Consider the following 72,089-nt stretch of genomic DNA (forward strand, 5'->3'; position numbering starts at 1 on the left):
GCTCCCAAGCAAGACGCAGGCACTAGCACATGCAGTCACAGCAAGCAAATGATAGGTGACAAGAATGGCTTTCCACTGCGCGTCTTCATGTGGTGGTGCATTTTAATAACATTTGAACCCTTTGAGCTATAAACAATGTATTTTGGTTGCAGATTTTTTGTTATGTGGCAAATCTATAATTATTCAAAAATGCATGCAGCCACACAATTGCATAATTTTTGTTGCCCTGGATATAGTGCATCTAACAAACTGAAGTCACGTCGGGGGCTCAACAAACAGACAAAATTAAGGTGTAGTTTGCTTAGTCCCAGGATCGTTCATGCGGACAGTGACTTTAGCCCATCCATAACCCTGGGTATTTCTCACAATAACCAACTACCTAGTCCGTGACCTGCAGTACAGAGTACAGCATTTGGCACTTATCCTTCTTGTGTTCTCCGGTTTTGCAGCATGTTATAAAGGCTAGGCATTCGGATTATCCAAATCAGTCAATTAGAAGGACAGTATCTAAAAACAAATAACCCAGTTCAGAAAGCACTGCAGTTATAGAAGTGCAAACATCTCTATGAAAATATCTAAAAATGTAATAGCCAAAAGTATCTTTCCATCCCAAACTGTAAGCCCCTTATTTTATTGCCCTTAATTCATAGTCTTTAAATCGTACGGTCCAAGCCTTGAGGGTGCCAGAGTAAGAAAGAAAACTATTGCTGTGCCATCTTAACAGCTGTGCACAAGTTGTTACAAGCAGAAGGGGTAAAACACAACCAGGGAAATAAAGCATGAGTGACATTGTAAGAATGGAGAGACATTATCCACTTCTCCTTATGGTGACTATCCCAGATTGGGATAGCAGAAGTAAAAAAAATTAAAAGAAGTGTGGGGGCTAACCAAGTGGGGCAGTATACAAGTGACATCAAGGCGAATGATATCTCAGCTTGTTGTTTTCGGTGCTGAAAGGGGTTTTATCACATGGTTGTGTTAGCACTGCACTAAGCAAGTGCCAATACATAAGATGAAGGGCATGTCAGCTAATAATACATTATGGGGCATATTTATACTCTGTTTGCACCGAATTAGTGTCATTTTTTTTTACTCTAATTCGGTGCAAAACTAACTCCATATTTATACTTTGGTGCTAGACCCCTCTAGCACCAAATTTATGGAGTTAAAGTCATTTTTTGAAAGTGGAGACCTACTTTGCCTTAATGAGATGCAAGGTAGGTGTTCCCGTGCAAAAAATGACTCTATGGCCTTAACGCCATATTTAGGGGCATATTTATACTCTGCAGCATATTTATACTCAGTTTGCACCGAATTAGTGTCATTTTTTTTTACTCTAATTCGGTGCAAAACTAACTCCATATTTTTACTTTTGTGCTAGACCCATCTAGCACCAAGGCCCTGATTTAAACTTTTTTTGCACCGCATTAACGTCATTTTATGACGCAAAAGTGGCGCAAACTTACAAAATATTGGCCCTTATTTATACTTTTTGCTGCAAAACTGCACTAACTCAGTTTTGCACCAAAAAGTTTAGCACCGGCTTGCACCATTTCTGTGCACCAGCCGGGCACCATATTTATGGAATGGTGCAAGCCGGTGCAAAGGGTAGGCTAGAGTTTTAAAAAATGACTTTAGTCGGGTGGGGCTGGCAGTATAGAAGAAGAGGGTTTAGCACCAAAAAATGGCTTTAAGCAGATTAGAGTAAAAAAAAAATGACTCTAACCAGATTAGCGCCATTTTATGGTGCTAAACCTACCATGCCACATGACTCCTGCCTTAGAAAAGGCAGGAGTCATGCCCACCACCCCAGTGACCAGCACAGAGTACAGGGGTCCCCTGGGCATGGCCATTGCACCCTGTGCCATGTATGGGGGCCCATTTCAGGGCCCACTATGGCACTTTAAAAAATAAAGGCCCATATTTATACTTTTTGACGCAAAACTGCGCCAACGCAGTTTTGCGTCAAAAAAATTAGCGCCGGCCATTCTGAAGCGCCATGCGGGTGCCGTATTTATTGAATGACGTTAGCCGGCGTTAGCCGCCGGCGCTGTCTGGTGTGCGTTAAAAAAAACGACATACACCAGGCAGCGCCGGCGTAGGGGGAAAATGGCGTATGGGCGTCCAGAAATGGTGCAAGTCAGGCTGAGGCAAAAAATTCGCCACAACCCGATTTGCGCCATTTTTTTACGACGCCCATCCCCCATTGAAATGACTCCTGTCTTAGCAAAGACAGGAGTCATGCCCCCTTGCCCAATGGCCATGCCCAGGGGACCTCTGTCCCCTGGGCATGGTCATTGGGCATAGTGGCATGTAGGGGGGCACAAATCAGGCCCCCCTATGCCACAATTTTTTTTTAACAAAAATACTTACCTGGACTTACCTTAATGTCCCTGGGGTGGGTCCCTCCATCCTTGGGTGTCCTCCTGGGGTGGGCAAGGGTGGCAGGGGGTGTCCCTGGGGGCTTGGGAAGGCACCTCTGGGCTCATTCTGAGCCCACAGGTCCCTTAACGCCTGCCCTGACCCAGGCGCTAAAATCCGGCGCAAATGCGGGTTTTTTAGACCCGCCCACTCCCGGGCGTCATTTTTGCCCGGGAGTATAAATACGACGCATATGCATCGCAGTCATTTTTTAAGACGGGAACGCCTACCTTGTATATCATTAACGCAAGGAAGGTGTTCACGCAAAAAAATTACGCTAACTCCATGAACTTTGGCGCTAGACGCGTCTAACGCCAAAGTATAAATATGGAGTTAGTTTTGCGTCGAAATTGCGTAAAAAAAAACTACGCAATTTTGGCGCAAACGGAGTATAAATATGCCCCAAAATGCACTTACCTGTACTTACCTGGGATGGGGTCCCCCATCCACGCAGTCCCTCTAGTGTGGGTGGGGGTGCCCCTAGGGCCTAGGGAGGGCACCTCTGGGCTTATTCTATGGTGTTCCACCATGGAACTAGGGCCACAGGTCCCCTAATGCCTGCCCTGACCCAGGTCTTAAAAAATGGGGCAAAGCAAGCTTTGCCCCATTTTTTGACCCCTCCTCCCTCCCTTGCACCATTTTTACATGGGAGTATAAATATGGTGTTAAGGCCATAGAGTAATTTTTTTGCACGGGAACGCCTACCTTGCATCTCATTAAGGCAAGGTAGGTTTCCACTTCCAAAAAATGACTTTAACTCCATAAATTTGGTGCTAGACGGGTCTAGCACCAAAGTATAAATATGGAGTTAGTTTTGCACTGAATTAGAGTTAAAAAAAAATTACGCTAATTCAGTGCAAACAGAGTATAAATATGCCCCTTAGCGTCATAAAATGATGCTAATCTGTTCAGAATCATTTATTTTGACTCAAAACTGCCTAATGTCATTTTTTTTTAAGCAAGCCTACCCTTTGCACCGGCTTGCACCATTCCATAATTATGGTGCCCAGCTGGTGCTAAAAAATGGTGCAAGCCGGTGCAAAACTTTTTGGGGCAAAACTGCCTTACTGCAGTTTTGCACCAAAAAGTATAAATAAGGCCCTATGTTTTTTCGTGTGCACAAATTATCCATCAACTTTTTGCGACCAGTATCTGATTTTGTAAACTAACCCACATACTATTAGGTTAAATTGCAAAAACACAATTTGCACAGAAGAGCTGCCTAATGAATACTAAAAATCCTGATGTTTGCACTTTCAAATGCATTCCTATAAAGATGATGGCACTGATTTAAAGAGAAACGTTTCCGGTGCAGAGCACCAGCACTTATTTTTGAGGACTGATGCTTATTTTTCTTACTCAAGCATTTACTGCGAGTAAAATACTCATATGGGAAAGACGGAGGAAGAGAAAAACAAAAAAGTGTCACAAAGGAAGAAAGCAGAAAGCTGCAAGAGTGAGCTGAAGGGCCAGGGAGTGGCTTTAAATGGACTGAAGAGGCCAGAGATGGCTTCAGGGCTATGCTGCCTTAGTATTCCGTGTTTGCCCTTTTAATTGCAGCAGCTGTGTGTTTAAGAAGAGGGATTTGGGCACCTTTCTTTTTTTTATACAAGAGAAACATTTTACTTGTTGTTTCCTATTTTTGAGGGCCGATGCTTATTTTTCTGACTCAAGCATTTACTGCAAGTAAAAGACACATATGGGAAAGACGGAGGAAGAGAAAAACAAACAAGCATTTGTAGTGCAATGGGTCTCACATTTGTTCCTAACTGGACTTGTCTTACCACATGAATTGAAAGTCAAAAGTAAAACAGTTGACAGAAGCGAGCCGATTCAATGTGCCACGGCCGCCATGAGCACAAGAGTTATTGGCTCCCTGCGTGAATGTTTACAAAGGTTTGCGGGTGAGATGAAAGGCAAACTGAAGCTAGAGGAGGGTCATCACACGCTGTAACAGGAGGAAACATGATGTAGTGTGATGGCCAACAGAAATGTTCAGTTAGTTAAACTGTTTGGGGAGGGAACTTAGCACACAAAGGAGGGACATTTCAAAAAATGCACTAATAAAAATGAAGCAGTTAAGATAAGCACCACAAAGAATGAATAGCAAGAGTGGGCGTGGTTAAAAGCCCACAGAGAGATTACAACAGGCTAGAGCGCTTACGTGATCGACCCTACACCGAAGTAAGTGAGTGGGAGACGCTATAGTTGTTAGCAGTTCATATCCTATAGCGCTTCTATTAAATGTGCAACAGTGTGCTTTTTTCCATCTGTAGTTGTTATTCTTCAGCCACTGAATGTTTTAATAAAAGCGCATGATCTTTTTAAGTTGGGTTGAACTATGTTGTAAGTGTGTGTGCATACCCTTATATGTATGTGTGTGTGTGTGTGTGTGCATGCATGCATGTGTGCACCCTAGAGTTTTATCTTGTGTTTCCCTAACTGCATGGTTGTGGAAGTAAACATAAATCTATACCAAATTAAGAGGAATGCAGGCTTCCACAAATAGTGTAAACTGCATATGAAGCTAAGAGTTATTACCCTCCAAGTTGTGCTGCTAGCTCCAAAAAGCCCGTCTAAAGATTATAGCTGTCAAGTAAGCTTGCAAATAAATGACTACGTGAGCCTTGGAGAAGAATCATTACATTTTGAGAGGGAGAGTACCTGCACTTCTCAAAATACAGGTAATACTTTCAATTGGAGAGTACCGGCACTTTTGAGAAACAAGCAGGAACTCTGATAGAGAGTATCTGCACTTCTATTTTTTCAATTTCAAGCACTGCTGTGCACATACATATATATATATATCTATATATATAAATATATATAGATATATACATATATGTATACACACACACACACCTGCCACCGCCCACACAATACAAAACTACAACATACAACTCTCTCAGTTTCAGTCTCCCAGATACATACTTTCTACACATACTAACCAAAAACACTATCCGCTGTTCGCTTCACACAGACCGCCTGAACTCATAACAATGCCCAAACCCTGCCTTCAAACACATCATCTACACACACTCTTCCCCTCTGCTCACCAATTACACACAACCATACAATTCCCACATTTCACTCCTCCACACATATTACCTCTTCCAGTAATCTCAACTAATACTTATCTCCCTGACACACATCCATCACCTCATATACACCTCATATATTCATCTCCAAAACACATCAACACCCCATCTAACACTCAAATTCCACTTAACAGCACTAACTCGCATACAAGTCCCTCACCAAAAACAACTACACCAATAACCCCTCTCATTATTCCACAAAAACAATACCAACCACAAACATCAGCACATCAAAGCAACACAAACTTACATTACACTCTTCATCATACCCACTCTCACCCCCAAGACTACACACAGGATACAAATTCCACCCTATCTCCACCCCTACCCCCCCACTCTTCACAAACACCTACCACAAGCACCCCATCCCAGCAACCTTCTTTCAGTCGCCTCTCCTCCATTGCACAATTTAGAGCCTTACATCCTGATCCACATGCTCCCCCCCCACCCCTAACCCATACTCCTTCCACACTAAACAAACGCAAACATAATAAAAAACATGCCACCCATAGCAACCTCGCATCCCCTTGTTTGTTTCATAATAAAACTACCCTACAAAAAACACTACACTCCTCATGGCTCTCTCAGCACCAAGTTCACCACCCACACACACAGACCCAACAAAATGCCTCCTTAACCTGCTGGAAGAGGAACACTATGTTGAAAAGCAAGACTATTGTGAGCCTCAAACAGTCAACACAACTAGCAACACTCCTGCTTCAAGCTCACATTATACTACTTACCCTTCTACTAAACAAAACAACACTACAACTAACACACCCTATCTAAACTGCCAGCTCATAAATGCTCGATCACTCTCAAAAAACAAGCACCACATCTACGACCTGCTCACAGACACACAGCCTGACTTACTATTCATTACGGAAACCTGGTTGGGAGATGACATGGCACCAGTATTGCACGAAGCCCTTCCTCCAGGCTATCAAACCATCACACAAAACCGTATAGGCAAGAGAGGAGGTGGACTAGCTATTATATTCAAACAGGCAATAAACCTCAGTAAAACAGACAACATCTCCATACAAGGTTGTGAAGCCCTCCTTACCAGATGCCACCCTACTCCAACTTCCACCTGTAACTTTCTCCTCCTTTACAGACCTCCACCTAACAACTTCACTTTCCCAGATGCCTTTCTTGACATAGTCTCAAACCTTATTACACTATACTCCAATCTATGCATTCTTGGGGATCTAAACATTTGGTTTGACAAACCCAATATGCCCCATCCAAAAGCTATCACCACTGGCCTACTCGCATTGAATCTACATCAGATTGTACACAATCCCACACACATCGCTGGTCACATCCTAGATGTCATTTTTGCTAAGCCTGAACTTGTTACTATTCATAGCATCACACCAACCACCTGGTCAGACCACCATCTGATAACTTTCCGACAGACAACTCCACAAATCAACACACCCCACAACCACCTACATACATACACCTATCGACCATGGAGAAAACTCAATTTGGATCACCTAGAAACACAACTAACAGCAAAGACAGATCTAGATACAATCAATTCTGTACCTAAACTTTATGAGTGGCTACAGGAAGCTTTTGATGTCCTAATACCACTCAGAAAAACTAAACATGACAAAAGAAAACCAACACCTTGGAGAAACACAGAACTTAAAAAGATTAAAAAACAAATCAGAAAGTTGCAGCGGACCTGGCTCAAAACAAACAACAGTCAAGACAAACTGCAGCTACACAAACTTAACAGGATATACAAATCATCAATCAAAAAAGCTAAAAAAAGATACTACTCAGACAGAATTCTAAATGCTCAATCTACAACCAAGGAATTTTACAAAATTCTCAATGAATTTCGAAAACCCACATGCATGGAAGGAAGTCATCCCACCACTCAAGATTTCACAAACAAATTGGCAACTCACTACACAACCAAGGCAGACACACTGGACTCCTATTTAAAACAGAAGAAAACCATCAGCACCAACCCCTTTACTAAAATACCCTTTAAGAATAAACCATCCCAACCTCTACAGTCCTTCAAACAAATATCCCAGGATGAATTTATGGATTTGGTCAAAGCAAGCAGACCTTCTGGTTGCCCTTCTGACCCTTGCCCACCACAGATCTTCAAGAACATCCTGCTATCTACTTCCGCTGCCACACCTGTAAGAAGAATCATCAACAACTCTTTAAATTCAGGAACTTTTCCTACAGACCTGAAAAAGGCATACATACGACCATTATTAAAGAAAACAAATCTAGACCCGCAAGACCCAAACAACTACAGACCTATCACAAATGGACCTTTCCTGGGCAAATTGATAGAAAGAGCAGCATTCGCCCAGATGTCACAATTCATTGAAGACAACTCTATACTTTCAGACTTCCAAACTGGATTCCGCCCAGGAAGAAGCACTGAATCTGCACTCATGGCAATCTGGGACAATCTTAAAAACACAGTTGACCGAAATGGAGTTGCTGCACTACTTCTCTTGGACCTCTCAGCTGCCTTTGATACAGTTGACCATGACACCCTAACTCAATGACTCCACGAAGCCGGCATACAAGGGATTGCGCTCGACTGGATTACTTCCTATCTCCAAAAAAGAACGAATATCATCCACTCACCCCCCTTCTCATCCGAACCCTACCTCACAAAAACAGGGGTCCCCCAAGGGTCAATCATCTCACCTTTGCTTTTTAACATCTACATGATATCTTTACCAGAATTGATCAATGATTTCCATCTCACATGCTACAACTATGCAGATGACACACAAATACTACTTCAATTAGAAGACCCCAAAAACATTGAAAACTCTCAAATCTTCAGTTGCCTCAGAGCCGTTGATCAGTGGATGACCTGGAGCCATCTCAAACTAAATACCTCCAAAACTGAAATACTCACATGTGGTGACTGGAAACATTATGACCCTCTGTGCGGTTGGCCTGACGATCTCGGACCACCTCCTCAATTATCCAAGGAAGTGAAAAACCTAGGAATCACCATGGATTCCAAACTAACTTTGAATGCCCAGTAGACAAATTAGCACGCACAAGCTTCATCACCTTAAAGACTTTACGACGCATTTTCCCTCACCTCGGATTTCCACACAAGGTGCAAGCTACTATCTCACTTGTATTATCCAAACTGGATTATGCCAATAGCCTCTACCATGGATCATCTCTATCTGTTATGAAAAAACTACAACGTATCCAGAATTCCGCAGCCAGGCTACTACTACATATAAAGCCGCAAGCCCACATCTCCCCTGCCTTGAGAGCACTACACTGGCTACCCGTTGCCAGAAGATGCACTTTCAAGCTGCTTTGTATCACCCACAAAGCTATACATGGAACAGGACCGCTTTTCATCAGACAGAAAATTACCAAATACATCAAACAAAGAACCCTCCGCTCAAGACTGGCACCCCGCCTTAGAACACCACCATACAAGAAAAAGACTGTAGGTGGTACATCCTTCTCCGTCCAAGCAGCCAAACTATGGAATTCATTACCCCCAACTATAAGAGCCACAGATAACTTTCTTGTTTTCAGGAAACTACTCAAGAGTTGTCTCTTTCCTTCATAACCACCTTTTTCAAACAACTATGAACGGCATATGCCTATGGGGATAATTATTTTTTCAGATTATATGTATATTTCTATTGATTTATAGTTTCTTTGGAAACTAAAGCAAGGCTGTGCGCCCAGAGATCCCATAGCAGAAAAAGATCTAGAATCCTTCCTGGAGGTGAACTGATGATGTACTGGAGCGTAATCTGTATCTGACTGTGACGCGCGGTTCTATCTTCCTCTCCTGGAGACACAGAGTAGAAGGTTCTCCCTTTATGAAGCACCTGTAAGCTCCGCCCGCTGAGCCACGCCCCGTCCACCCTCGAAGTATGTAAAGGAATTCCCGCCTTTTACCAGGATGATGAACAGCTTTCCAAAACGACCCCACTGCGTTTACCGCCGATTCCGGTGGTGCGTTGTTGATGCGCAGAAGCACGAGGACATCTCCACAGAGACGCACTAGTAACAATAACATTGCCAAAGGCACACAAGGTTGCTGGAGACGTTTACATCGTGGCCCATCAGGTACCCCTAGTGTACAATATAAACGGGGCGTATAAAACATGCTAGGTAACGCTTACTGACATACTCGTAGAAAATACTCCGGTTGGGTAGGCCACGATGCTCATTTTACAGAAACTAAACCTCAACAGGAAGCACTTACAAATATAAACGTAGCAGGTGCCCCAGTTGAAGCTCAGCTTCTGGAAAGGACAAGCCACCCTAACTCTCGGGCTTGGCAAAGATAAAGCAAGGCTGTGCGCTCAGAGATCCCATAGCAAAAAAAGATCCAGAATCCTTCCTGGAGGTGAACTGATGATGTACTAGAGCGTAATCTGTATCTGACTGTGACGCGCGGGTTCTATCTTCCTCTCCTGGAGACACAGAGTAGAAGGTTCTCCCTTTATGAAGCACCTGTAAGCTCCGCCCGCTGAGCCACGACCCGTCCACCCTCGAAGAAGGTAAAGGAATTCCCGCCTTTTACCAGGATGATGAACAGCTTTCCAAAACGACCCCACTGCGTTTACCGCCGATTCCGGTGGTGCGTTGTTGATGCACAGAAGTACGAGGACATCTCCACAAAGACGCACTAGTAACAATAACATTGCCAAAGGCACACAAGGTTGCTGGAGACGTTTACCCCGTGGCCCGTCAGGTACCCCTAGTGAACAATATAAACGGGGCGTATAAAACATGCTAGGTAACGCTTACTGACATACTCGTAGAAAATACTTCCGCTTGGTTCGGTCACGATGCTCATTTTTTACAGAAACTAAACCTCAACAGGAAACACTTACCAATATAAACGTAGCAGGTGCCGCAGTCGAAGCTCAGCTTCTGGAAAGGACAAGCCACCCTAACTCTCGGGCTTGGCAAAGATAAAGCAAGGCTGTGCGCTCAGAGATCCCATAGCAAAAAAAGATCCAGAATCCTTCCTGGAGGTGAACTGATGATGTACTAGAGCGTAATCTGTATCTGACTGTGACGCGCGGGTTCTATCTTCCTCTCCTGGAGACACAGAGTAGAAGGTTCTCCCTTTATGAAGCACCTGTAAGCTCCGCCCGCTGAGCCACGCCCCGTCCACCCTCGAATGTAGGTAAAGGAATTCCCGCCTTTTACCAGGATGATGGACAGCTTTCCAAAACGACCCCACTGCGTTTACCGCCGATTCCGGTGGTGCGTTGTTGATGCGCAGAAGCACGAGGACATCTCCACAGAGACGCACTAGTAACAATAACATTGCCAAAGGCACACAAGGTTGCTGGAGACGTTTACCCCGTGGCCCGTCAGGTACCCCTAGTGTACAATATAAACGGGGCGTATAAAACATGCTAGGTAACGCTTACTGACATACTCGTAGAAAATACTCCGGTTGGTTCGGTCACGATGCTCATGTTTTCAGAAACTAAACCTCAACAGGAAACACTTACCAATATAAACGTAGCAGGTGACCCAGTTGAAGCTCAGCTTCTGGAAAGGACAAGCCACCCTAACTCTCGGGCTTGGCAAAGATAAAGCAAGGCTGTGCGCTCAGAGATCCCATAGCAAAAAAAAAAAAAAAAAAAAAAAAAAAAAGATCCAGAATCCTTCCTGGAGGTGAACTGATGATGTACTAGAGCGTAATCTGTATCTGACTGTGACGCGCGGGTTCTATCTTCGTCTCCTGGAGACACAGAGTAGAAGGTCTCCCTTTATGAAGCACCTGTAACCTCCGCCCGCTGAGCCACGCCCCGTCCACCCTCGAATGTAGGTAAAGAAATTCCCGCTTTTTACCAGGATGACGGACAGCTTTCCAAAACGAGCCCACTGCGTTTACCGCCGATTCCGGTGGTGCGTTGTTGATGCGCAGAAGCACGAGGACATCTCCACAGAGACGCACTAGTAACAATAACATTGCCAAAGGCACACAAGGTTGCTGGAGACGTTTACATCGTGGCCCATCAGGTACCCCTAGTGTACAATATAAACGGGGCGTATAAAACATGCTAGGTAACGCTTACTGACATACTCGTAGAAAATACTCCAGTTGGGTAGGCCACGATGCTCATTTTACAGAAACTAAACCTCAACAGGAAGCACTTACAAATATAAACGTAGCAGGTGCCCCAGTTGAAGCTCAGCTTCTGGAAAGGACAAGCCACCCTAACTCTCGGGCTTGGAAAAGATAAAGCAAGGCTGTGCGCTCAGAGATCCCATAGCAGGAAAAGATCCAGAATCCTTCCTGGAGGTGAACTGATGATGTACTAGAGCGTAATCTGTATCTGACTGTGACGCGTGGGTTCTATCTTCCTCTCCTGGAGACACAGAGTAGAAGGTTCTCCCTTTATGAAGCACCTGTAAGCTCCGCCCGCTGAGCCACGCCCCGTCCACCCTCGAAGTAGGTAAAGGAATTCCCGCCTTTTACCAGGATGACGGACAGCTTTCCAAAACGACCCCACTACGTTTTACCGCCGATTCCGGTGGTGCGTTGTTGATGCACAGAAGCACGAGGACATCTCCACAGAGACACACTAGTAACAATAACATTGCCAAAGAAGCACAAGGTTGCTGGAGACGTTTTACCCCGTGGCCCGTCAGGTACCCCTAGTGAACAATATAAACGGGGCGTATAAAACATGCTAGGTAACGCTTACTGACATACTCGTAGAAAATACTTCCGCTTGGTTCGGTCACGATGCTCATTTTTTTACAGAAACTAAACCTCAACAGGAAACACTTACCAATATAAACGTAGCAGGTGCCCCAGTTGAAGCTCAGCTTCTGGAAAGGACAAGCCACCCTAACTCTCGGGCTTGGCAAAGATAAAGCAAGGCTGTGCACTCAGAGATCCCATAGCAAAAAAAAGATCCTGAATCCTTCCTGGAGGTGAACTGATGATGTACTAGAGCGTAATCAGTATCTGACTGTGACGCGCGGGTTCTATCTTCCTCTCCTGGAGACACAGAGTAGAAGGTTCTCCCTTTATGAAACACCTGTAAGCTCCGCCCGCTGAGCCACGCCCCGTCCACCCTCGAAGTAGGTAAAGGAATTCCCGCCTTTTACCAGGATGACGGACAGCTTTCCAAAACGAGCCCACTGCGTTTACCGCCGATTCCGGTGGTGCGTTGTTGATGCACAGAAGCACGAGGACTTCTCCACAGAGACACACTAGTAACAATAACATTGCCAAAGGCACACAAGGTTGCTGGAGACGTTTACCCCGTGGCCCGTCAGGTACCCCTAGTGTACAATATAAACGGGGCGTATAAAACATGCTAGGTAACGCTTACTGACATACTCGTAGAAAATACTCCGGTTGGTTCGGTCACGATGCTCATGTTTTCAGAAACTAAACCTCAACAGGAAACACTTACCAATATAAACGTAGCAGGTGACCCAGTTGAAGCTCAGCTTCTGGAAAGGACAAGCCACCCTAACTCTCGGGCTTGGCAAAGATAAAGCAAGGCTGTGCGCTCAGAGATCCCATAGCAAAAAAAAAAAAAAAAAGGATCCAGAATCCTTCCTGGAGGTGAACTGATGATGTACTAGAGCGTAATCTGTATCTGACTGTGACGCGCGGGTTCTATCTTCGTCTCCTGGAGACACAGAGTAGAAGGTCTCCCTTTATGAAGCACCTGTAAGCTCCGCCCGCTGAGCCACGCCCCGTCCACCCTCGATTGTAGGTAAAGAAATTCCCGCTTTTTACCAGGATGACGGACAGCTTTCCAAAACGACCCCACTGCGTTTACCGCCGATTCCGGTGGTGCGTTGTTGATGCACAGAAGCACGAGGACATCTCCACAGAGACACACTAGTAACAATAACATTGCCAAAGGCACACAAGGTTGCTGGAGACGTTTACCCCGTGGCCCGTCAGGTACCCCTAGTGTACAATATAAACGTGGCCCATCAGGTACCCTTAGTGTACAATATAAACGGGGCGTATAAAACATGCTAGGTAACGCTTACTGACATACTCGTAGAAAATACTCCGGTTGGTTCGGTCACGATGCTCATGTTTACAGAAACTAAACCTCAACAATGAAACACTTACCAATATAAACGTAGCAGGTGCCCCAGTTGAAGCTCAGCTTCTGGAAAGGACAAGCCACCCTAACTCTCTGACTTGGCAAAGATAAAGCAAGGCTGTGCGCTCAGAGATCCCATAGCAAAAAAAGATCCAGAATCCTTCCTGGAGGTGAACTGATGATGTACTAGAGCGTAATCTGTATCTGACTGTGACGCGCGGGTTCTATCTTCGTCTCCTGGAGACACAGAGTAGAAGGTCTCCCTTTATGAAGCACCTGTAAGCTCCGCCCGCTGAGCCACGCCCCGTCCACCCTCGAAGAAGATAAAGGAATTCCCGTCTTTTACCAGGATGATGGACAGCTTTCCAAAACGACCCCCTGCCTTTACCGCCGTTTCCGGTGGTGCGTTGTTGATGCGCCGAAGCACGAGGACATCTCCACAAAGACGCACTAGTAACAATAACATTGCCAAAGGCACTCAAGGTTGCTGGAGACGTTTCACCCCGTGGCCCATCACGTACCCCTAGTGTACAATATAAACAGGGTGTATAAAACATGCTAGGTAACGCTTACTGACATACTCGTAGAAAATACTCCGGTTGTGTAGGCCACAATGCTCATTTTACAGAAACTAAACCTCAACAGGAAGCACTTACCAATATAAACGTAGCAGGTGCCGCAGTCGAAGCTCAGCCTCTGGAAAGGACAAGCCACCCTGACTCTTGGGCTTGGCAAGGATGAAGCACGGCTGTGCGCTCAGAGATCCCATAGCAGAGGAAGATCTGGATTCCTTCCTGGAGGTGAACTGACTGATGGTGTGCTGGAGCGTGGTCTGTATCTGACTGTGACGCGCGGGTTCTATCTTCCTCTCCTGGAGACACAGAGTAGAAGGTTCTCCCTTTATGAAGCACCTGTAAGCTCCGCCCGCTGAGCCACGCCCCGTCCACCCTCGAAGTAGGTAAAGGAATTCCCGCCTGTTACCAGGATGACGGACAGCTTTCCAAAACGAGCCCACTGCGTTTACCGCCGATTCCGGTGGTGCGTTGTTGATGCACAGAAGCACGAGGACTTCTCCACAGAGACACACTAGTAACAATAACATTGCCAAAGGCACACAAGGTTGCTGGAGACGTTTACCCCGTGGCCCGTCAGGTACCCCTAGTGTACAATATAAACGGGGCGTATAAAACATGCTAGGTAACGCTTACTGACATACTCGTAGAAAATACTCCGGTTGGTTCGGTCACGATGCTCATGTTTTCAGAAACTAAACCTCAACAGGAAACACTTACCAATATAAACGTAGCAGGTGACCCAGTTGAAGCTCAGCTTCTGGAAAGGACAAGCCACCCTAACTCTCGGGCTTGGCAAAGATAAAGCAAGGCTGTGCGCTCAGAGATCCCATAGCAAAAAAAAAAAAAAAAAAGGATCCAGAATCCTTCCTGGAGGTGAACTGATGATGTACTAGAGCGTAATCTGTATCTGACTGTGACGCGCGGGTTCTATCTTCGTCTCCTGGAGACACAGAGTAGAAGGTCTCCCTTTATGAAGCACCTGTAAGCTCCGCCCGCTGAGCCACGCCCCGTCCACCCTCGATTGTAGGTAAAGAAATTCCCGCTTTTTACCAGGATGACGGACAGCTTTCCAAAACGACCCCACTGCGTTTACCGCCGATTCCGGTGGTGCGTTGTTGATGCACAGAAGCATGAGGACATCTCCACAGAGACACACTAGTAACAATAACATTGCCAAAGGCACACAAGGTTGCTGGAGACGTTTACCCCGTGGCCCGTCAGGTACCCCTAGTGTACAATATAAACGTGGCCCATCAGGTACCCTTAGTGTACAATATAAACGGGGCGTATAAAACATGCTAGGTAACGCTTACTGACATACTCGTAGAAAATACTCCGGTTGGTTCGGTCACGATGCTCATGTTTACAGAAACTAAACCTCAACAATGAAACACTTACCAATATAAACGTAGCAGGTGCCCCAGTTGAAGCTCAGCTTCTGGAAAGGACAAGCCACCCTAACTCTCGGACTTGGCAAAGATAAAGCAAGGCTGTGCGCTCAGAGATCCCATAGCAAAAAAAGATCCAGAATCCTTCCTGGAGGTGAACTGATGATGTACTAGAGCGTAATCTGTATCTGACTGTGACGCGCGGGTTCTATCTTCGTCTCCTGGAGACACAGAGTAGAAGGTCTCCCTTTATGAAGCACCTGTAAGCTCCGCCCGCTGAGCCACGCCCCGTCCACCCTCGAAGAAGATAAAGGAATTCCCGTCTTTTACCAGGATGATGGACAGCTTTCCAAAACGACCCCCTGCCTTTACCGCCGTTTCCGGTGGTGCGTTGTTGATGCGCCGAAGCACGAGGACATCTCCACAAAGACGCACTAGTAACAATAACATTGCCAAAGGCACACAAGGTTGCTTGAGACGTTTCACCCCGTGGCCCATCACGTACCCCTAGTGTACAATATAAACAGGGTGTATAAAACATGCTAGGTAACGCTTACTGACATACTCGTAGAAAATACTCCGGTTGTGTAGGCCACGATGCTCATTTTACAGAAACTAAACCTCAACAGGAAGCACTTACCAATATAAACGTAGCAGGTGCCGCAGTCGAAGCTCAGCCTCTGGAAAGGACAAGCCACCCTGACTCTTGGGCTTGGCAAGGATGAAGCACGGCTGTGCGCTCAGAGATCCCATAGCAGAGGAAGATCTGGATTCCTTCCTGGAGGTGAACTGACTGATGGTGTGCTGGAGCGTGGTCTGTATCTGACTGTGACGCGCGGGTTCTATCTTCCTCTCCTGGAGACACAGAGTAGAAGGTTCTCCCTTTATGAAGCACCTGTAAGCTCCGCCCGCTGAGCCACGCCCCGTCCACCCTCGAAGTAGGTAAGGAATTCCCGCCTCTTGCCAGGATGACGGACAGCTTTCCAAAACGAGCCCACTGCGTTTTTACCGCCGATTCCGGTGATGTGTTGTTGATGCGCAGAAGCACGAGGACATCTCCACAAAGACGCACTAGTAACAATAACATTGCCAAAGGCACACAAGGTTGCTGGAGACGTTTACCCCGTGGCCCATCACGTACCCCTAATGTACAAAATAAACAGGGTATATAAAACATGCTAGGTAACGCTTACTGACATACTCGTAGAAAATACTCCGGTTGTGTAGGCCACGATGCTCATTTTACAGAAACTAAACCTCAAAGGAAGCACTTACCAATATAAACGTAGCAGGTGCCGCAGTCGAAGCTCAGCTTCTGGAAAGGACAAGCCACCCTAACTCTCGGGCTTGGCAAAGATAAAGCAAGGCTGTGCGCTCAGAGATCCCATAGCAGAGGAAGATCCAGAATCCTTCCTGGAGGTGAACTGATGATGTACTGGAGCGTAATCTGTATCTGACTGTGACGCGCGGTTTCTATCTTCCTCTCCTGGAGACACAGAGTAGAAGTTTCTCCCTTTATGAAACACCTGTAAGCTCCGCCCGCTGAGCCACGCCACGTCAACCCTCGAAGTAGGTAGGGGAATTCCCACCTCTTGCCAGAATGATGGACAGCTTTCCAAGGCGACCCCACTGCGTTTGCCGCCGACTAGCGTGGTGCGTCGCTGATGCGCAGGGGCGCGAGGAACTCTCCGCGGGGACGCACTAGTGGCAATGACATTGCCGGGGGCACACAAGGTTGCTGAAGACCTTTTGCCCCCGTGGCCCATCACGTACCCTAGTGTACAATGTGGACGCGGCAGATGCCGTGTTTGAAGCTCACCTTCTGGAAAGGACGGCCCACCCTGGCTCTTGGGCTTAGCAGGGATGGGGCGGGGCGGGGCTGTGCGCTCAGAGATCCCATGGCGGAGGGGATCTGGAATCCTTCCTGGAGGTGAGCTGATGATGTGCTGGAGCGTGGTCTGTGTCTGACTGGGACGCGCGGTTTCTGTCTTCCTCTGCTGGAGACACAGAGTGGAGGGTTTCTCCCCTTGTGGAGCACCTGTGGGCTCCGCCCGCTGAGCCACGCCCCGTCCACCCTCGAGGTAGGTAGGGGAGTTCCCGCCTTTTTTACCAGGATGATGGATGGACGACTAAGTATTTTTTACCCATGTTTCTAATTATGTATTGTATGTGCAGATGTGTGTGTATAAGTCATGTGTGTGTGTGTGTATAAATATATATATATATGTATATATGTTGTTTCTGTGCCTGGCATGTTTCTATGAATTTCTGCTCTCTTTTTATCACACTTATCTACTCATCGCTCTTATGTCATGTCTCTATCAAACTATCCTCCATTCTCACTCGGACTCATCCCAAATCCCTTCGACCACTTCCATCTCCTAAATATCTCTGCCTAAGCTCATCCCTCCACCCCCACATCTAACTCACCAAACCTCACTCTACCTCTGTGACCTCCCACACAACCCTACTAAATTCTCCTGCATTCATCTCACCCTGCTACTATGCTCTCCCTAACCCTTCCACATCCTCTTTCCCCTCCGCCCCCCTTTTATTCATCTCAAACCTTTGGATTGAGCAAATGAAGGATAAACTCCCAATTAACACTTCTGGATTTCTTTCCTCCTCCACCCCTCCATTACTCCAGTCAATCTAACTAACAAACTCTCATATCCGCAACTCAAATTAACTCATAATAATACTAAAACTGTACTCCTTATTAAATTATACTAATCCATCACTAATTCTTGTTGGGTACCAGAGTAGCGTGCTACTCATCGAAAAGCGCTTCGACGCCTCGTCAGGGGTAGTAAGCGCTATATAAATACGATTACAATACAATACAATACAATACAATACAATATATAGCCATTGAACTCATTAGATCAATCAATGATTGTTAACGCGTCCGTCTATGTCAATTTATACACATCAGGACTCGTTTTAGGTCGATGAATCTTTGGACCCAGTGGTGAGTCTCCGTAAGACGAGATTACCAATTATTAAATCAATAGTATTATAAAAGTTAGCATCAAAATATATTTCACACTAACCATTAATGAACCTTCGGCACATTCATTAATTCTCAGACTTCAAATAACCACACCTTGAAGGAAGATTTTGTGAAATTATTCCCTATTGATTACAATCTAATAATAAACGCATTAGTTTCAAAACCAAGAAGCATAAGAGCATAATCACAAAGTGGCAACTACGATAAGCTTTCAATAATGCGATGATCAGGAACATAAGATAGATGCGTCAGCAAAGAATAGATCACGGTGCATAATAATCCATAAGATATCAGTTCAGCATAGCTATGTGTCAGTCACGTCAGTTCCGTCAGTCAAATGAACACCTTGTCTAACCTCAAATTAGCATTAGCATGTTGGGCTTCATGCAAACAATTTAGAATATCAATTTGGAAAACATCTAACTAAGATACCTAATTAAACATACAGCAGTTGGTACCTAGAAAGAAAGGCAAATAGATTCCGTTAGCATTATAATTACCCTCCTCAAGATTGTGGTCAGCATTCAGGATCAGTCTTCGTCTTCAGGACATCAGTTAAGTCACCGTCAGTCTATCTAAGTTGGAAGCAAGGAACACTTTCCCTTAAGGGGAAAGTTAACGGGCAATCTATGGACAAGGTTATTTTCTAAGTTTCAAGTCATCAAATAGAGGGACAGAGTTTCTGGATGCAATCAATATCATCCCCTGCCTAATGTGTCTCATCTCTCGTGTCATGGGTTTTTATCCCCTTTTTTCGTGATACATTCCCCCAAAATTCTATTGGTTAGTAACTACACCCCATTATTGGTAACCAATCAAATTATACATTAAGTAATGCATTTGTCATTTCACGATATTGGTTCGTCTTCTAATTGGTCTTCATAATCGACATTTTCGTAGGTGGCATATCCGGGGTTACTTCACCATTTTGGCACACGTCTCGGGTCAAGAGTTCTCTTCTCCTCGCTTTATTGTCCTTGAAAGTGTCTATGTTTGTTTCAAATCACACAATTTTAGACTAGAGGCTACTAGCATGCGAATGGGAGAATTCCGCGATGTTGCTAACAAGTACAGAAAAGAACAATAGCTGGGTCATGGTCGTTTGCAAGTCCGCATACTGGAGAAGCAGGAAAATACGCTTTTAAATGAGAGTTACACAGCTAGTTCGCGACTCATGCTAACTTAAGACATACGAGTTCTAATGAATACAGTTTTAATCGTGGTAATACATATAATTAAAGATTATTTCTTTTATTCAGCATTAGTGTTCACAATCGAATAAATCTTCACGTTTATTAATGCATTTCAATTATTAATTTGCATTGTCAAATGTAAGCATTTCACGTCTATAAAATATAATATTTGAACTACGCTCTCTCAGTCCCTCCTCTGATGATGCTCGTCATCACACAATCTTTGATCTTCAATTTTTCACCTTGCGCATAATACGCATTTCAACATTTTGCCCTTTATGTGAACTTTCCCATATTTCATTGAACATTTTCTCTCTTTCATTTTCTTCGTTCAGTCTGGCTCTTTTTGACAGGTTTCTTTTAATTTTGTCATTAATTTTGCATGCTCCCCATAATCCTAATAGACAAATCAAAACAATTAATAGACCTAACATAATTTTTGCAAGAACTCCATTCCAAATGTTGGTAAACCAGCTTCCTACTCGGGCAATTCCTTTTCCAAATTTTTCCCAAACTCCAGGTTCTTTTAAATCCTTCAAATCTGCACTATCTCTAGTAAGGTTAGTTAGCATACTTCTAATTTTCTTACTATTATCAGGTATAAATGAACAGCAGTGACGTTCATTAAGCATTTTGCACACACCTCCATTCTTTGCTAAAAGAATGTCTAAAGCAAGCCGATTTTGAAGAGTCATGGCTCTTTCTGCAGCAAGTTCAGTATCCATCAGTAATATTGCTCCTGTAAAATTTGTCAGCATGTTATCCACAATAGTAGACAACTTTTGAATTTTCATAGAATTTAAGATAACCCCAACTGATGGGATTATTGCTCCAAATATGTCACCAATGACAGCCGCCACTGATTCTCGTTTTTGTCTAGTATGTTGTATTTCAGAAGATTTAGGTATTTGTTTTAAGTCATCAATCTGGTATATCTTTGGGAAAGCTATTCCCAAATAACATGTCCCATACCATCCCTTTGGGAGACAGTAATATGCATTCAACCCACAGATGTAATAGATTCCAGGAATCGCTGGGTCTTGTCCATTTAACATGAAGGTCCATTTACTCTGAAACAAAAACACATGTCTACATTCACTCGTACCCACAAATAAATTGTCTTGATCAGATTTTGGCCTATATATACATAGCCTACCTACGTGTAATGCATCTATAGCTAATTTGCCTTGAGTTTTAATGGCTGTGTAAGCATAATCATTTGCATAAGTACGTTTTTCTAAGCCTTTCTCTAATTTCTCCTTTAATGCTTTGCGTCTATCATCTGTGTGGTCTAAAAAGCTTTTCTCTACAGAAGACAGTAAGCAAGTGAGATTATTGCGATGTGCATAAGCAGTTCCAAATGTAAGTGTCGGCTCAAGGAATCCTCTAACTATTTTAATATCATGTTCTTTAGCTAGCTTATTCAAAAATTCAATCACAGGCACAAAAGAAAACACAACATCCAGATTTGAATAAAAGTATTGTACATGCTCTTGATTATAGAATCTTGTTAATAGCAAACTGCAGCTAATCCCATAAGTAAGAGGGAGGCTATGATAAGTAACTCCCTCCTGCACAGATGAAGGAATTTTAATACACACATAACAATCTTTCGCATCCATAGTTTCCACATACTCATTTAATAAGCGATAGAAGACATTAGTAGGTAGTTCCCCTTTTGTATTAGTTCCCTCATGCAGATGTCTAGTATCTTGTTCAAATTTCTCCCACGGTGATAATTTATTAGCAATAGTAGTAGTCTCTGGTTTTGAAGTTGCGTTAATAGTTTCCCTCTCTTTCCACGGCATTCCTACAATCACTCCCACAATCATTACTGCACTTACAACACCTACGATAAATCCTAACCAACCACATACCTTACTTCCTTTGTTACTATAAGCCATGTTTGTATAGAATCAGAATAGCAGATCAACAATCAACTCAAGATGGCAAACTCTTTCTGCGTATTTACAGCGTCTTCTCTCACTCCAGGACCCTTTCTCTCGTCAATTCAGGTTAGCAGCTTGTCGTAATTCTGTTTCTTGATGTCAAATCCAGGTTTAATGTCTCTTTCGGTAAGTTTTATAAAGTCTCTTCCTTTTCAGTTTTCACGATTGTTCAAAAAAAAAACTCTCCTGTAGTTTATCCTCAGGTACCGTAGTATTGGCCTGCCACTTCTCGATCAAAACAGAATGCTAAGAATTCTTGTTGCCATTCAGAAGTTGTAGCATATGCCCATTCACGACCTGTGTACCTTCGGTTTGCTATTCTCTTTCTTTTTAATCTTCGTTCACCTTGCTGTTCTCCTTCACTCAGATGATCTGCCTGTGAAGTATCACTTTATTCAATTATTGTCTTGTTTGCTATTTCTCTTATTCTAAGATGTGATTTATCTGACCATTTATCACCTCTGTGTGTCTTGTTTCGGTGTCTTCTTTCTAGACGTTGAATAGCACCCTCCTCTTGTGATATGTTGCTTTCTCTTGACGGACCTGTAACTAATTCAGAAGACTCTGATTCATTCTGGTTTAAATCTACGGTTTCTCTCTCTCTGCCAACCTCCGCTTCTATACTGTATTCAGACTCAGAATTGTATTTCTCTGCTTCTGGGAGAACCTCTCCTTGTCTTAGTTCTCCTGCTGCCTCAACTGAGATAGGCACTCTGTCACCCCTCTCGATCTCACTGTCAGCTTGAGTGACAAGGCTGTCCTCAGTGGGCTCATCTGCAGTCTCAGATCTTTCTTGGTTGATCTCTGTTTCTGTGGCCTCTCCACCTGAAGTTACTGTACCAGATTCTTCAAGTTCCTCTTCGACAGGACACGTTACCCTCTTTGTATGACTGGCATGTATCCAGTTGGGAATTCCGGCACACTTCACAGCAGTAGTGGTAGTCAGTATTATTTGATATGGCCCCTTCCAGCGTAGTTCAAGACATGACTTCCTCACGTGCTTCTTGACAACCACCCAGTCGCCAGCTTGCAAAGAATGTCCTGGTTCACCGATTGGTGGCAATGTGTTAGCTTCCACCTGGTGAGAGAAAGAGCGAATCACGTCAGCCAAACCTTTGCAGTAGTCCAACACCATATCATCTGTAATATTCACTAGTGCATTTGCAGGAACCGCTGGTAACCTCATTGCTCTACCCATGAGGATTTCATGGGGGGACAGTCCCGTTTTCTTATCTGGTGTGTTTCTCATGGACATCAGTACTAGCGGTAATGCATCTGGCCACTTCATGTTTGTTGCTGCACACATTTTCGCTATCCTTGACTTTAAGGTACTATTCATCTGTTCAACTAGTCCTGATGCTTCAGGGCGATAGCTACAGTGCAACTTCTGCTCGATGTTAAGTGCTGCACACAGAAGCTTGATCACCTCATTGTCGAAGTGTCTTCCCCTATCTGATTCTATAGAAACCGGAAACCCGAATCTTGGTATTAACTCCCTGAGTAGTAGTTTTGCAACTGTGAGACTGTCATTTCTACGTGTAGGGTATGCCTCAATCCAATGACTGAAAACACACACAATTACCAACACGTACTTCAATCCTCCACAAACAGGCATTTCAATGAAATCCATTTGTATTCTATTAAATGGACCTCCAGCTCTTCCAATGTGGCTCAAATTTACCACTGTTCCTTTCCCAGCATTCATCTGTTGACAGATGATGCACCTGTGACAAGTAATTTCTGCGGCATGTCTGAATTTTGGATTAAACCAATCAACTTTAAAAGATCTGATCATGGCATCTCTTCCTAAATGTGCTTGCCCATGATATAATTGGGCAAATTGTGATAGAAGACTATTTGGTAAGACCAACTTTCCATCATCTGAGACCCATATATATTCTGCTCTTTGTACACATTGCATTTTCTGCCAGGAACGTTTTTCTTCTTTGCTAGCACGATTTTGTAGTGTCTTTAATTCATCTAAAGTATCAACCACTCGTAATGCTAGACTCAAAGTTGTGTCGTTTTCAGGCTGTGGTAGCAATTCCCACTGCTCTTTAAATGATATATAGTTCAATGCACAAAACCTTGCAACCTGATCTGCATAACCATTCCCCATTGACACAAAATCTTGTGATCTGGTGTGAGCACTGCACTTTACCACGGCAATTTCAAAAGGTAACTGAATTGCATGTAACAAATCTCTTATTTGTTCTCCATTTTTCACTGGTGATCCAGAGGAAGTCATAAAACCCCTCTGCGACCAGATTTGACCAAAATCATGTACAATTCCGAATACGTATCTGCTGTCAGTATAGATTGTAACTTTCAGATTCACAGCAGCATGGCAGGCCTTTGTAAGAGCTATTAATTCTGCCACCTGTGCAGAGAATACCTTTTCAAGCCAAGAGGCCTCAACTATGCCAGATATAGTACATACTGCGTAACCAGCTCTTAATGTCCCTGTTGAATCTCTTAAACAGGACCCATCCACAAACATAATGCAGTCGTTTTCTTTTAGCTGGGTATCCTGTATGTCTGGGCGAGGTTTGGTACAGAGGTCAGTCACCTCAAGACACTCATGCTCAAATTGTTCCCCATCTTTGATTTCTGTATTCTCATTGGGAATTAGAGTTGCCGGGTTCAGTACTGTGCATCTTTTCAGTGTAACATTTGGTGACCCCAAAATAATCGTCTCATATTTGGTAAGTCGTGCATTTGTCATGTGTTGTGTTTTCGTTCTTGTCAACAAGATTTCAACAGAATGTGGGACTAATACTGTCAAAGGGTATCCCATGACTATGCCCTCACATTGTGAAAGGCTTTGACCAACTGCTGCAACTGCTCGCAAACAACCCGGTAAGGCTGCTGCGACAGGGTCCAAAGTAGCTGAAAAATATGCTACAGGGCGATTTGCATCTCCGTGGAGCTGTGTTAAAAAAGACAAAAACAAGCATCACGTTCATGACAAAACAACAGAAAAGGTTTCTCATAATCGGGCATTCCTAATGCTGGTGCCCTGCACATGCATTCCTTCAGCTCTAAGAATGACTCAAGCTCTTCTTTTGTCAAAGTGATTGTGTATGGTTCATCTTTGACATCTTTCCCTGTCAATTTTATTAGGGGCTTTGCGATGATTGAGAAGTTGGGTATCCATTGACGGCAGTAACCCACCATTCCCAAAAACATCCTGACATCTCTCTTTGTTGTTGGGGGATTCATCTGTAAGACAGCTGTTATTCTTTCCTTTGATATCCTTCGGGATCCTTTCTCAATTAGATGCCCCAAATATTTTACTTCTTTCTGACAATATTGCAGTTTCTTAGGTGACACCTTATGCCCATTCTTTCCCAAATGGTTCAACAATGCAATGGTATCATATTTACAACTGTCTCTGGTTTTGGATGCAATTAACAAGTCATCAATGTACTGCACAAGAGTTGAGTTAAAAGGCTGCACCAGAGGTCCCAGATCTTTCTTCAATATCTGATTGAAGATGGATGGTGACTCAGAAAAACCCTGAGGGATTCTGCACCAACTGTACACCTTATCCAGGAATTTGAAACTAAACAAAAATTGGCTATCTTCATGTAGCGGTATTGAGAAAAATGCCTGTGATAGGTCTACCACAGTAAACCATTCAGCATCACAAGGAACTTGGAACATTATTACCGCCGGGTTAGGTACCACAGGGCAACATTTTATCACATGTCATTTATTTTTCTCAAATCCTGCACAATTCGAACCTTCCCACAGGGCTTCTTCAAACCCATGATAGGTGAGTTACATGGACTACTCAAAACTTCTTTCAAAACTCCTTGTCTGAGAAAATCTGCAATTATCTGTGTCACTTCAATGAGTACATCTTGAGTCATGTGATATTGTGGTACTTGCGGGAATACTGCATTCGGTCTTATTTGCACCTTGACTGGTTCAACCCCTTTAATTAATCCGACCTCTTTTCCTGTCAAATCCCACACTCTCTCTGTTACAGACCCTTGTAGGTCAGCAGGTAAGTCGATTAGAGTGAACACTGGGAATAGAGTAATTAGAGGGTAATCTTCACTCGTCTCACCTCCTTCTATGAACTGACCCTCATCTCCTTCATCATCACTGTTTGTCTGGACTTCTATTCCATCGTTGGAACAGGTAATTGAACATTTAGTCTTACATAGTAAGTCCCTTCCCAGTAGGGATACTGGACTTGAGTCGCGTGGACAAACCTATGCAGGCCTTGGAAATTTCCAATTTCAACCTGTACTGGGTCAGTAATTGGATTTGTCAGGTACTGGTTAGCCACACCAACCACTCGTATGGTGCGCCCTGATAGGGGTAGTCTCGGTACTTCTACTCTGCGGACTGTAGAGCGTCTAGCTCCAGTGTCAACTAAAAACGAAACCTTATAGCCCATCACCTTTCCCTCTACATATGGGCCTCTCTGATCTACTTCTAACGAGGCTGCAAGCCTGCACTCTTCACTGTCTGAACTGTCATCTGACCATTCCTCATTCATCTCATTTTCACCTCGTAATGGGAATTGTTGTACAGTGCTGTTTTGACTTGTCACCTGACCTGTGACCTGCTGAGGAAGCGTCACCTGTTGCTGTCCCATCGGAGCTAGGGGTAACTGCATTTGCTGTCTAGGCACCATAGGAATCTGCTGTTGCATCGATTGTACTGGCATGTTTTGAAAACGCTGCATTAACATTTGTTGCATAGGTTGTACCCCTGGCATTTGCATCAAATTATTCTGAAAGTTCGGGTTCTGATGTCTCATTCTTGGACCTCGCGGATTCTGTTGTGCACCAACATTAATGCTCTGCTGAACTGCACCATCATGCACCATATTTGGACAATCCCGTTTCCAATGTCCCATGCCCCCGCATGCATGGCATGGTGACATCCTCTTCACTACCTGCCCGTCATTTTGAACGACGACATTATTCATGTCCAAATTATGATTCACAAAACCTCGACCTCTACCTCTCGGCTGTGCCTGAAACCCACCGTTCATTTGCGGTTGCTGGTACATCATTTGCTGAACACCATTTCCCTGAATTCCAGCTTGTGCAGCTCTTATCTGCATCACCATCACTTTCTCTTTTAGCTTTTTCTGCTTCAACTCAATTTCATCACTACAGTATTTCGCATACTGTAACACCTCATCAATCGGTTTAGCTTGCCAGCAAATCAAGTGATTCTTAATCATCTGACCAACCTCTGGTCTTAGCCCTTCAACAAATCTAAACACAAGATGATTCATGTCTTTCGGTTCGATCGTCTCAGTACCACTGTAATGTTTAAATGCCTTTAACAATCTCTCATAATAGGCATGTATTGATTCCTTAACCTCTTGCGAAGTCCGGTCGATTTTCTGCCAATCGGTCACCTTCGGTGACACCTTTTGTTTTAAAAACTCAATAACCTTATGATAATATTTCATCACCTCTTCAGAAGGTGCTCCAGTCACCTTATCCCTTGCTGGTTCCTTCGTGGGCCAATCTACCCCTCTTTTGCACTCGAGCCACAAATCCGGTGGAACAATAATCTCAAACAAGGTATTTAAGTCTTCCCAAAGGCATTTTGCAAGCTTCACAAATCTATCTGTCTGTTGATACCACTCGATCGGTTTTTCTCTTAACCTCGGGTAATCATTCGTAAAGGACAAAATATCTCCCCTGGACCAAGGCACATGGACTAAAACACCACCAGCCGTTTCTCTCATGGGCAGGATTTTTACTGAATCTAAATTGGGTGTGGTTGTTGTTTCAATAGACCCTGGGCTATCCTTTTTCCCCTTGTCTCTTTTCTTTGCCCACCGGCCTTCCCATTTTTCTAATGCTTCCCAAATCTGTGCACTCTGCAGTAATTCTTTCAGGTGTGTCTTCATGCCTGCAGATCTCATGTGATCAAAATCTTTGGTGTCATAATCTAATCTGTATTTCCTTTTCAAATGCTTCGTGTTACCAATATCAATATTGTATTTGTCTGCCAGGTTTGCTAATCTCTGGTGTATCTTCCCTACTTCTTTGGTAATCTTAGGACATAAGTATCTCAGTTCTGCCTCAGTGTAGGATTCCAACCTGTTCACTCCCATTGTTCCTTCCACTAACTCAGCAGCTTCTGCCCCTAGGAGTACAAGATTCAGATATTCATCTTGTCTTTCCTTTTCAGGATCAATTTCGGTTACTGTAGTTTTTCGAGAAGCAGAAGTTTTCTCTAACCACTTGTTTAATTGCTGTACTGTAAAACCTTGCAGTGAAATGTTTCCTGCATGTATCATTGGAGTATGTGAGGTATTCGTACTCATAGTTTGGGGAGTCAAAACTCCCAACCCTGCTTGTCGCATTGCTTCCAGAGGTGCCCCTATTGGACTGAGGTCCATTAAGGGTCTCTGTTGCTCACATACCTGTCCTTCCTGGGCCATTATCTGTGGAGTTCTAATAGACCCTCCTCTTATCGCTTCATGAGTCATAACTCCCTGTTCACAGGTTCTTGTTTTCTCTTGGGCATATAACGGCACTGGGGGACCGACAGTAATAGGTAGTGATATAGCGGCAGGTGTCTGACCTGCTCCCAGGCTTCTTGGAGCCGCAACACCATAGGTCTGTTCTAATGTACCTGGTACAGGTACTAACGGAGGTCCTGCTACAGGGTTATATCCTGGTATCAGCTGTGGCGGTTGTGACACTAGCTTTGGAGTTGACTCAATCTGAATCAGCCTTGACTTTGTGTATATCGGGTCTGGCGGCACCACCAAGTTCGTAGTAGTCTCAAGCACTGGAACATCAGGATAGATTCTTTTTATCTGCAGTGGAGGCTGCAACTGTGTCGGCACGTCTGGTGCAGTGGGTACACTGTCACCATTCTGTATCAAGGCTGTGTCGCTAGTCTGTACCGTATCAGTAACTCCCTTCTCCTGTGTCTGGTTCCCAGGATCCAAGCTAGTACTCGGAACATCGTCGCTCACCGCATAAGGTGGTGGTCGATCATGTAGCAATCTATCCATAAACTCCTCATCCTCTGAATCATTCTCTTCTTCCCAGGACCTTTTTTGTTCTTTAACTTTGCCTGAATCTTTGTTAGTTTTGCCAGAAGCTTTCTTTCCCTGTGTTTCTTCTCCCTGTGTTATCGCTGGAAACAGCTTTAACCCATCTACTATTCCCCGTCTCCACATTTTATTCTCATTGTCCCATCTAGCTTCTGCATAGGATTTTTCTGCCCTTGTCAATCTTCTGTGAAACCTTTCTTGCCTATGTTTAAGAGCCATCAGGTCCCAAATCGCCAGAGCCTCATATTGTGCCAGTCTCGGAGGTGGTTTCTGCGTACTTAACATCCACCTCAAGTTTTCGAATACCTTTGGATTGAATGTCCCATGTTCCGGAAACGCTAGACACCCCTCTTTTTCCGTCAACTTGCACCATTGTTTTATCCATAAACAAGGTGCAACACCCTTTTCCTCCATAACCGTATAAGCTGGAGTACCCTCGGGTGGTGTAGGTTCCCCATCGGTTGCGACAATGTACACATCTCCCCTCAAAGCGCTCTTGAATGCCTTAACAAAATTCATTTTTGCAATTGTTTTTAATCAGAAAAACGGCTTAATTCCCAGGACACTCTTCACCTACCCTTTTCTCAGCCTGTTGCCTCTCACGGACGGCAGCCAATCCGTGCGCGACCCCTCTTAACATCTGACCTATCTCAGCGCGGCACTACTGACGTCACGCTCACACTCTGCAGCTGACAAAGTCTTGCGGCTTGTCCACACCTTACTAACTCATACAATTCATACAAACTAATGCGATTTATTGCAGACACTTAAAATGACAATACAAATCTGCCGGTTTTCTACAGGAAGGGTAACACATTCGCAAGCAGAATTCGACCCGCAAATTCTACTCTCGACTTGTCAATGACTCCTTCTAGTGCACTTTAGAGCTCGTCAAATCTCCATCGAAGGTTTCATACATACGTTATGACTCAAACCTGACTTGTCAACCACGCCCGATTGACCTATTAAACCGCACAGATTACAACATAAACCATGTTTCTCATCCTACTCCGGAGTCTTAGACCTCAACAGGTCCGTATATACTAACCAACCACGTGGATAATTTTGAACAATAAGCGCTGCATTCACATGAAGTACGCCGACTTCCCTACTCTCATACTGTGGAGTACGCCCACTCCTGCTAAACAACACTTAATTTGGCCTAAATACACACAAATCTTCACAATCTTCTGCAAGATGCATAAGCTTTAAGCAAGCGCAAAGACCCTAACCACACATACTATGGCACCAAGAACATTCCCAACTCATCTAGGCAGGCTCCGAGATCCCGGGAAAGCCCATGGCGAATCTAGCCACTCATCGTTTTGCCAAATTTCATTATCACAGAAAACAAATTTAACAATGAAAACTCCATCCTAGGGCCCCAAGGGCCAAACCGTCGCTCTGCTACCAGAACTGTTAACGCGTCCGTCTATGTCAATTTATACACATCAGGACTCGTTTTAGGTCGATGAATCTTTGGACCCAGTGGTGAGTCTCCGAGAGACGAGATTACCAATTATTAAATCGATAGTATTATAAAAGTTAGCATCAAAATATATTTCACACTAACCATTAATGAACCTTCGGCACATTCATTAATTCTCAGACTTCAAATAACCACACCTTGAAGGAAGATTTGGTGAATTTATTCCCTATTGATTACAATCTAATAATAAACGCATTAGTTTCAAAACCAAGAAGCATAAGAGCATAATCACAAAGTGGCAACTACGATAAGCTTTCAATGATGCGATGATCAGGAACATAAGATAGATGCGTCAGCAAAGAATAGATCACGGTGCATAATAATCCATAAGATATCAGTTCAGCATAGCTATGTGTCAGTCACGTCAGTTCCGTCAGTCAAATGAACACCTTGTCTAACCTCAAATTAGCATTAGCATGTTGGGCTTCATGCAAACAATTTAGAATATAAATTTGGAAAACATCTAACTACGATACCTAATTAAACATACAGCAGTTGGTACCTAGAAAGAAAGGCAAATAGATTCCGTTAGCATTATAATTACCCTCCTCGAGATAGGTCAGCATTCAGGATCAGTTTTCGTCTTCAGGACATCAGTTGAGTCACCGTCAGTCTATCTAAGTTGGAAGCAAGGAACACTTTCCCTTAAGGGGAAAGTTAACGGGCAATCTATGGACAAGGTTATTTTCTAAGTTTCAAGTCATCAAATAGAGGGACAGAGTTTCTGGATGCAATCAATATCATCCCCTGCCTAATGTGTCTCATCTCTCGTGTCATGGGTTTTTATCCCCTTTTTTCGTGATACATTCCCCCAAAATTCTATTGGTTAGTAACTACACCCCATTATTGGTAACCAATCAAATTATACATTAAGTAATGCATTTGTCATTTCACGATATTGGTTCGTCTTCTAATTGGTCTTCATAATCGACATTTTCGTAGGTGGCCTATCCGGGGTTACTTCACCATTTTGGCACATGTCTCGGGTCAAGAGTTCTCTTCTCCTCGCTTTATTGTCCTTGAAAGTGTCTATGTTTGTTTCAAATCACACAATTTTAGACTAGAGGCTACTAGCATGCGAATGGGAGAATTCCGCGATGTTGCTAACAAGTACAGAAAAGAACAATAGCTGGGTCATGGTCGTTTGCAAGTCCGCATACTGGAGAAGCAGGAAAATACGCTTTTAAATGAGAGTTACACAGCTAGTTCGCGACTCATGCTTACTTAAGACATACGAGTTCTAATGAATACAGTTTTAATCGTGGTAATACATATAATTAAAGATTATTTATTTTATTCAGCATTAGTGTTCACAAGCGAATAAATCTTCACGTTTATTAATGCATTTCAATTATTAATTTGCATTGTCAAATGTAAGCATTTCACGTCTATAAAATATAATATTTGAACTACGCTCTCTCAGTATCTTATATAACATGAAGCGATTCCCCCTAGTCACTGCATCAAATGTGCACAACCATTACTTGACTCACTGGATTGAGAAGAATCTCACATGGGTCTTGTGGTTTAAGGTGTGTCCGCTGCTAGGTAACATACTTGATTAATTGCCTTTACTAATGCACAGTGTACCCCCTGAAAGTTCAGGTTTTGAAACCACTGTAGGAACAAAAAGCAACAATATACGCATCTGGTCAATATCTAACCATTAGGGAGAAAATGTCACCGTCTCTTGGGAAAGAAATTAGGGGTTTGAAAATTAACGGTCTCAACTTAAAGCTGTGTTCGATGCAAACATGGCTGTCCTGAAAGAGCAAAAAGATGCAGCTCGAAGAACCAGTGCCCCTCATCAATCGTTCCGCACCCATTATCGGGCATCAGTTTGACAGATAGGAGTTCCCTAAAGAAGTATTTTAAATGAGACAACTGGAAGCCGTGGTGAGCTCTTCTGGACCTCTATTGTGTTAGCACATTTCTGGGTAGGTAATTTCTTAATCACACCCCTTTAGGAATTGGGCATGAAAGTGGTGCAGGGTTAATTTAAACAACTGCCTTTGTTTATAACAATGTCCTCTTAAGACCAAATTTTACCCAGAAGTTTTTAATGGAGATTAAATTTTTTTCTGTTAATAGGATACAGTAGAAGTAAGACATCTGCTTGGTGGTTGTGTCAGGACAGTCCCTGACATCTGCTCAGACATGAAGTGACGACCGTCGCTGCTAGGTTGTGGCATGCGGTACATGAGAGCAGAAACAGCCCGAGTCTCAGTAGCAGGCACTGGCAGCTCGATGCCTTGAGCCGTGGTGCATGCTGTGCAGGTACCTCTGTACGGGACCAGCACTGACCTGCACGCAGAAAGAGAAGGCAGCAGGTGTATCTGGGTGGAGCAATACCAGGCGAGGTGCACTCTTGTGGCAGGAGAACCCCTAGCTCTGGCTGTAGCAACTGTAGCACCCCGGTCAGCCCCAGCTCAATCCCATTTCTAAACTTCCTTTGCCTGCAGCGCAAGCTTCTCTGAAACACACACCACCCAGTTCAATTTGAGGTACTAGACTGTGCCTTACTCTGTGCTGGTGTCTAGGGGTGGAGGAAATGTAGATCCATTATTTACCTCTCTATCACTTCCAAGGCCTGAGATGGCTTCAGTAATACTGCCTTAGTATTCTGCTTGTCCTGCGCTGCTGCAAAGGCAGGCAGTGAAAAGTGTGTGCTTTGTAAACATGTGTGTGCGGTGGGAAAAGACATTGTACGCGTGCACCTTAAAGGGAACATTGCCCGGGACCCTTTTGTGTTAGAAAAAAATGGCAGATACATCTCTGCCTCTCAGCTCACAGCACCAAGGACTGTATGAATATCTATATGAGTGTGATAGTGTGCATGACTGTGTGACTGCATATGAGAGTAGCTGTAAGAATATCTGTCTGGGTGCGTGACTGGGTGTGAGAGAGTGTGTGTGAGAGGATCTATGTGGGTGTGAGAGTCAGGACCGGTGTGTGAGAGGGGGTGTGAGAGTGCCTATCTGGGTGTGAGAGTGGATGTGAGAATGTGTGTCTGGGTGTGAAAGTGGGTGTGAGAGTGTCTGTCTTGGTGTGAGAGTGAGTATAAAATGGAATGACTGGGTTTAAAAGGGGGTGTGAAAGGGGTGTGAGAGTGTATCTGGGTGTGAGAATGGGTGTCAGAGTGTTTATCTGAGTCTGTGAGTGGATGTAAGAGTGTATGCCTGGGTGTGAGTGTGTGTGACATTGTCTTGCTGGGTATGTGAGTGGGACGAGAGTCGTTATGTTGGTGTGAGAGTGGGTGTGACTATCTTTTCTGGGTATGAGAGTGGGCACAAGTTTTTATCTGGGTGTGAGAATGTGTACCTGGGTGTGAGAATTGGAGTAAGAGTATGCACCTGGGTGCGAGAGTGGGTGTGAGAGTCTCTATCTGGATGTGAGAGTGGGTGTGGGAGTGTTTATCTGGGTGCAAGAATGGGTGTGAGATTGTATGGCTGGGTGTGAGAGTGGGAGTGAGAATGTTTATCTGCGTGTGGGAGTGGGTGTGAGAGGGTATGCCTGGGTGTGAGTGTGGGTATGAGAGAGTAAACCTGAGTGTAAGAGTGGGTGTGGGAGTGTTTATCTTGGTGTGAGAGTGTCCGTCTGGGTGTGAGAGTGTCTGTCTGGGTGTGGGAGTGTTTATCTGGGTGTGAGAGTGGGTGTGAGAGTGTTTGCATGGGTGTGGCAGTGGGCATGAGAGTGTCTTGCTTTGAGAATGGGTGTGAGAGTGACTGTGAGATTGTTTGTCTGAATGGTTCAGTGGGTGTGTAATTTTATATATATATATATATATATATATATATATATATATATATATATATATATATATATATATGTATAAATTTTTTTTCTACATTTGCCAAGATCCACTGATCCACCTGCGGATTTACACTGGGGTCCACGATGAGCCCAATGGGTGGATCTGTGGATCTCGGAAACCATAAAAAAATTATTGTCATTTTTTTTTAAACTTCATTTACAGCTTTTTCCCTACTTATATCCCCCATGGGATCAGGAAATCTCTACCCTGACCCCTTTACATACATTGAATCCAACAATTTAGCCACAGGGACCGTTTCCACATTCAAATAAAACAGCGGTCACAACTTCTTTGTCAAGTCGTGGCCAGCCAATGAGATTCTTACTGTGGCACATGGATCTGCAGATCGACCTGCAGTGGATCTCAGAGCATCCGCAACCCTAGATATCTATCTATTTTTAGCTTAAATTCCTCCAAAACTACTGAACGGATTTACGCCAGATCATTAAAAGCACAATATGCACACCAAGATCTATCTTCTTGCCAAATTTTGTGTAATCCCGTTCAGTGGTTTGAGTTATAGTCATGTCTAAAAAGCATAGATAGGAAAATGAATGGGGAAAACGTGTTTTGGGACATATACTGCTGATTGAAAAAATGGAAGTTAAACTCTTACATTGCAATCAGGTAGGTTAATGAATATTATATAAAATAACAAAAATAAAAAAAACAATATGCCTATGGCAATGTTTGGTGGAGAACAGTACTGTTTCCTTATCGTAAATGCTCAAAATTCTCATCAAATATGTGATTTGAGACCATAACAAGCCCTCAACAAAATTACTGAGTTACAAAAGGAAATTTCAAACTCTGATGATCAGAAGTATACATTCAAGTACTTGACAGGCCTAATTCATTTATGGTTAATATGCAAAATATTCACTATGACGGGAAACGTGATAGTGCAAAAAAATAAATCTAAATGCAGATTTGTCATCATATTTTTTTGGAATGCACACACTTCTTAAAGGCACTTCTGCCTTTAAGGATAAAAGTTAATTGAATGTTTCATGCCAAACTGCACGTCTGCGCTGCCAACTACAGAAGGTTAACCTTTCCTTCATTTTAATTTCCTTTTATGCACTAGCTTGCACGTTTTGGAGGTGACTGGCTTCCTTGTAGGTCAGAACGGGTGCCATTTGCAAGGCGCCTGATCTTCGCTTTTTAAACTGTTACTTTAACCCCTTATGTGCTGCGGACGTAATGGTTATGTCCTGCGGCACAGTGCTCATGTGCCGAGGACATAACCATTATGTCCTGGGCACTGAGCTCAGAGGGAGCGCTAGCGCTCCCTCTGTGGGCTTCCCACCCACCCACCAAGACAGGGATGGAAGGTGAAGCCCTTCCCCTTCCACCCCCGACCCACCCTGACCCCCCCCCAGTGCCGTCTGATGACGTCAGCGCGCATTTGCGCGCTTCCGATCATGTGATGGGCCCTGAGATGCTTCAAAGGGAAGGAAATGAATTTCCTTCCCTTTGAAGTCTGTCAGAGCATTTCAAAAGCCGGATTGTAAAGTGATCTGCTTTTGAAATGCCCACTCGACACCAGGGATTTATTTTTTATTTGAAATTGGCATAAGGTGAGCAACCCCTTGGGTAAGGGTCGCTCCCCAGGAGGGCAATATTTTTCAAGGCCTTTTCTGCCCCCCCCCCCGGGGCAGATCGGCCTATTGTTAGGCCGATCTGCCCACGGGGGCAGAATCCACTAGGCGCCAGGGATCATTTTTTTAATTTTTTTTTTTTTAGTAGGGTCGCTCCCTGGGGGGCAAATTTATTTTAGTCCATTTCGTAGGCGCCAGGGCAACTTTTTTGGGGTGGTTTTTTTTTGTTTGTTTTTTTAGAGATGGGGAGCGACCCCTTAGGCAAGGGTCGCTCCCCTGGGGGGCAAATTGTATTTAGACCATTTCTGCCCCCCTTGGGGGCTGATTGGCAATTTTTGTTAGGTCAGTCTGCCCCCAAGGGGGGCAGAAACCACTAGGCACCGGGGATCTTTGTTTTCCGCCAATGTCACGCAAGGGGAGCGACCCCTTAGGCAAGGGTCGCTCCCTGGGGGGGTTGGGGGGCAAATTTATTTTAGGCCATTTCTGCCACCCCTGGGGGCAGATCGGACTATTTTTATTAGGCCAATCTAACCCCGGGGGGGCAGAAGCCTCTAGGCGCAAGGGATACATTTTTGTTTTTTTTGTTTTTGTTTTGTTTTGTTTTTATAGAGGTGGGGAGCGACCCCTTAGGCAAGGATCGCTCCCCGGGGAGGAGTGGGCACATTTATTTAAGGGCTTTTCTGACCCCCCTGGGTGCAGATCTGCCTATTGTTATTAGGCCGATCTGCCCCCAGGTGTGGCAGAAACTTCTAGGCGCCAGGGATTTTAAAACATTTTTTTTTTGTTTTGTTTTTTAGAGGTGGGGAGCGACCCCTTAGTCAAGGGTCGCTCCCCTGGGGGGCAAATTGTATTTAGACCATTTCTGCCCCCCTTGGGGGCAGATCAGCCGATTTTTGCTAGGCCAATCTGCCCCCAAGGGGGGCAGAAACCATTTAGGCACCAGGGATTGGTGTGTGTGTATGCATGTGTTTCCTTTAGGGGGGCAGCTCCTTGGGTAAGGGTCGCTCCCCATGGGGGCACATTACAAAAAAAAATACATAGATACATAAATACAGTACATTAATGCATTACATTCTTGGAAGGCCCATCTGCCCCCAAGGGGGGGCACAAAGCCCACCAGAGGCCAGGGAAGTTTCTTTTTCAAAAATAAGAGGGTGGGGGTATGGCCATACCCCCACCCCAAATAAATGGGGCCAAAGTTGATCTGCCCACCAGTGGGCAGATGGGGAAATTACCCCTGATCCACACCCCCGGGGGCAGAAACTCTACTAGATGCCAGGGAATTTAAAAAAAACTAAAAATATTGGGGTGGTGCCTACCAACCAGTATGGGCCTGGTTACGCCCCCACCCCAACTGAATGGGGGTAACAGTCTTTCAGCTCTCCCCTGCACTCTAAAACATCTTATCCCACAGCAAGCAAGAAGACATTTGATTATTTTATTTTAGTTTTACATTTGAGCCATGAGAGCTTGGCTAACTCTCAAAATCGTCCCACTTGGAATGGTGAGGGCTGCACTTTATGGACTTTGGGACGCTGCCATGTAGAAAAATCCACAAGACCTAGACACAACTGAAAACTAAACATCTGGGTGATTCCAGGGTGGTGTGTTTCACATGCACCCCGCACCATTTTTGTACCCACAATCCCCTGCAAACCTCCAACTTTGCTGGAAATCACACATTTTTCCCACGTTTTTGTGCTGGAACCTTCCGGTAACTGCAGGAATCCACAAAATTCCTACCACCCAGCATTGTCTCATCTATACCGATAAAAATTCTGCTGCACTTGTCAGCCTAAAAATGTTTTTTGCAAACTGCCCTTTTCGACCCCCTTTGGTTCCCCCGCAATATCAACATGTTTTTGTCTCTTCCCTTTCACAAGCACTTGGCCCACCTACACAAATGAGGTATCATTTTTACCGGGAGACTGAGGGGAACATTGGGTGTATGAAATTTGTCCCAGTGCAGTGATCCCACAAAGAAATGTGGGAAAATGTGATTTTTTTTGCTAAATTTGAGGTTTGCTGAGGATTCTTGGTAAGAAAACATTGGGGGATCCACGCAAGTCACACCTCACTGGACTCCATCGGGTGTCTAGTTTTCAGAAATGTCTGGGTTTGGTAGGTTTCCCTAGAAAGCTGCTGAGCCCAGGACCAAAAAACGCAGGTGCCCCCAAAAACAGGTAGTTTTGTATTTGATAATTTTGATGTGTCCAGATAGTGTTTTGGGGCATTTCCTTTGCGGGCAGTAGGCCCACCCACAAAAGTGAGGTACCATTTTTATCGGGAGACTTGGGGGAACGCTGGGTGGAAGGAAATTTGTGGCTCCTCTCTGATTCCAGAACTTTCTGTCACCGAAATGAGAGGAAAAGGTGTTTTTTGGCCAAATTTTGAGGTTTGCAAAGGATTCTGGGCAACAGAACCTGGTCAGAGCCCCACAAGTGACCTCATCTTGGATTCCCCTAGGTGTCTAGTTTTCAAAACTGCGCAGGTTTGCTAGGTTTCCCTAGGTGCCGGCTGAGCTAAAGACCAAAATCCACAGCTATGTGTTTTACAAAAAACAGCTCTGTTTTCTTTGTGAAAATGTGATGTGTCTGCGTTGTGTTTTGGGGCTTTTCCTGTCGCGGGCGCTAGGCCTACCCCCACAAGTGAGGTACCATTTGTATCGGGAGACATGGGGGAAATTTGTGGCTTCTCTCTGATTCCAGAACTTTCTGTCACCGAAATGAGAGGAAAAACTGTTTTTTGGCCAGATTTTGAGGTTTTTAAAGGATTCTGGGTAACAGCACCTGGTCAGAGCCCCACAAGTCACCCCATCTTGAATTCTCCTAGGTGACTAGTTTTCAAGACTGCGCAGGTTTGCTAGGTTTCCCTAGGTGCCGGCTGAGCTAGAGGCCAAAATCCACAGGTAGGCGCTTTGCAAAAAAAAGCTCTGTTTTCTTTGTGAAAATGTGATGTGTCCATGTTGTGTTTTGGGGCTTTTCCTGTGGTGGGCGCTAGGCCTACCCCCACAAGTGAGGTACCAGTTTTATCAGGAGACTTGGGGGAACGCTGGGTGGAAGGAAATTTGTGGCTCCTCTCTGATTCCAGAACTTTCTGTCACCGAAATGAGGGGAAAAAGTGTGTTTTTTGGCCAGATTTTGAGGTTTGCAAAGGATTCTGGGTAACAGAACCTGGTCACAGCCCCACAAGTCACCCCATCTTGGATTCCCCTTTGTGTCTAGTTTTCAAAACTGTGCAGGTTTGCTAGGTTTCCCTAGGTGCCGGCTGAGCTAGAGGCCAAAATCCACAGCTAGGCACTTTGCAAAAAACAGCTCTGTTTTCTTTGTGAAAATGTGATGTGTCCACGTTGTGTTTTGGGGCTTTTCCTGTCGTGGACACTAGGCCTACCCCCACAAGTGAGGTACCATTTTTATTGGGAGACTTGGGGGAACGCTGAGTGGAAGGAAATTTGTGGCTCCTCTCTGATTCCAGAACTTTTTGTCACCGAAATGAGGGGGAAAAGTGTTTTTTTGGCCACATTTTGAGGTTTGCAAAAGATTCTGGGTAACAGAACCTGGTCAGATCCCCACAAGTCACCCCATCTTGGATTCCCCTTTGTGTCTAGTTTTCAAAACTGCGCTGGTTTGCTAGGTTTCCCTAGGTGCCGGCTGAGCTAGAGGCCAAAATCCACAGATAGGCACTTTGCAAAAAACAGCTCTGTTTTCTTTGTGAAAATGTGATGTGTCCACGTTGTGTTTTGGGGCTTTTCCTGTCGCGGGCACTAGGCCTAACCCCACAAGTGAGGTACCATTTTTATCGGGAGACTTGGGGGAACGCTTGGTGGAAGGAAATTAGTGGCTCCTCTCTGATTCCAGAACTTTCTTTCACCGAAATGAGGGGAAAAAGTGTTTTTTGGGCCAAAATTTGAGGTTTGCAAAGGATTCTGGGTAACAGAACCTGGTCAGAGCCCCACAAGTCACCCCATCTTGGATTCCCCTTAGTGTCTAGTTTTCAAAACTGCGCAGGTTTGCAGGTTTGCTAGGTTATCCTAGGTGCCGGCTGAGCTAGAGACCAAAATCCACAGCTAGGCACTTCGCAAAAAACAGCTCTGTTTTCTTTGTGAAAATGTGATGTGTCCATGTTGTGTTTTAGGGCAGTTCCTGTCGTGGGCGCTAGGCCTACCCACGCAAGTGAGGTACCATTTTTATCAGCAGACTTGGGGAAATACAGAATAGCAGAAGTGTTATTGCCCCTTGTCTTTCTCTGCATTTTTTCATTCAAATGTAAGACAGAGTGTAAAAAAGACATCTATTTGAGAAATGCCTGTAATTCACATGCTAGTATGGGCACCCCGGAATTCAGAGATGTGCAAATAACCACTGATTCTCAACAAATATACATTGTTGAAATACAAAGGTTTTTGGAATACAAAGGTTTTTGGAAATACAAAGGTTTTGGAAATACAAAGGTTTTCTTGATACCTATGTTTCATTTTTTATATTTCAGCAAATGAATTGCTGTATACCCGGTATAGAAGGAAAACCCATTGCAAGGTGCAACTCATTTATTGGCTCTGGGTGCCAAGGGTTCTTGATGAACCTACAAGCCCTATATATCCCCGCAACCAGAAGAGTCCAGCTGACCTAACGGTATATTGCTTTAAAAAATCTGACATCGCAGGGAAAAGTTACAGAGTAAAACGTGGAGAAAAATGGCTGTTTTTTTCACCTCAATTTCAATATTCTTTTATTTCAGCTGTTATTTTCTGTAGGAAACACTTGTAGGATCTACACAAATGACCCTTTCTGAATTCAGAATTTTGTCTACTTTTCAGAAATATTTAGCTTTCTGGGATCCAGCATTGGTTTCTCACCCATTTCTGTCACTAACTGGAAGGAGGCTGAAAGCAGAAAAAAATAGTAAAAATGGGGTATGTTCCAGTAAAATGTCAAAATTGTGTTGAAAAATGAGGTTTTCTAATTCAAGTCTGCCTGTTCCTGAAAGCTTGGACAATGGTGATTTTACCACTGCAAACCCTTTGTTGATGCCATTGTCAGGGGAAAAACCACAAGCCTTCCTCTGCAGCCCTTTTTTCCCATTTTTGTGAAAAAAAAGGAAATTTTTGATGTATTTTGGCAAATTTCTTGGTCTCCTTCAGGGGAACCCACAAAGTCTGGGTACCGCTAGAATCCCTAGGGTGTTGGAAAAAAAGGACGCAAATTTGGCCTAAGCGCGAACTGCCCCAAATAGCCAAAAAAAAGGCTCGGCACAGGAGGGGAAAAGGTCTGGCAACAAAGGGGTTAATGTTTTTAGCATTTCTTCTGGTTCTGTTCATTTTGTTTATGTTACCAGTGTCTATGCAGGACAAGAGAGCTAGTACCTACAAAGCAGGGGTTGCTGGACCTTTGTTTGTAATTTATTTTGCCCTCATAGTTATTGCACGCTGAAGTGTGGTGTGGACAGGCCCACCCCCTCAAACACCCCAGCTGTTGGGCTACATAAGAGGCCATCTGCGCATCTGCACTCATGGACGTGCGTGGCAGGTGCACTGCTTTTGTCCAAAGGCTTTTCTAAGGCAAGCCTGTCTGCACCCGTCCACACTCAGCCAGTGCGTAGCACCAGCCTCACTGCGAGTTTGCCATCAGAATCCAGCCTGGGATTCCAATATACCATGGAAGAGCTTTTGAGAATGCAGGCGCAAGATGGATGTGGATGCCGGTCTGTGCTTGATCCTTCTAGAAAGGAAGGCAAGTTGAATTGTCCATGCTGCTCGCTCATGTTAACTGATCTTAAAGCTAGTCCAGCTAGCAGCATTTAGCAGCCTTATAACACGGTCTCCTTCACCCACCATTTGCTTCAAAGCACTCTAATCAATGCCATATTACTTATTAAAAATAAGGGGACATTTTTCGAGTTTCTCCAAGCCCATAATGCAGATATTGCCTTTGTTACTTAAACGTGGGCTAATGAGAGCTCTGGCCCTGACCTCGTATCAGCTATCCCAGAGGGCTTCTCAGTCTTTTGGTAAAATAGTGCTGGAATGAAAGGGGGTGGGCTGGCCATTCGGTATAAGAACTATCTTATTGGCAGTTTCTCAGCAGTCTCTCTATCAACTGCAAGGCTCTAGTCTTTAAATGTGTATTAAACAACCCTTCCTTCAATGATCTATTAATTTACTGACTGCAAGGACTGAGGTCAGCATTCCTGCATTGTTTTTGCCAATTATTAGAAGATAAGACCAAGATGGCTGATTTTACTGTTCTCGGAGAGTTTAATTTCCTTTTGGAGAACAAAGATGATAGGGACACAGAAGGCTTAATTGATTTAATGAATAGTCTTGACTCAAAACACAGTCAATTCTCCAACCCACGCTGCCGGTCACACACTAGACAGTATTTTCTCTGACAACTCTGCATTATCCTTCTCAGAAGTACTACCAATAACTTGGCATTATCTTCTAAAGACTCCCCTAAAGCTTTATTTTTAATGGTTAAAAAACCTGCTAAGTTAGAAGATTCTAACAAAGTCTCTGGCAGTCATTCACTGTGCAATAAGGTCCTGGCTGCCTTTCAGGCAAAGGTGGTTGACATTTACAATGCCTTTACCACAAATCAGAAGTGAAGCTCTTCACTACCTGCAAATATTATTGCAGATAGTATCTGCACTGTGGTTTCCCAAAGTCAGAAAGACATCTACCCTCTGGGTGCAAAGGCGCCCTCATCTTTCTCCACCTGATCACAGAAAAAGTTCAGGATTTAATACTGTCTGTCAGATCCGGCTCACCTCAGGTCCCCTGGACTCCTAAGGTTTTACAGTTGGTACCCACAACAATAGCCTGTCATCTTACCAACATTTAAAAAAATGTTTAATCAAGGCTACTTTCTGAAAACCTGTAAAATTGCCTCTATTTCCCCTCCTAAAAAATTTCATCTGAGCCCGCTATACCCAAATAATTACAGGCCCATTTCTCGCATTCCCCTTCCAGCTAAGATTGTAGAAAATGTAATTATTAAAGAAATCACTCTCTTTCTCAAAGATAACAATCTGCTGAACCATTCACAGTTTGGGTCCCTGAGTCACTACAGTACAGAATCTGTTCTGTTATTGGCTTCAGAGGAATTGAGAGTTACCCTGGACAGTGGCAGCAGTGCGGCACTGATGTTGCTGGATCAATCACGAGATACTGATTTCAACTGCAGGTACCAGCAGATCCCCCACAAGTACCATCAGATGTGCAAAGGATCCGTGTTCCTAAATATCTATCATTCTTTTTACTTCAATAACGTCAAAACTACTGAACGGATTTTCACCAAATCACTAAAAGCACACTTTCTGTACCACGATCTAGCTTTCTGCCTAATTTGGGAGTAATTTGGATCAGCAGTTCAGGCTGTAGTTATGTCTAAAATTCCCATGGGAAATTGCATGAGGAAAACTGATTTTGAGACCCCCTTGTTTTCTCAGCCTCCACTTGACGACTCACCCCAAAACTTTCCACACAGCAGCTAAACTCAGTGGCAAACCTGTTTTGAAAATTCTGTGAAGATTCATCAAACGGCGCCAAAGTTATAGGCAAAACAAAAAATGCTTTTCCTATCAAAATTAGGTCCTAACTATAACTACCTACAGGCTATATTGACCGTAGGATGGATGGATATATATATACATATACATATATATATATATATCCAAACAAACAAACACAGTCCTGGCAAAGTGCCGAGGCGGATTCTTAAGCGGTCCGGTGCGGGTTCCAGGAGCCCAAAAATCTTACTCGAAACAATTTCTTCATCCAGAAAAGGAAAACCGGACACCAAGGCCATGCAGTATTACATTTATTGATGCGTTTCGGTCGTAGCCTTGCCGCCTCCGGTCGTAGCCTTGCCAGCCTTGATGCGTTTCGGTTTGCCGAAACGCGTCAATAAATGTAAATACTGCATGGCCTTGGTGTCTGGTTTTCCTTTTCTGGATGAAGAAATTGTTTTGAGTAATACATATATATATTTTTTTATATATATATATATATATACATACACTCACACACACAAACACACACACTGGTGGTAGCCGCTCTGTAGTAAGTTAGTATTAAAAGAAATAGGAATTCCTCAGATTTATGCTTGCTAATAACTTTGCCCCCATTTGACAAATCCCCACACAACTTATTCCATGTCTACATTCCTGGATGATGCAAAGTTTTGAGGTGATTAGGTAAGTGGGTGCAATGAAAAGGGGGAGGCCCAAAACACGTTTTGAACCAATGCATTTTCCATATACTTTTACACAATGAAGCTCGAACATGACCAGTTGGATTTTTATAAAACTTGCCAGGAATGTAGATTATGGGGTAAAAAGGATTCATTTTGGTACTAGATGTAATTTGATTAAAGTGTTAAAAGGCACTAAAACTTAGCAATTTGTTGGGCTGTGGTACACCATGGTAATTTCAGAGTATACTGCAGTACATGCTGATGACAAGACAGTATATGATTGCATATTGGCTGGCTTTAAAAGACAGCCATGTTGTTCTCACTACACTTTGGCTGTGTTCTAGGTTAGGGAATTAGGTATGGGTAAGTTGTAGGTTTTATTTTTCCCTACCTATTACCACTTTATTAAAGTGGTAGAGAAAATGAATGAAATTTTTTATATATTTTTTAAAAAGTTAACAGAGTAGTGCTGTACTCTCTGGAAAGTACCATAGTACTTAAACAAACTAAAAAAGAGATTTAGTATGTAAAAAATAAAAAAGCCACTACAATATTATGGGGGTCATTACAACCCTGGCGGACGGTGTTAAAGGTGCGGTAATACCGCAAACAGGCCGGCGGACAAAAAAAAGGGAATCATGACCCTGGCGGAAACCCCCAACAAAGACAGCCACTTTAACACACCGCCCGCCACGGCGGTACAGACAAGCAGCGCGGCGGTCACCGCCAACAGACAGGCGGGAGACAATGTACCGCCCACACTATTACAACCCGCCAATCCGTCACCTTTTCCGGGGCGGAATCACCGTGGATAAAAACACGGCGGAAACAGCTTGTGCTATGGGAAAACGCTCACCTTAACATATCCCACGAGGAACGACGACTCCATGGACCCCGAACTCCAAATACTACCTGCCCTTGTCTTTCTGCTCCTTTACGACCAACAGCGAAGTAGGCGCAGAAGATACCGGTGAGTACTGCGCCTACGACGCGGGGGAGGCAAAAGTTAGGGGGACACCCACCAAACACCCCCACCCTCGCATATTACAACATACACACCAATGCAGTCAAAAATATCACATTAATAACCCACAATCCCCCCGGAAGAATCCAAAGACAAAGCGAATTTCGGTCAAACATTGTAATGTGCCAATATACATGTCATGCAAAAATATACAGATATATATGTCTAAATCACTCATAATTATATATACAATACAACAAGTAGTGCAGATATGTACACAACAATGTCCGTGCACCAACAGTCCAAAAGTGCATGGGCGCGGCCCACAATAGATACCTGACCAAAATCGGAGAGAACACTGCCGGGGCATCAGATAGAAATAAAACAGGCACCTCAGGGGGAAGGGAAGGGGGGGCACCTCAGCCAGATGAATGCGAAGCCAGATCCACGACGGGGCTCCATGCCCATTGATGTATCCTGGGGAGTGCAAAGCCACAGTCTCTCAAGTCTCTACAGTGGGTGGCTTGCCCACTGTGCCATCCTGGGGAGTGCAAAGCCACAGTCTCTCAAGTCTCTACAGTGGGTGGCTTGCCCACTGTGCCATCCTGGGGAGTGCCAAGCCACAGTCTCTCAAGTCTCTACAGTGGGTGGCTTGCCCACTGTGCCATCCTGGGGAGTGCAAAGCCACAGTCTCTCAAGTAGATGCAGGTCTCCACTTGTTCTGGAGGGGGACTGGTGCCCAGACTGGATGCGTCTCCCCGTGAAAGTTCCTGTCCTGTCACTGTCCCAGCTGCACATGGGATAAGGATGCCTGATGTGGCGGTCCATTCATTCCTACACGGTCCAGGCCCTGTTCAGCGGTGCTTTAGCATGGCGGGCTTTGCCCTGTTCAGCGGTGCTTTGCCATTGAGGTTCATGACTGTTCAGCGGTGCTTTGCCATGGCGGTCTTTGCCCTGTTCAGCGGTGCTTTGCCATGGCGGTCTTTGCCCTGTTCATCGGTGTTTTGCCATTGAGGTTCATGAGTGTTCAGCGGTGCTTTGCCATGGCTATCTTTGCCCTGTTCAGCGGTACTTTACCATGGCGGTCTTTGCCATGTTCATCGGTGCTTTGCCATTGAGGTTCATGACTGTTCAGCGGTGCTTTGCCATGGCGGTCTTTGCCCTGTTCAGCGGTGCTTTACCATGGCGGTCTTTGCCCTGTTCAGCGGTGCTTTGCCATTGAGGTTCATGACTGTTCAGCGGTGCTTTGCCATGGTGGTCTTTGCCCTGTTCAGCGGTACTTTACCATGGCGGTCTTTGCCCTGTTCAGCGGTGCTTTGCCATGGCGGTCTTTGCCTTGTTCAGCGGTGCTTTGCCATGGTGGTCTTTGCCCTGTTCAGTGGTGCTTTACCATGGCGGTCTTTGCCCTGTTCAGCATGTAGTGTGGTTAGTTTTACGTATCCTTTGCGCATTAGCTTCAGGCTTTAGGCCTTTGTGCACTTTGCCCTGGATGTATTTTATTCATTTGCTCGCAGCTTAGAGCCTCTGTGCACTTTGCTCTAAATGCTTATTATTAGGCTTCGCACTGTTATTTTTCAAATAGCCAGTTCTACGGTCTTGTTTTTTATTCATATCACACTGTTTAGCCTACTTCAGCACTGGAGTTCTCCATAACACATTCCTGTTCACTCTGTGCTTCAGTCAAGGATACAGTCTGGTACATTGCCGATAGACGTGGTAGGAGTTTAGTCTTTGGCATTCCTGCGTAGGGACATTTTGTGATCACGCTGACATGTTAGTTATAAAATTACTTCCTTGTCCCAGTACACGCAAGAGGGAGATTCCGACCAGGGGACCACAACTAGACGCTGACTGCCTCGTTGCAGATGCTGCACCAAGATCACAGGCCTTTGCTCAGGTATGAGGGCTGATGTCTCCCCAGGGATTCAGAAAGGCAAGTTAGAAGCTTAACATGCTGTGCTCGAAATAGACCAAGCAGAGGGAGAGAGAGTAGAAACTATTAGACACCATGATAGCTTTGTTCTTATGTTTTACTCTCCTGGTGACTATTTCAATCCTACTGTGTTGTATGGTTCTGGTTATTGCGGCTCATGCCTTATTATCTAAAATGCAGTTGTTTTATTAAAACATTATATAAAACTTATACTGCCTTTGTCATTTTTATATGAGATCGTATTGTAAATGAGAGAGTTGGTTTGAATCTGAGTGACCACGACTTCCCTGAGAAGTTCTCCCTTGGGAGAAATGAGGCACTGCTAGTTAGCCGGAGCAAAAAACGGATTTAGGGTGACAGAGTTCCTTACATGTGGGTCCGACTCAGTCCCCCACACCGTGATCGATCCTGCTGCCTAGAAATCCAGTAGTCTCATTTAGGATAATGAGAGCCCACGCGACATGGCGCCGCCAACGATTGGTCTGGCTCTAAGTTTTGGGTCCGGCTGACTCTCTCGGTCTCATATATATATTGACTCCTTGGTTCCGTAAGCGGAGACGTCCGTGGGGCTGAGGATTTCCGCCGCCACGGGATAGGTGCATCCTATTACTTAGTGGTTGGTTGTTCAAGCTTGAACTTTAAAAGGAAAACCCCGATATTGGTGTGCCTTCTCTGACCTAGTGCTATTTTTTACAAATGGCAAATCCTAATGTGGTGAATATAGCAATCAATATGCGACAACCGCTCACAGGACATCTGGTGGCACATGGCCTGACGGTCCAGGGGGGTCTGGTCACTTTTGTGGTGGACGCCCATGCAGCCTATAGAACAGAACTTTTTTATTCTTGGGTCGTATTTCCGGCAGTTGATGGGGGTACAAACACTTTTCACGAATACACTGTTGTGAATGTCCCTGGACAATACAGGGCTTATGCATATTTAGAGATACCTTTATCTTATCAAGAACACCATAATTGGCTTGATGGCACCCTTCCACACACAGTAGCACAAGTTGGGTTAGGTCCACTGAGTAATGATGGTCCTACCTGGCCTTTATTGGCTACATATACACCTCATCCTGCGGCTGCTCAATTGACAGTGGTTGAAGTTCGTCGTTTATATACAGACTTAACGGCTACATATAGAGGATTAGTTCAGTTTCTAATGCAGACACTAATTACAAACGCAGCGCGTGCTGCTCCGGCGCACCCACAAGCAGTGGTTCCGGGTATTAATCCAGCCACTGTGCACTCAGTACCGGCTAAACGTGAGGAAACTCCATTTTGGCTGGCGCAAAAAATCAATACGCTGGAAGCAGTATTTCCCCATACGGGACCTCAGGATAAACATAGAATATTGATGATGTGTTTGCCGTATGGGATGGTTCCTCCGGTGGACCTTTGTAATACCTGGGGCACGGTGTTTGCCGCGCTCTACACTACGGCACACGGTACACCGACATTAGCTAATTTACCAGAAGTGCTTAAACAGATTCAAGATGAATATGGGGCTGCCCCTGCCTTAGATTTGGGCATGCAGTTAATGGGCAATTTTGCCGCAGTTTCTTCTATTATTTTGAGTAATCTCAAGGGAGAGGCAGTAGCACTAGCAGTGCGAATGCGTCCTCGGGACGTTCCGCAGATTAATCAAGAGCGGGAACTCCCGAGAATAATTGCAGAAACATATTCCAGTATTGGTCGCGATAGCCTAGGGGCTAGACCGCAAAAACCCCAATTACAGGGTAAAAATAATAAAGATAATGCTAAACAACAGCAACCTGAGGGTACTAAAAAGCGCTGGGAAAAGAAACAGCAAACACCTAAGAAAGATGGGGGACAGTCTCCGCAACCGGAGACCCCGCAGAATAGGAATAATCTCAGGAATAGGGATAATTTGAAGACGCCTGAAAGATATCAATATACTGATACACGCCAATCTCGTTCCTTTCAGGACTCCTCAGAGAAGAGAAGTGAGAGAGGTGGGCGGTCAGAGCGGAGAACCGAGTACGTGAAACCAAGACAGGATTCACAACGCTCAACGGAGGTTTCTATTAAACAAGAAGAGAAAACGCTGCAACAAAAACAGCAATTTAAAAAGAAGAAAGTGGCAGCAGTCTCAGTTAGACATGCCGCTCAAGAAGAGAGTTCTCTTGACGAACAAGACATGGGTGTTGGCACTGTTAGACAGCGCGGCAGAGGTCACAATAGTTTGCCGGAGTCTTCTAGAGCATCTGAGGTGAAAGCAACTGATGACTTCATACAAGTTGAAACGGCGGATATGCGAGTCTCTGATCCTGATAGAGTATATCAAGTGACTCTGCAATTAGAAGGGGACATTGACCGCATTGTACATGCCATCTTTTGGGACCATGTGGTGAAATCATATGATGTTCTGCTGGCCGAACAAGATTGGTCGCCTGACTTTGTTCGCGACTGTCCAGTGGGGGAAGAGGTTATTGCACCTTCCTTCTCACCACTTGTTCCGAGAGAACTAGCGGAGTCCTATAGTAAATTATGGGCTCTTGCACAGGCCCCCGCTCTATATATAAATAATGTGGGGTGGGATAGACAATCACCTTATCATGTAATTCCAATAAAGGGTGAACCTCAGCCGCAGCCGCAGTATCCTATCAAATTTGAAGCAAGGGCATCGGTTAGGAATATTCTTACACAATTGGAGTACCAGGGTGTAATTGAGCCCTGTGTCTCGCCGATGAATAATCCCTTATTTCCGGTTGCTAAACCGGACCATTCATATAGGATAGTGGTGGATTACAGACATTTAAATGGTCATACACGCACATATGCAATACAGAATTCACATAGCGCAGCGCTTATGAATAATATAGTGCGTAAAAAATACAAAACAACGTTAGATATCTCGAATGGATTTTTCTGCCAAAATATAGCGCCCGAAAGTCGGGACTATACAAGTTTCAGTGCGTTTGGCTCTCAGAAAAAGTTTTGTCGTTTGCCTCAGGGGTATAAGAATAGCCCAGGACTGTTTTCGGCTCGTGCAACTGAAATTCTGCACGAGTTGGACCCTGAAGGATTATCATATGTTGATGACATATATCTGACAGACGATGAGATTCTGCAACATCTAAGGCATGTATCGTGCATTGTTGTGGGGTTTGCTGAAATTGGCTATAAGTTTAATTTTAAGAAGTCAAAGATTGCCTTCCTCAGCGTCATTTTTCTGGGATATGAGTTGTCGGATGAGGGCAAGAGCTTGCCGCCACATTTTTGGGAGAAATGTGCTCAATTGCTGCCTCCTAATACGGTTCAGAAGCTCCAGTCATTGTTGGGGTTTCTGAATTTTGGCAAAACTTACATGCCTGATTATGCTACGCGTATAAAACCCTTATACGAGTTGATTCGCCCGAATTTTTCGAGTAGATTTTGGACGATTGAGCATACACATATCCTATGAGATTTGCAGACTGATCACTTAGCAGTTAATCACTTACACACACAGGACAATAAGACACGTTTAGTCATCAGTGTGATACCTGGGGCTGTTGGGTTTACATATGTCACCTTTAATGAGGGTGAGACTGTCCCGATTGCATACAAGTCCCACTTGTATTCTGCTGCAGAACAACGATTTGCACAGACTGAGAAAATTCTCACTGCAGTACAGATGGCTGTGATTAAAGAAAGACCGCTTGCCCAGGGCCAACGCATTATTGTCGTTTCCCTGGTTCCAGCCTTAGAGGCTGTTACGAAAGTGAGTGTCCCTAATTCGAAAGCTTTACACCCGCGATGGATACAATGGGCTACGTCTTTGACAGCCACTGATGTAGATTACATATTTGACCCTAAACTGCAGACTCAAGAATTTCTTCAGTATGAAATGGAGTACCCAGTTCCTGCTGGCACATTGCCTATTGACCAATATCAGGTGGTCATGTATACCGATGGCTCTGGGCAACCAGCAGTTGGGACTAAACAACAGCATTCTGCTGCATGTGCGGTGGTGAGCGGCACTATGGAGGGGGAAGTGTTCTGCCCCGACATACTTATACTAAAACCTTGGGAGATTGCACGGCACAGCTGGCTGAGCTCAAAGCTCTATTGTTAGCGTTGGAGCACGCGGATCAGGCGATTTTAACCTTGCTGGTCTGTGACTCCTACTACTGTGTTCAGTCTTTCAATGAATATCTACACTATTGGAAGTTGAATGGGTTCAGAGATTCTAAGGGCAACACCATTAAACACAAATTGTTGTGGGGTAAGGTTGCGGATCTGAAAGAGACGCTTCCTAAGGTCCATGTTGTGCATACACTTGGACACCAGCGCGTTGGGATACACGTTGCTGGGAATACTTTGGCTGATGAAGCCGTGTAATTGTCAGCGGCTGTTGCCACTGTGGCCGCAGTGACTCGTTCGAGTTCCAAACCAGACACAGAGATTTCGGCTGCCATAAAAGCTACGGCTGATGGCACGACATTTCCTCAAGGATTTCCTTCTAAGTATTGTTACTGCTTGAGTAGTGTGTTCAATGCTGTTGTTTATATTCCAGGCATTGGTGTACGTGATTTACCAAATAAAATTGAGAGACCTCGATTAATTTCTGCAGCACATGAGGGGGCGGCATCTGCACATGCTGGTGTGGCTGCCACTATTTCGCTTTTACAGGCTCGTTACTGGTGGCCTTGTCTCTATAAAGACACAAAGCAATATGTCCTTTGTTGTGATGTTTGTCAACAAATTAAAAGTTCATCGGCTAGACGCCCGCAGCAGACACCCCTTCTAATTTCAAACAAACCTTTACGGTGTGTGTACTTGGATCATTGTGGTCCGCTGACACCAGATAGTGCATACAAATATATATTGGTAGCTGTAGATTCGTGCTCCAGATTTGTGTGGGTCTGGCCACAACGCTCGGTTGACGCTCGGACTGTTATTAAAGATTTGCGCATCTTTGTCGATACATTTGCAGTTGCGGCTTTTCATTCGGACCAGGGGCCTGCTTTTGCCTCTAAGGCATTCAGAGACACCATGGCTTCGTTGGGGGTCCAACTCCAATTCTCGTCTCCATTTCATCCCGACGGAAATTCTGTCGTGGAGCATTTAAATCGTGATTTAAAGCAATCCTTAACGGCCAGAGTTATAGGTACGGGTCGTGGTTGGCTAGCCCACCTGTATGGAGTACAGAGAGCACTTAATAACTTGCCTAGAAGGTCACTGGGGGGTCGTACTTCATATGAGTGCCTGTTTGGAACACAAATGTATGTTCCTGATCTAGATGGTCCTGGTGTGGAGGCGGCGGATACGCCCTTTGACATAAATGATCGTGTCACTGTTTTGCAGGATTTACAACAATTCCGTGAAGATAACTCTTCTGCAAGTGCTGCCTCCTCAGGAATTAAGGATGAGCCAGTAACTCCTACTGGTTGGATACCCAGGATTGGGGATCTAGTGCGTGAAAAGTTCACAGTAAAGAAAGAATTTGGTCCTTCTTATCGAGCACCTGTCCCTGTGTTAGGGGTTAGCGGCACGAGAACTGTGATTTTACCGCCGCTGCAAGGGGCCAAAGGAAATCGCTTTGTTTCCATTGATAATGTCAAGTTACAACATGTGGCCGATTCTGCACAGCAGACCAAGAGGGACACCCAGTAGTTCCGGAATCCCTCTCACTACTGGGGAAGAAGTCCCCCTGCAGGTGATTTATACTGACGCTGTTTCCTCTCCGAGCTTGGGGAGGGTGGAAGATGATCTTGCGATTGTTCCACAGACAACGATTAATTTGGAATCTTTTGATCAAGTTGCTGTACGTTCTACTGATGTTTCTGAACATGTGGTTTATAGTGTGCCAAGGCGAGAACCTCCATCTGCTTCTTTGTTCACAGTTGCACCTTTTGCAAGAACTGCCTCTGGCTGCTTCATCGACACTGATGATGCTGTGTCCGGCTCCTCGTCCTCGATGTCTTCAGTCCGAGGTCCACGTAAGCTGCTGTGTTGGCTTAAACGCACATATTTTGTTTTTCCTTGGAACTATTTGTGGCTTTTTATGGCTGCTATGACTCTTTTTTTGTGGTTGGGATTTGTGGTTACTTTTTTTCTAGTAATACATGGTCATTTTCTTCCTGAACGATCTGACATTGAGCACGTGGAGACTGTGTTAAAATCACATTTTTCGTCTCATATGGTTCGAAGAGACTTGTCCAATGTAAACATTTCTGCGATACCGATTCCAGATGGGATTGTGTGGGATAAAGTAATGTTTGATATATATGGTCCCACTGAATTGATTTAAATACCGTATGTCCTCAAGTTATCAATGAATGATATTGTTATACCAGGCATTGTTTCTGATGATTGGGATGTGAAGACAGTAGATTCTATGCTGACAGACTTGCAATATTATACTGTCTATGACGATGAAGATGCTTACCTGTTTAGAGATAATCATGGTGACATGTTTTGCTACAACTATTATGGACACCACTTTATTCATAAAGCAAGTAGACCTAAGTCCATATTTGATTATGTGCAATGGGAACATTGCCCAACTCCTCCACAGGGGAGTTCAAAAACGTATTATGATAAATTTGCATACTTTTCTGGGAATAATCAACAAAATGCTAAGTCTTACTATTTTAAAGTTATTCCGTATGTTAATAAGCAAATGTTATTGACCGATACTAAATTACTATATTCAAATTTGTTTGTGTCTAAACTTTCGGTTGAGGGGTATGAATATTGGTTTAAGACTGTTGATTTGAAAAGTGTCTGGGGAACGAAAAATTGGCAAATGCAGGACAGGGACACGTTATTTAGAGCATGTATTATCCCTGTGCAGATGATTTTCCTCAATGACACAGTACAACAGACTAGCTGTTTGGGCTTGGCAACGATTAGAGAGTTAAATTTGCCTAGTATACCTGTCCCTTCCAAATTGAACAATTGGCAGCAATATGTTAATGCTACGTTTAGTGAGTTTACATACTGGGTCCAGAATGGTACGCTTAACACTTCATTGGTACATTCGGGCGGGTGGTTATTATGGCTTGTAGACACTAATAAGTCATCAACGTTTTGTCACCTCTTCAGGGGGGTTCAGGACTAGTAGGGCAGACCCTCGTTACATTTCACCAGAACATGCTGATATCATAACTACATACAGCGTGGGAAAGCTTTGTCAGCAATGGTTGAAGTCGTCCACGCTGGATGCAGTTAAATCACATCTCACGTTACTGTCTAATGATACTGACTTACAAGATTTTTTGTCAGGACCTAAGGTACCACGGAAGAAATGGTTTTTATACGAAGTATATAATGAGATTTGGAAGCTTTCACAGCAGGAGGCAGCGGCCCGGTTGAGGCAAATTGATCAGGAAAACCTGATGCAGGCTTAGTCTGTTGTAGATAATGGCATGCATTCCCTTTCTGACCGTGTTTACACAATTGACAGCATCGTTTCCTCTGCTATAGACATTATTAAATCAGATATGTCTTCTTTATATCATAGGCAGAGTCAGACGCGGTCCATCATGCAGCTGGGTTGGACTCTTCAGACCTTCAAGGGAGGTCGCGTTCCGTGGCAGCACATTCGTGCCAGAGAGATCTTTGTCTCCTTTAATTTAACTCGTCAACAACAGCTGATGGCTAAATAGGAAGCGACGTATGTCATGTTGAATATTGAAAAATTGGAAAAACTGCCTTTCACGGTTGCTGAGATTCCGTCAGCTGAGTGGTTGATTCATGGGGAAATTAATCTGCCTATCTCCACTCTGCAGTTTACTTCTTGTTTGAAGCACATTCCGGTGGGTAGATATGAACGGTTGGGAGACAGTTACATACACGAGGTGTGGGAGCTTCCCTTTCTATACAGATGTATTAATGGTTTGAGGGAGGTTTTTCTTAGCGGTAGTGAATGCGAAACTTCTGTCAGCCATTCCATGGTTTGTAAACAGCTGTCCTTGCACGGAGCGTGTAACGCTTCGATTGCTAACTTAGCTTGTTATCTGAAGGGAGTTCCAGTCCCGGTTATTAAAAACACTTTCCAGGTGCTTTCTAACGGCAGTTACATTGTTCTTAACAGCGAACGCTGCTGTGGCATGCGTGCCAGAATAGTTTACGTTGTTGTTGTCACCAAGGCCGTTACGTGCTGCGGGAATGTGTTGTTTCCCCCCACTCAAATTAGGGAGGTAGCGGACATCTGGCCTCATATTGCTACTTCCAAGGTTAATTTCGACAAGTTGAGTCGACTAAAGGCTTTATTGTTTCAAAAGCATGTGGCCCTTACATCTGCTAGCGAGACCTACGCACTACAGGTGGCAAGGTCATCAGCGGAAATACAGTCCCTTTTGAATACTAACTTTCCGAGTCACTTTGGTGAACTTGTGGGACGTATATTTAATGCGTCCAGCACTGCTGGAATTGCACATTTTTTCAAAGCCGTTGGTGTTGGTTTTGCTCACACCTTCTCTTCCATATTCGGTTTGATACCTTCGGCTATACACTCTATTTTCGGAAGCATTTTTGGGGGTTTCACGATTACTTTGGCTTTATTGGCTGGAGTCTTGCTATTGTTGCTATTTTTTCGCAATGGCTGTCCCGCCACGACGAAATCCTATATTGCTGCTCCCGTCAGCACAGCTGTGTTGTGAACGCATGATGCAGCATTTTGGAGCGACACTCCTGGGACATTTGGAGTGTGACTGGTCTCTGTCATTCCGACCAGTTTTGGATTGTGTGCAACCCGTGTTTCGGTGCCTTTGGTGCTCGTTTGAACATGCACTGGCTTTCTGTCTCTCACTGCAGCGCCCTCCAGTGGTCGAAACTGATCTGTTGATGTTCCCGATTAGGGCTCATTCCCAGACTTGTGCACTACGGTTGCGTTTGCTTCGTGAGGCAGTTTATGAGATTCCTTTCCTGGAGGAAGATGGTATTGTCTCATTCATAGGCCCTGCACGGGGTGCCGCCCTGAATGGTTTTGGGGCTTTGGAACACACCTGCTCCATGGTACTTTGTGGCGTGGGTCTTCCGATATTGACATATATCGAAGTGGAGGAGCTCCTGCTTTCTATTGCTTCTGTCTGACAATTGGATTTTTTTTTTCCCCTCGAAAATTGACATTATATTGTATTTGGCTTTATCGTCACATGCTTCCCAAATTTATGACTTTGTTGTCCTCTGACCTTGTCGAAATATATATATTTTTAGGTATTGTTTATATCTGGGGCATACTTTTATATTATTGGAACCACTTGCTACCGACAAGGGGAGGGTGTAGTGTGGTTAGTTTTACGTATCCTTTGCGCATTAGCTTCAGGCTTTAGGCCTTTGTGCACTTTGCCCTGGATGTATTTTATTCATTTGCTTGCAGCTTAGAGCCTCTGTGCACTTTGCTCTTAATGCTTTTTTAGGCTTCGTACTGTTATTTTTCAAATAACCAGTTCTACGGTCTTGTTTTTTATTCATATCACACTGTTTAGCCTACTTCAGCACTGGAGTTCTCCATAACACATTCCTGTTCACTCTGTGCTTCAGTCAAGGATACAGTCTGGTACATTGCCGATAGACGTGGTAGGAGTTTAGTCTTTGGCATTCCTGCGTAGGGACATTTTGTGATCACGCTGACATGTTAGTTATAAAATCACTTCCTTGTCGCAATACACGCAAGAGGGAGATTCCGACCAGGGGACCACAACTAGACGCTGACTGCCTCGTTGCAGATGCTGAACCAAGATCACAGGCCTTTGCTCAGGTATGAGGGCTGATGTCTCCCCAGGGATTCAGAAAGGCAAGTTAGAAGCTTAACATGCTGTGCTCGAAATAGACCAAGCAGAGGGAGAGAGAGTATAAACTATAAGACACCATGATAGCTTTGTTCTTATGTTTTACTCTCCTGGTGACTATTTCAATCCTACTGTGTTGTATGGTTCTGGTTATTGCGGCTCACGCCTTATTATCTAAAATGCAGTTGTTTTATTAAAACATTATATAAAACTTATACTGCCTTTGTCATTTGTATATGAGATCGTATTGTAAATGAGAGAGTTGGTTTGGATCTGAGTGACCACGACTTCCCTGAGAAGTTCCAAAGATGTCATGCGCTCGGCTGCCCAATCATCTCTTCCCCTTGGGAGAAATGGGGCACTGCTAGTTAGCCGGAGCAAAAACCGGATTTAGGGTGACAGAGTTCCTTACACGTGGGTCCGACTCAGTCCCCCACACCGTGATCGATCCTGCTGCCTAGAAATCCAGTAGTCTCATTTAGGATAATGAGAGCCCACGCGACAAGCGGTGCTTTGCCATGGCGGTCTTTGCCCTGTTCAGCAGTGCTTTGCCATTGAGGTTCATGACTGTTCAGCGGTGCTTTGCCATGGCGGTCTTTGCCCTGTTCAGCGGTGCTTTACCATGGCGGTCTTTGCCCTGTTCAGCGGTTCTTTGCCATGGCAGTCTTTGCCCTGTTCAGCGGTGCTTTGCCATTGAGGTTCATGAGTGTTCAGCGGTGCTTTGCCATGGCGGTCTTTGCCCTGTTCAGCGGTGCTTTGCCATTGAGGTTCTGATACTGACATTGGTGTGTGGCATGACGATCTCTACACTGGGCATTGGTGTGTGGCATGACGATCTTCACACTGGACATTGGTGTGTGGCATGACGTTCCATCATTGGCCAGCGGGGCTGTGGCATCCTGTCCCCTCCTGGGCTGTGACTCTGGCGGTGGTCTCTGGACCAGTGACAATACTTGTGCCCTCCTGGGCTGTGACTCTGGCGGTGGTCTCCTGACCAGTGACGATACTTGTGCCCTCCTGGGCTGTGACTCTGGTGGTGGTCTCTGGACCAGTGACGATACTTGTGCCCTCCTGGGCTGTGACTCTGGCGGTGGTCTCTGGACCAGTGACGATACTTGTGCCCTCCTGGGCTGTGACTCTGGCGGTGGCCTCTTGACCAGTGACGATACTTGGGCCCTGCTGGGCTGTGAATCTGGCGGTGGTCTCTGGACCAGTGACGATACTTGGGCCCTCCTGGGCTGTGACTCTGGCGGTGGTCTCCTGACCAGTGACGATACTTGGGCCCTCCTGGGCTGTGACTCTGGCGGTGCTCTCTGGACCAGTGACGATACTTGTGCCCTCCTGGGCTGTGACTCTGGCGGTGGTCTCTGGGCCAGTGACGATACTTGGGCCCTCCTGGGCTGTGACTCTGGCGGTGGTCTCTGGACCAGTGACGATACTTGGGCCCTCCTGCGCTGTGACTCTGGCGGTGGTCTCCTGACCAGTGACGATACTTGGGCCCTCCGGGGCTGTGACTCTGGCGGTGGTCTCCTGACCAGTGACGATACTTGGGCCCTCCTGGGCTGTGACTCTGGCGGTGGTCTCTGGACCAGTGACGATACTTGTGCCCTCCTGGGCTGTGACTCTGGCGGTGGTCTCTGGGCCAGTGACGATACTTGGGCCCTCCTGGGCTGTGACTCTGGCGGTGGTCTCTGGACCAGTGACGATACTTGGGCCCTCCTGCGCTGTGACTCTGGCGGTGGTCTCCTGACCAGTGACGATACTTGGGCCCTCCGGGGCTGTGACTCTGGCGGTGGTCTCTGGACCAGTGACGAGACTTGGGCCCTTCTGGGCTGTGACTCTGGCGGTGGTCTCTGGACCAGTGACGATACTTGGGCCCTCCTGGCCTGTGACTCTGGTGGTGGTCTCTGGACCAGTGACGATGGTGCTGGAGATTGTGTCTGGACCGCCGGAAAAGATGGCGCACTTCTCTGCCGTGACACTCACAACAGGCTGGGCAGACTTCCTCTGGACCTTCCCCACCTTTTTTGGAGTTACAGCTGACTCACCAATCGCCTGCGATCCCATTTCACTTGTTGTTCCACCAGGAGTCTTGACACGGTCCCGTCGTCCACTCTCCAATTTTGAAGCCTTTACAGGGGGTGGGCTGCCAGTGCCTTGGCTCCGGGTCCTACTGCCTGCCCTGGTGGACGGTGCACTCCAAAAACCTGGAATACGCACCACTGGTACTGGAGGCTTTTTGGCTGAGGTGCTACGACGGGACTGATGAATTGGAGGGGGGGTGGGGGCAAAAAGGTCAATTTGACAGAGGGACAGTTTCTGACGGACACTGGGATGGGTAGCTGGAGGGGGTCTGGGAGTGGAGGAAGAGGAGGTGGTTGTAGGTGGGGTCACTTTAGCTGTTTTGGGTGCAGGTGCAGGTACTGGAGGCTGTCGTGAGGTGGATGGATGTTGGGTGAGTGATTGCCGGCGTTTGGGTACTTTGGGAGGGGGCGTTACAGACACACTGGGAGAGGACACAGGGGACGTGTAAATGGCAGTGGAGGTGGTGAGTGCATGTGAGCGGCTTGTGGTGCTGGGTGTCCTGGTGCGAGTCCTAGTGCCTGTAGATGTGGTGCATGCAGGTGTGTGTGTAGACGAGACTGGGAGGGAGGAGGGAGAAGAAGAGGAGGGGGACACAGTGGAGACAGTGGATGTTGCTGTATCCGTATGTGTGTGATGCTTGTGTGAGTGCCTGTGGTGTGTGTGGTGCCTATGTTTGCTTGAGCTACTTGTGTGTGTTGACTTGTGTGCATGCTGGTCTGTAGGTGTGCTTGGGATGGGCTGGGGTACAGGGGATTGGGTCTGGGTGGAGGAAGTTGGAGGGGGGAGGCTAGACACAGGGACAATGGCTGCCATCAGTGCTGAGGCCAGAGATTGCAGGGTTCGCTGAAGGACAGCCTGACCAGAATGAATGCCCTCCAGGAATGCATTACTGTGTTGCAACTCTCGTTCTACATCCTGGATGACATTCACAATGGTAGACTGCCCAACAGTGTTGGTCAATGGCCTCCTCACTGAGGGCAGCAGGGGTGACTGGGGCAGGGCCTGAGGTGCCTGGGGTGAAGGTGATGCCCACCCTACTGGGTGAGTGGGCACGGGGCGAACGCTGAGGGGCTGCTGGGAGGGCGGTGCTGGTAGGGGAGGTGGCGGCTGTACCTGTAGAAGTGGGGGGCACAGATGGTGCCGCCACCACAAGTGAGCTCCCATCGTCAGACGAGTCCGTGTCGCTGGTGGCTGATCCTGTGGCCGACGTGAAGCTCCCCTCGCCCTCCGTCCCACTGGTGCATTCAGAGTCTGTGGTGTGGCCCTCCATGGCCATGTGGGATGCAGCTCCCTCGTACTCCGGTGCCACTGTACCTCCGCCTGATGATGCTGATGTACAAAAGAACAGGGAGAGCAGATAAAGGGGGGAGACAGAAGTAAGAGAGTTTTAGTGCATGGCATACCGCTACCGTTGGCGGACAAGACAGACGCAGCAGCCCCATGCATTACGCCGGTGTGCTGTACACCGTGCTCCTGGCCTCTGCACATGCAATTTCTGGGATATGGCCTACATGGCAATGGTGGACATCTGCGCACATGGATGCCACAGGGGCAACTATACCTCAACTTGGCACTCTTCTGAGGTGGGGTAGAGTGCCACATGGCCTACATTACGGAGGGGCCTTGCCTACAGAATTCGCCCTGGCCTAGGGACACCCACAGCCCACCTCCCCCACCCAGACCCCTCCACTGCACGCAAAGTCCGCAGAATGAGGTTGTACTCACCCCCTTGTGTCTGCTGTGATGTCCTCAAGCGCCCATCCAACTCCGGGTAGGCCACCGCCAGGATCCGGAACATCAGGGGGGTCATGGTACAACAGGCACCCCTCCCACGTTGGGAGGCCATCCCCAGCTGAGCCTCCGCCGTCTTCTTGCTGCAGCGGCGAATGTCCTCCCATCTCTTCCGGCAGTGGGTGCCCTGTCTCTGGTGGGCCCCCAGGGTCCGGACCTCCTTGGCAATGGCACGCCAAATGTCCCTCTTCTGGTGGGCGCTGACCTACATGACATGCACAAGGGAAGAGGAACAGTCATTATCAACTGCACCATCAATGTGAGTGGCCACCTCCCTACTCTGACCATGTGGCCCATTTATTCCCATTCTTTACTGTAGTATGAACTCTGCCCCCTTCACTTTTCCCCCCATACAACGTGCTCCCTGTGTACTAACCTGTTGGTCTGGAGGACCGTAGATTAGCATGTACTGGGGGAGGACCCCATCCACAAGTTTCTCCAACTCCTGTGCAGTGAAGGCAGGGGCCCTTTCCCCAGACGCAGCAGCCATTGTCGCTTCCAGACTGAGGTCACAGCAGCACTAGCAGTGTAGGTCCTCTCCTGTCGAAGGTCAGGTATCTAGTGATTGAACAGATAGAAAATGGCGGTGACGTCCGCGGCGGTGCGCATCATCACCGCCAGCGCACCTGTTCATTGGCTCCTGGGACCCATAGGGTCCAATGTTAACCAATGCAGCAGTGCGCCGCGGTCTACGACCGCCTACCGCGACGGTGTGCAACGCCAGCGCTGTTACCCCACAATCCCATTGTCCCAGTTTAGAGGTCAGGCAGCCACCATTTCAGGGGCCCACATGGATTCTTTTTCAACTGCGTCACACATACCGAGACCTACACGCAACACACATACAGGAAGGGTTCATTGTCTGGTGTAGTCTTGTGTGTGACTGTGGATACATACCTGGAGGAATATTGACTGGTTATTCGCTGTTGTCCTTCGTAGGCACCGTCAGCTGGGACATGTGAGAAGATGGCGGAATCCTCCGGTGTACCGACCGCTGGTGGACCTGTTGACAATCGAAGAGAGACATTTAATCGTCACCTACAGGTTTGACCGTGCCACAATCCAGGAACTATGTACCCAGTTGGAGCCAGACCTGATGTCACCAATCCGCCATCCGACTGGAATCCCCCCTGACGTGCAGGTGCTGTCATTGCTCCATTTCCTTGCAAGTGGGTCTTTTCAGACAACAGTGGCCATGGCATCAGGGATGTCCCAGCCTATGTTTTCAAACGTGTTGTCCAGAGTGTTGGCTGCCCTGCTGAAACACGTAAGGAGATACATAATTTTTCCTGAGTTAGAGGATTTCCCTACAGTGAAAGGTGACTTCTATGCCCTTGGACATATCCCGAACGTCATAGGTGCCATTGATGGGACCCATGTAGCTCTGGTCCCCCCGCAGGAGTGAACAGGTGTACAGGAACCAGAAGAGTTATCATTCGATGAATGTCCAGATGGTCTGTTTGGCAGACCAGTACATCTCGCAGGTAAATGCTATGTTCCCTGGCTCTGTGCATGACGCCTATATCCTGCGCAATAGCAGCATCCCTGATATGATGGGTCAACTCCAGAGGCACCGTGTATGGCTATTGGGGGACTCTGGTTACCCCAACCTTTCCTGGCTATTGACCCCAGTGAGGAATCCCAGGACCAGGGCAGAGGAACGCTACAATGATGCCCATGGGCGGACTAGGAGGGTTATCGAACGCACCTTCGGCCTTCTTAAGGCCAGGTTCAGGTGCCTCCATATGACAGGTGGGTCCCTATTCTACTCACCGAAGAAGGTGTGCGACATCATCATCGCCTGCTCCATAATTTAGCATTGCGACGCCAGGTGCCTTTTCTGCAGGAGGATGATCCAGATGACGGTGTTGTTGCAGCTGTGGAGTCTGTGGAGCCTGTGGACAGTGATGAGGATGAAGCTGAGGAAGAAGAAAACGACAACAGGGAGTCAGTCATACAGCAATATTTCCAGTGAAACTCAGGTGAGTACATTTTCCGGTGTAACATTACATTAACTTTCACACGTCTACCTCTATCCTGTACCGACATTTCACTCACTATTTGTTAACTGAGTTGTCCCCTTCCATTTCAGTTTCACAAATGTGGTAACCTATGTGTCAACTGCTTGCATCCTTGAAGGGCTTGTGATGTGTGACATTGGTATGTTAGCCTTCCAATGGCTAACCCATTATGACACTGTCATTGATAATAGAAAAATACAAATCATAGACTGACTCCAGTTTTTTTAGTGTTTCAAGTGTGTTTATTTAAGTGCTAAAAATGAAGGGGGGTTGTAAAATGGTGAGGGGTGATGGTGGAGGAATGTCCATGGCAGAGTCCAGTCTATTAGTCTCACAGGTACATTGCACATCTGCCCATTGTAAGTGGAGCTGGGGCAGTTCCGATTTGGACAGGGTAACAATGTGGGACAGTGGGGGGACAATCAGGGTGGTCTTATTTTCTGGCGGGGGTCTTGCCATCTTGCTCTGTCCTGTTCCTGGATCTCAGGGCCCGCTTGCGTGGTGGTTGTCCGTCTGCAGGGTATGGGGTGCTGGTGTGGTGGTCCTGTGGCGGGGCGTCCTGTCCACTAGCGTAAGCGGAGGTGGTAGGCAGTTCATCGTCGTGGCTAGTGTCAGGGGCCCCTTGGAGTGCCACGGTGTCCCTCAAGGTCTTTTGAATGTCCGTCAGCACCCCTACGATGGTGCCCAGGGCGGAGACGATGGTCCTGAGCTCCTCCCTGAACCCCAAATACTGCTCCTCCTGCCGACGCAGGGTCTCCTGCAACTTGTCCAGGACCGTGGCCATAGTCTCCTGGGAGTGGTGGTATGCTCCCATGATGGAGGAGAGGGCCTCGTGGAGAGTTGGTTCCCTTGGCCTGTCCTCCCTCTGTCGCACAGCAGCCCTGCCAGTTCCCCTGTGTTCCAGTGCCTCCGTCCCCTGGACCGTGTGCCCACTACCACTGCCCCCAGGTCCCTGTTGTTGTTGGGGTGGTGGGTTAGCCTGGGTGCCCTGTAGTGGTGGACACACCGCTGATTGACCTGTCCTGGGTAGGGAGGTTTAGGCCCGCTGGGTGGGTGCTGTGCTGGTGTTACCAGAGGGTGGAAGGTCAGTGTTGGGCTGTGCCTGTGCGAGGGGAACCGACTGTCCTGAGGCCCACGATGGTCCGGCTGGTCATCAAGATCCAGTAGGGCAGAGCTGCTCTCGTCACTGTGGGCCTCTTCTGGGGGTGGAGTGGTGTTGTCTGGACCCTCTGGTGTGGTGACGTTCCTTCGGGTTCCTGCGGGGGTATAAGTACATGATTATTGCATGTGTGTGTGTAATGGTGTGCAGTGGTTGGGTGTGCGTGAACCCCAGTGCAGGCATTCCTGTGTGTGGGATTGTGTGCTGATGGTTGGGGGGTGTTCTGGGTATGTGCAGTGGGCATGCTTTAGTGATGAGTGTCCATGGTTAGTTGTGTCATGCAGGTCTTGGGGTTGGGATGTGTAGTTGGTGTTCTTAGTACATTAGTGAGGAGTTTGGGTGATAGGGGAGGGTGTGAGGGTGGGGGTGTGTGATAGCATGCAGGTAGGGTGGGGGATGTGATAGTTAAGATTTGACTTACCAGTGTCCATTTCTCCGACGACTCCTCTGAGGCCCTCAGGATGCAAGATGGTCAAGACTTGCTCCTCCCATGTTGTTAGTTGAGGGGGAGGAGGTGGGGGTCCGCCACTAGTCCGCTGTACCGCGATGTGGTGCCTGGATACTGTTGAACGCACCTCCCCCCGTAGGTCGTTCCACCTCTTCCTGATGTCCTCCCTATTTCTTGGGTGCTGTCCCACTGCGTTGACCCTGTCCACTATTCTTTGCCATAGCTCCATCTTCCTTGCAATTGATGTGTGCTGTACCTGTGAGCCAAATAGCTGTGGCTCTACCCGTAGGATTTCCTCCACCATGACCCTGAGCTCCTCCTCGGAGAAGCGGGGGTGTCTTTGGCGTGACATGGGGTGGTGTGTGTGATGTGTGGGGTGGTGTATGTGGTGATGAGTGTGGTGAGTGTAGTGGTATGTGGTGTTTTGAGCTTGGATCTTGTGTGGGTGATGGTGTTGTGTGCCTCTGTGTGATGGGGTTGTCTATTCTGTGCTCTCTCTCTCGCCTTCTCTCAGAATTTCTGGTTGTAGGGGTTTGTGGGTGATGTGGGTATGTGTTTTATATTGTGTTGGGTGTGTGTCTCAGGTGTGTGTATTTCGAAATGTCCAATGTGGCAGTGTTTTGTATATGTGTGTGTATTTTGGATTCGTGGGTTGTAATAGCATGGGCGTGTTTCTGTTGGCATGGAGGTGGAGGATGTGTTTCCGCAAGTTTATCGCTGACCTTTGGTGTGGCGGTATTGTGTGGGTGTCTGAATTTCGTCGGATTCCGTGATGTGTGTCATAATAGCTGTGGCGGTCTACCGCTGCTGCGGCGGTGTATTGGCAGTCTTCTGCACGGCGGTAAGCGCCTTATACCGCCAGGGTCGTAATGACCCCCTATGTCTGAGGGGGAATATACTTTAGTACAGTGTTTTCTAATGGTTTCCATATTTTTTGTTAAAGTTTACACTTCATCTGCATTCTAGGTTTTAAGGGGAACTATAGCGTAGTACAGTGTACTAACAGATTGTAAAAAATATATAAAAAAGTAAAATATACAGTACCACATTATATTTCTCTATTTCCACAGGAGAGTATGTTGTATCTAAGTTATATTCACTCCTAGTCACATTACATCCATATGTGTGTACCAGTTGCAAACACATTTTAATCTCTAAAATAGTCTTTGAAAGTGAGATGTGTAACATATTTCTCAAACAAGAATTGTCCATGGTGTCAACAGTAATGGAATGTATTGTTACTCTGTTCTTTACTTCTATATGCACACACACACTTCAAAAACTAGTGAAATTCTCTGTCACCATGTCATGCCATGGATTAAAATAACACTTCTTGTGTATCTCAGCCATGTTGACACCTGGTCATAGATACATTGAATTGATGAACTTCTTACATTATTCATTGTCTGTTTAATCCAAGATATCCAAAAATGTGTTGTGGCATACTGAATAGAATTAGTAGTCACAAACGAGTTAATATTCACTGTCCATATGATGACCAATTACAGTATCATGTGCATTATGAACCCCTTTGTTTCCAAAGTTTTACAGCCTGCTAGGCCTTGGAATGGTCCACTACTCCCATCTACTCACCACTGTGTTGGGTTCAATGTATGTCACAGGTAACCTCCAAATCTAAACTAACACTTTGGCATTTCAGGACATACCTACAAGGTCAGCACTGAAGTTGTCATCGGTGTAAATCAGGCTGCTTGGGTTAAACAATAAAATGACACAAAGGCCCAATCAGTCAATCTCACTCTTTCTAGGTTTTAGGTTGGTGGTTTTGTAGACAAAGACATATGACACACGCAAGCAAAATTTAAACACATATCCTCTGTAGCCTTCACAGGTCCAACCACCCCACCCAGTGCAACAACATCTGCCAGCAAAGACACCTCCACTCCAGCAGCAAACCTTCAGTGATGACTCCAGTGCTGTAAGTCTAGATGATGAGGAGCAAGCTAGTCCATCTGGTCTGTCTGACCACACAGATGCAGTGAGTCACACCCAGTCAATAGCTACTCCTCCCACCACAGCTACAACTAGACCTCAGCGTGAGGACCCCTCCACTTCCTGTGCACCGAGAACCAGCACACTAATCCTATGCCCCCCAGTCCTGGCTACTGTTGCGCCACCAACAACTCAGCCTCCAATTCTGCCCAGATGCAGTGGTTTGGGGCACACATCAAGGGCACAGGCTAGTGGGGGGAGGGGTCATGGGAGGGAACTTGTGGGTCAGCCAAGGGAGGCTACTGAGCTGTTAGTTGGCCAGACCACCCTTGACCAAGTCTTGGGATCAGGCCAACAATCCCAAGACGTGATGGGCCAGGTCCCAAACAAGCTAAGGGACATTCAGCAGGTACAGAGGGAGAACACTGTGGAGATGAAGAACATCAATTCCAATTTGTACTCCTTGACTGTGGTGATGTATCTAATTTATCACATCATGCACAGGGTTATTCCCATTCCATCTGCCCTTGTTGGTGGTACCTCCACATCTGGGTAAAGTACACCACTGCCAGCCACAGAAAGCAGGCCCTGTCACAGGATAAGTCTGCCCCTACCACCCCAGTCCCTGCACCTGTGCTCCCCTCTCCTCCCTGGAGGGGACGGTCATCTAGACCAGCAGCAGAGGATAGCAAGACCAACACCACCACCTCCAAAAGACACCAAACCTAATTTCCCCTTTGTGTGCCTGCTATTCACTTTGTGGACTGTTTCATGGACACATTTACCTTTTCAGAGGACATTGTATTTTGGACTTTAGACTTCAAACTCCATTTGGCTTTACTACCATGTTTCCATCCACCAAGATAGACTCTTCTTAGTTTATTAAATCTTACTTTATTTCACCTCACACTTTTTTTCATCAGAATATTTGTAGTGGACACAGTACAAGACTCTTGTTTGATTATTTATTGCATTTTCATTGCCATACCCATCTTCCACCATCATGTTGGGGAATGTATTGAACCTCCATTTAGGAAAATAATGTTGCAATTACAAAGAGGAAACATAACAATACATTTATTGAAAGTAAACAAACTTGACTGAGAATGTATGTGGAACATACCGTTTCAAACAGGTCCTTGTAGAAATTGAGTCTGAGTTACAAAACCCACTCCTACATCCAATATCTGTGACATTCAGAGTTATATATTCCACTACTTTGATACCGTGGAGGAAAGGGAATGTGTAATGGAAACAAATTATATAGGCAAACTATCACTGATGCATGACCTCAGTTGGAGCCATACATCCAGCTCTCACAAAAGGAATCCTTTTGGACTAATAGTCCACTTCGTGGCAGTGACATTTGAGGCCACATGACCAGTACAGTTACTGTGCCAATATCTGGTGTAGTGACACATTCACAATTAAGTGGTATGCTAACAAAAAGGTCTACCACCTATGGTGAAACACATCAACAGCTACTTCAACAGTCCACAAACTGAAGGTTTAGCCAATGTGAGGGAGAACAGTATGCTAGAGCTTGACATACACATGTGGTCTAAGCAACTCAAGTGACACATATTGCCTTGATGGCGCCATCACACAGGAAACAGGTCAGATACAATCTTCAGAACAGCCATGCTTTCAGAGTGCAAGTTGTCTTTTGAAAAGATTTGTCGATCTCAAGTGTGTGCCTGTCCCAGGATCAACACATGTACACTTTGTATATTCAAAACAGCAACATATCGCAGCAAATGTCACAATGTTGAAATGTCCCAATGAAAATGACATAATGAAGGACCCTGAAACAAAATAAGGCAAAATTCATTTTACCACATATTAAATTGAAATCACTTGACAAGTCATGAGGACATACCTGTTTAGCACAAGCATAGTTCATCTTTGTCAATGGCCACATAGCCCAATGTAGGAAAACTCTGATCCACTAACATCTTTGCCTTGAACTTTCCTGCACTGACCATTCCTAACAAATTACCACAGCAGAAAGATATGTACCCCAGGGCACAGGTTGTACTGACATTGGAGCTTAATATTTGTAAAGGGATACTTACACTTGGGTGAAGAAGTCGGCAATCACATCTAGACGTAAGTCAACTCCTTCTTCTTCACCACTGTCATCTTGATAAGGCATTTCAGCATCCTCACCTGGGGGCTCATCATGGTCTCCCTCCTCTGCAATTATAGGGATGTCTCTCCCAGGGTGATTTTATGGATAATATAGCAGGAAACTGTGATTTGGCACACCTTATCGGGAGAGTAGAGGAAGGCTCCACTGGTCTTGCCTAGGCACCTAAACCTAGCCTTCAGGAGCTTGAAAGCCCACTCCACTGGCTTTCATGTTTTTCTATGGGCCTCATTGAAGGGTACTTCCCCTGGCGTCATTGAATTTCTCAGTGGTGCCAATAACCACAGTCGGATAGAATACGCTGCGTCTCCTACACGGAATCAACACATCAACAGATCTGTCACATATCAAACCATTGCCCCTTCTTAAACTAGGATTCAGGGAAAAGATCAATAAGTCATATTGTACTTACTAACAAGCCAGACTATTTCTGATCCAAATTGTGACATCTGCAAGGGTATATTGCTGTACCGTAGCATGAAAGAATTGTGTGTTGACCCAGGCAAGAGGGCACACACATGTGTGATTTATAAGTCTGGTAAGCAGACAAATTGCACTTTGATGGAATAGAAGTTCTTCTGATTGTGATAGGCTTGTCCTTTGTTGTGTGGTGGTACCAAGGCAATATGCATGCCATCTAGTGCTCCAACTGCATGTGGTATTCCACCCAAAGCATAAAATTCTCTCTTCACAGTGGCCAAATCCCATGAACGTGGGAATTGGATGTAGCTGGTGATGTTTTTCATCAGGGAAGCAAAGACATCTTGCACCACACCACTGAACGTTGGCTGGGACATGCCTCCAGTTACTGCCACAGTGTATAGAAAGGTGCTGTTGGATTCCTTTGTGAAGCAGGAGATCAGGCTGCAGCTGCTGACACAAATCCAGGATAGTTTGCCTATATAGACGATATTGCTTGATGACATCCCTTTCCTCCATGGTGGCAAGGTCTGGAAAGGGCCAGAACACTTGAGGTTGTCACCTACTACTCATGGCTGGGTTCAGATGTCTGTATGTACTGAATAGAAAAGAGAAAGTAAAATGGTCACCCCATACTTTTAATGTCAATACACACCAGAATTCTGGGTAACAGTAGAAATGTAATTGGGTAATACATGTACACACATTGACTTCAAATATTTGCTCCACTAAGATCTTACAAAATACTTATTTAGGATTTTTTTGTCATCAGGTGCAAATAATACATTTGAACTGTATTATTTGCACCTATTTTTATAAATTTTCTTTTAAAATACCATCGATTGAGATAGTACTTCCCCCACAGCACAATAGTTGTCAAGGAGAGTCAGGGTTCACATTTTATCGTGTCATACCTTGCCAAGAAAAGTATTTGTTCAAGTCTGACATTTAGAAATGCACTAGCCTCCATTTTGAGTGCTGGTGACACAAAAACATTTGTAAAATGCACAGCTTCACACCCTAAAATGGTGGCTGCCGGATCTTGCCATCATGGCATTGGCTACCCAACAGCTGTCAGAGGAAGTTGACCGCGTAGCAGGTGGTAACGTCCACAACAGGCCCTGCCATAGGCAGACATGTGAGACGGCTATGCACAAAAGCCAACGGCTGTGTCTGTCTCCTTAATGGATCGCGTCCGCTGTGTACCTGTATGCTACGTTCTGAAAAAACACTCCGTTGCCTCCTAACACTGCAGCTCAAGACCTCCTCATTCTTTAGTGCTGTTACTGACCTCGGGGAGCCAGGATGCCGGGCAAAGCAGGTGACAGGGCCCCTGGCTTCTCAGCTGAGGAGCTGGAGCTCCTTGCCAGTGAGGTTCTTTCCCTGTACAGCCAACTCTATGGGACCCAAGAGGAACAGGTACATGTCTGATTGGTGAATGTCTGATGGAATAACCTCTTCCTTTCTGACTCACAGGTTATGTGGTTCCTTTTTGGTAATGTGGTGTTGTGCTTGGATGTATCTGGGACAGATTTTTGTGACCAATGTCTGAAGTGTCTGTGCACGGCAATGTTAAGTGACCTGACAGTAAAATCTGTAATGTGTGCCGGTGTAACACACAAATCCTATTTCATCACACAACTGAAGGCCACTTGCTACCAGTGGCCAGTTGACAGTGTACCAGTAATATGTCTGACAACATACAGCCAATGTTGAAATGACAGTGATGTTGAGTGAAAAATGTGGAAGATCTGGAATTGTCTGACGCTGTACTGTCAGTTGGGGCTCCAGCACATATTCTGTTTCAGTTTGCTCTGTTTGGTTTAATGGAGCCACATATAGGTAGACGTATTTTAGGTGCAGCAAGTTCAAATGAATCTGGCTCATCATCATCCATCCCAAGCTGTTCCATTAGAAATCACACTTGTCCAGCCCTCCATTCTTGCCTTCCTTCACAGAATGTGATGCAAGCCATGGCTTCTGACTCTTGGGAGTTTAGGCATGAAGATGTTGGTCTGATTAGGTAACATGAAAAGCTAGCAAGTATTGACAGTGCACATGAGATCATGGTCTTTCCACTCTACCTATGACAGTTTTATGGCAAAAAATTCTAGTAACTGTTATATAAATGTACACATGAATTTGTGAACAGTGATATCAAGGTAGTCCTGCCCAACAGTGACACTGATTTGTTTTTTCCTGTTGTAATATTTAATCTATACAGGTCAATGCCATTCAGAAGCGGGATATCTGGACGGCCATTGTCAAAAAGGTGTGGACCCTGGGGGTCCACAAGCAGTGTAACCTGCACTGTGGGAAGAGGTGGGAGGACATGCTTCAGGTGAGCAGAAAGACAGCTGAGAGCCAAGTTGGGCAGTCTTCCCAGTGATCCTTTTGGGTGCACCGCACCCTGAACCCCCTCATGGCACACATTCTTGTGGTGGCCCATCCAGAGCTTAATGGGCAGTTGAGGGCCATACAGCAGCAATAAGGGGGTAAGTCATTCTCTGTAGATATTGTTGTGGTTTGATCACTTTACTTTCCAGCTGTGTTGTATGCCATCAACTTTGAGGAAGACTCACATCAAAAGGCCAAGATGGTTTCTACAGGTATAAGTTGATCAGACACTGTCTGATGCTGTGTGTGGTGTATTGCTTTGCGCTGTAGCATCCCACTAGATTCCTCCTCACAAGTCAAGTGTTATTGCGGACAGACACATGGCTGCATGCAAATGTATGATGGAACAACTAATGCGAGAACCACACATGCCCGAACAACGCGGTCGGAACAACAACCACGTTGTTTCCACAAATGCCTGTACCATGCATGCCTTTACAACTATTTTTAATTGTAAAAGCATGCCTAGTAATGGCATGTGTGGGAATGGCATGCGTGGTTCTAGCACACCACCCCACCTGCCCTAAGGCCCAAAAGTACCCTACCCCTAACACTACAACTACCCGACTCCACCACCCCTGCCCCTAAAAACAAACGTACCCCAACACCGCACACCCATCCTGAGCCCTAAAACTTTCTCCAACCCCCCACTGTTCCTAAAAACAACGGACTCCCATCCCTAAAAACAAAACTACCCTAACCCCCACCCCACTCCTAAAAACAAAACTATCCCGAACCCCCACCCTAAAAACAAAAGTAACCCAACACCACCCACCCACCCTGAGCCCTAAAACCTTCCCAACCCCCACCTATCCTAAAAACAAATGACCCCCGCCCCTAAAAACAAAACTACCCTGACCCTCCACCCCACATCTAAGAACAAAACTATCCTGAACCTCCACCCTGCCCCTAAAAACAAAACTACTCCGACCCTACCTCCATCACCTAAAAAAAAAACTACCCCAACACCCTCAACCCACCCTGAGCCCTAAAACCTTCCCCGACCCTGACATCTGCCATAAATCAATCGACCCTCCACGCCACCCCTAAAAACAAAGCTACCCCGATTTCCCCACCCCACCCCTAAAACCCATACTACCCCGATCTCCCTACCCTGCCCCTAAAAAACCAAACTACCCTGATCCCCACC

The sequence above is a fragment of the Pleurodeles waltl genome, chromosome 3_1 (genome assembly GCF_031143425.1).
Source record: "Pleurodeles waltl isolate 20211129_DDA chromosome 3_1, aPleWal1.hap1.20221129, whole genome shotgun sequence".
NCBI lineage: Eukaryota > Metazoa > Chordata > Amphibia > Caudata > Salamandridae > Pleurodeles > Pleurodeles waltl.